The sequence below is a fragment of the Eleutherodactylus coqui genome, chromosome 6 (assembly GCF_035609145.1).
Source record: "Eleutherodactylus coqui strain aEleCoq1 chromosome 6, aEleCoq1.hap1, whole genome shotgun sequence".
Taxonomy (NCBI): domain Eukaryota; kingdom Metazoa; phylum Chordata; class Amphibia; order Anura; family Eleutherodactylidae; genus Eleutherodactylus; species Eleutherodactylus coqui.
In genome coordinates this window covers 31,643,232-31,715,320 of record NC_089842.1, presented here as the reverse complement: position 1 = coordinate 31,715,320, position 72,089 = coordinate 31,643,232, and the positions used below count along the sequence as shown (strand labels likewise).

Here is a 72,089-nt window from a genome sequence, read left to right as displayed (position 1 = left end):
GGCCCTCGCCTACACTCACGGTACACCAATGTTTCAGGAGTTTGCCTATACTCTTGCTACAGAAATGTTACAGGGGTCTGCCTATTCCTTTGCTACAGAAATGTTACTGGGGTCTGCCTATACTTCTGTTACAGAAATGTTACAGAGGTCTGCCTATACTTCTGCTACAGAAATGTTACAGGGGTCTGCCTATACTTTTACTACAGAAATGTTACTGGGGTCTGCTTTTACTTCTGCTACAGAAATGTCACAGGGGTCTGTCCAAATCTTTGCTACAAAAATGTTACTGGTGTCTGCCACTATGTCTACTACAGAAATGCTACTGGGGTCCGCCTCTACTTTTACTACAGAAATGTTACTGGGGTCTGCCTATACTTCTGCTACAGAAATGTTACAGGGGTCTGCCTAAACCTTAGCTACAGGAATGTTACTGGGGTCTGCCTATACTTCTGCTACAGGAATGTTACAGGGGTTTACCTATATTGTGGGTGTACAAAGACTTTCCATCGCGGTGTTTTACCTATCTGGCACAAATACACTGACTGACTTGGGTAGGGTGCAGAGTGCAGATGGCTTTTCCCTTGCGGTGTTGATTGAGGTATCCGACACCTACGCAGAATGAATAGTGTGTGGACACATGGATTTCTCCATTGCTATGTAACTCGCGACACCTTGGGTCACACAAGATGTTTGATGGGACCGAGCCTGACCCTGCGCCCGCTCACATACTTCCCACACAGGCTATAGCGGGTCCTGGTTTCTTGGCCTTATAATGCCACCTCCTTCTCCTACTTGGGGTCATGGGATCAGCACTGGGCAACATGTATTTTCTCTCGTGTTACCACAGTTATTCACGGCACTGGTTTGGGCCAAACAAAAGGAGTGTTACTACATTCATGAGACGTTCACAGCTGTACTAGCATCGGAGTCCGCTCTATGCCCACGATTGCTGAGGGTCTGTGCAGAGGTCGAGGTCCTGGGGGAAATGCAACTGTGCCAGGTTGGGCCTGTGGAACTTGTTCCTGGTTAATCCAGTCTTTGGAGCGGTGAAAGCAACTGTAACTGATTTAATGAGACCTTCACAGCTGTACTAGCATCGGAGTCCGCTTTATGCCCACGATTGCTGAGGGTGTGTGCAGAGGCTGAGGTCCTCAGCGGAGTGAAAGTCTGCCATGTTTGGGCACTGTAATTGCTTCATGTTTAATACTTTCCTTGGGTTCCTTTGGCTAGCTTATGCTGTAAATGCACAAAGACTTCCCATTGCGGTGTTTTACCTGTCTGACACTAATACACTGACTGACTAGGGCAGAAAAGTAGGCCGAGGCCCTTCGCAGGATGAAACTCTGCCATATTTGGGCACTCTGATTTCCTCATGTGTAATACCATGCTTGAGTTTCTTGGGCTCGCCTATGCTGTGAGTGCACAATGACTTCCCATTGCATTGCTTTACCTGTCTGGCACAAATACACTGACTGACTCAGGTAGAAATGTCCTTGGCGGGGTGAAACTCTGCCATGTTTGGGCGCTCTGATTTCTTCTTGTGTAATACCATCTTTGTGCACCGACAGCATAGGCAAGCCCAAGGAACTCAAAGACTTTCCATTGCGGTGCTGAGCTATCTAACACCTACACAGAATGAATTATGTGGGAACACATGGATTTTCCATTGCTATATAACTCGCGGCACCTTGGGTCACACAAGATGGAGGCTGGGACCGAGCCTGACCCTGGGCCCTCTCATGTGCTTCCCACACGGAGTATTGCTGCATTGTGGAGATGTGTAGAAGTGCTGGCACCTGAGTCCCCTTTATGCCCATGTATGCGGCTCCTGACAATTTTGCGACAGAGGTGGCACGGAATCGAATGATGATCGTATGTCAATTTATCATCAATTAACACGAGCATTGTGGGCTATCACCCCCACTTTCAAAGAGCGTCGCTGCCTGGCCCTGCCATCCCTCTGCAGTGTGTGCCTCCGGTTCCTCCTCATCTAGTATGCGCTTATAAATAGACATGAGGGTGGTGTGGCTATGAAGCGAGCGTGTGGCATGAGGGCAGCTCAATGCTGCACAGGGAAATTTTTGGGTGCGCTGTGGATGCAGGCTCGTGCGAGGGGGTTGGACAGCAATCCCAACATGTAACCCAGGAGAAGAGGCAGCGGTGTCACCCGCAGGCAGTGATTGTCCTTGGTTGCAGGTAGTGTGGTGTTTAGCTAAGGTGTGCCTTGCTAATGAGCGTTTGTCCGAAGTAAAAATTGTTAGGGGGGTGACGCCAGACTCTTGCCCCCATTGTGGCTTAATAGTGGGACCTGGGAGACTCAGATGCAGCCATGAATGCTGCCCCTGCCCTTCCCTATCTGTTTCTGTGGTGTTTCCATGACTTTCTGATGTTTTCTAGTGTCTGACAAGTCATCAGCTATGCGGAGCATCGGTCCCATACAAAAATGCTCGAGTCGCAGAAACAAGACGCAATTGGAATTTCGGGTTTTTTTTTGTTTCATTTTACTTCACTTTAAACTTTTAAGTGCATTATTTGGTACATTAAATAGTAACATTGAAAAACACAACCCATCCCACAAAAAAAAAGCCCTCATATAGCTACGTCGATGGATAAATAAAGGAGTTACGATTTTTTAATATGAAAAGAAAAGGCTTAGTCACTAAAGTGTAAAATAACTTGAAAATGAGACGTGCTGCTATTATTCAGTTGTACCGATGTAATCAGTATGTTTTCATTTTACAGAAACATATCAATTACTTTCATTTATGAAAATTTTTAAAAAAATGTATTGCACGGTGTAATTTGAGGCACAAACAGAGGGCAGCTTTAAAACAACTGAAAATGGATGATGTTATCAGTAAGCCAGCAAACAAGGAAGGAAATTTAGTTCTGTGGCCAACAACAATGTATGAAAGAGAAATGTTTTGACAGCCACGAGACAGTAACAAATATAAGCATCTAACGTTTAACTCTCTTCTCTCTTACAAGCAAGAATTTGTGGGAATAATTTTTAAAAAAGTATTGTGATTAATCAACATGAAGCTAACGGTCTTATCTTGAATTCCCCCACAGTACCAGTCATCAACGTGCTCCCAAAATACATAAAGACAGTGCCAATCCACCAGGACAGATCATTGTCTGGGATAAATGGCCTATGTGAACCTATTGGTAAATTGGTGGAGCATGTTCTTCATCCTCTATTTGGGACACTTTCCTCATACACTAAAGATACAACTGACTTTTTGAACAAATTGGAAGGCATACAGATTGAGCCGAGCATGATTCTAGTTGTATGTGATGTAGAATCTTTATATACTTCCATTTCTCATCAACATGGATTGGAAGCAGTAGAGTTTTTTTCTCTGGTGTTCAAACTGGAATAGAAAATTTGGCCACTTTATCCTGTCCTTGTTGGATTTTTTCCTGGGGTATAATTTCTTCTTTAAAGGTACAGCCTACAGCTCCAGGGTGCAGCGATGGGGAGACCTTGTGCATATTCCTATACAAATCTGTTCCTGGGACTATAGGAAAGACACATTTTTTGATAGATCCCTTCCCTTTTATTGACAGAATCCACCTGTGGACCTGCTATATCAATGCCATTTTTTTTTATATGGCAGGGTACCAAAGTAGAACTGGATTGGTTTATGATTACTTTGAATAACACATACAATATCAGGCTGACATATAAATATGGTCTGTCTGATGTTGACTTCTTAGATGTATCTGTTAGGTTTTTTATTGAGTCTGATATCTTTCAAAAGAATACTAAAGTCAACTCAGTTCTGCATGCTAACTCCTCGCATCCTGTACATTTAAATAAGAACATTCCTGTTGAGCAGTTTCTAAGATTAAAATGCATCTGTTCTAATGAGGATGTTTTTGAAAAAAGGAGCTTTAGAGCCGAGTTGGAGATTTAGAAATGGTGGATACAGGGATGGAACCATCACTAAAGGCTACAATAAGGCCCAATAAAAGAAATGCAGAGAATGGTTAATACAGATAAAGAAACAGAAAAGCATTAAAGAGGAGCAGGTGAGATATATCTCTCAGTTCAATTCTCAATGGAGGGACATGCAGGAGATACTGCAAAGGCATTGGAGTCTTCTTTTTGTACACCTAATCCTATCAAAGAATCTCTTTGAAGTAATTTCATCCATTTTAAATATTTGTAAAGAAGCAAAGTTTGAGAAGTGAGACGTGGAGGGAATTGGGTATGCGCAAGTAAAGGCAGGAAGTGGCAACTTGTAGCATACGGGGGTTCACCTTTTTGGATACCTCGAATGGTCCGAAAAATAGAGGAGCTAGTTTATAGGAGGCCATTTTTAACTTGATATGTTCTCCCTTAATTGCTGGAGTACTGTACGAACATGTCTGCGATGTGAGTGGATATCTAGCGAGAAGTTCAGAATATCATCAAGATGCATGACAACACACGCATAAAGGGAAGATCCAAATAGGTCATTCACAAATTCCTAAAAGACGACTAGAGCATTACTCCGACTGAAGGGAATTACTTAATACTCATAGTGCCCATCCAGAGTGTTAAAGGCAGTCTTCCACTTGTCCCCTTTGCAGATTAGTTTGTAAGCTCCTCATAGGTCAAGTTTAATGAAGATACATGCACCGCCCAAGCGGTCAAATAGTTCAGAAATTAAGGGTAACGAATAGAGATGAGCGAGTATACTCGCTAAAGGCAATTGCTCGAGCGAGCATTGCCCTTAGCAAGTACCTGCCCGCTCGGGACCAAAGATTCGGCTGCCGGCGGCGGGCGGGGAGCTGCGGGGGAGAGCGGGGAGGAACAGAGGGGAGATCGCTCTCTCCTCCCCCCACTCCCCCATGCTGACTGCCACAGCTCATTTGTCACCCGTGCCGGCAGCCGAACCTTTTCTCCCGAGCGGGGAGATGCTCGCTAAGGACAATTGCTCGATCAAGCATTGTCCTTAGTGAGTATACTCGCTCATCTCTAGTAACAAATATTTTTTTCTTAATTGTAATAGCGTCCAAGCCCTGATAGCCTATGCAGAGCCAGGATGACTAATCTTTCTTTTTAATGAAGAGGAATCCAGTCCTAGCAGGAGACGAAGATTTGTGAATGAATCGTCTGTCAAGATTATCTTTGATGCATTTTGCCATAGCTTGGGTCTCGAGGAGGTAAGGTACTTGGCAGCAGATCAACAGAATAGTCATAGGGATGATACGGTCGCAGATATTTAGCCTCCTCGTTGAAGAAATCATAAAAAACGTATTAGACTTCCGTCAGACCATGGGGATCCTGAGGCACCGGAAGGCATCAAACCAGCTGTATTAGAATCATGCACTTGGAATAACAGAATTTTCTCCAATGTAAAACCTCCCCAGACCTCTAATTCAAGGTGGGACTATATAGACAAAGCCAAGGTTGACTGAACAACAGGAAATTGGTGAACCTCGGAAGGATCAGTAAGGAAAGTTTCTCTGAGTGGAGAACGCCTATTTTCAGACCCAGTGGCTCTGTGACAAACTGAATGGTCTCAGAAAGGGTACTTCCATTCACAGTTGTCACCACAAAAGGTCTCAAATAGGAATTTGGTAGTGGCCTACCACAGCCTGATGCAAATAGTTTCCTGATGAACCACAATTTAGGAAAGCCAACACAGTGACCCTAGTACTGAAGATGGACAAAGTCACAAATGAATTCAATCTTGGAGAGGACTGATCTTCACCTAGGGTAGCCTTTCCTACTGACCCTAGGCTCGAATATTTCCCGGCTTAAGAGGACAGGTAGGGATGTAATATCCCATAGTACATACAGAGATTATTGGAATGTCTGAGCATGTGCTTCCTCTCTGTTAGCTTGAGGCTATTGACCTGCATGGCCTCTTGATCAGTAGCCAATGGGGTAATCGGAGAGGTACAAATCGGTGCCTGGAACTTGGGTGCCAGTCAAATAGATATCTTCTCCTGGGCCACCTCTTTGATCCTTTCCTGAAATTGAAGATCAATTCTTTTAGCCAAAGACATCAAGCTGTCCAGGGAAGATGGACTCTCACAACCCGCCAATTAATACTTAATGCGACTTGCCAGGCCCTCCCAAAATGCCACTACCAGGGCCGCATTGTTCTAGTTCAACTCTGAGGCCAGGGTTCAAAATCGATTGGCATATTGGCCCACAGTGAGACTGTCCTAATGTAGACACAGTAAGGAGGAGGCAGCCAGAGTTGTACGACAGGGCTTATCTAAAACCCTCCGGACGTTTCCACAAACATACCTAGGCTATTGACCACAGGATCGTCTCTCTCCCAGACAGGGTTTATCAAGGCCAGCACCTGTCCATAAAGGTAAGATATCATGCAAGCCACTTAGCACGGTCAGTAGGTAACAATTCCAGGGGTCCCCTGCAGGAGGGATTAGTAGGGTCCATGGCCTAAATGTACTGTCGCAGACAGCGAGCGTGGACCCACTGTGCCAACCAACCCATTTGGCTTTGGGCTAATCCTAATAACTAGAGATGAGCGGACATGTCCGTTACGGACACATCCGCACCCGGACACCGGCTTTGCCGAACACTGCAGTGTTCGCGCGTAAAGGTCCGGGTGCCGCCGGGGGGTGGGGAGATGCGCGGCGGCGCGGGCGGCAGTAGCGGGGAACAGGGGGGAGCCCTCTCTCTCTCCCTCTCCCCCCCACTCCCCGCCGCACCCCCCGCGCTGCCACGGCGGCCCCCGAACTTTTTTCGCCCGAACACTGAAGTGTTCGCAAAGTTCGGTGTTCGGGCGAAAAAGGGGCGGGGCCGAACGTGTTCGCTCATCTCTACTAATAACAGTACAGGTGACAAATAGGAGAAGTTCAAAAATATCCAATTACCTCATTTGAGCAGTTCATAGCCTTTAAAAATAAAAGAACTAAAAGTAGAAGGAAACCAATGTGGCTCAACAAGACTGCAAGACGGGCAGTAAGTGAAATAAAAAGCGTTTAAATTAAAACAAGATGGCAGTGAAGAAGCGCTAAAAACATGCAGGGAAAAAAAACAAAGTATGCAAGGAAAAGATCAAAACTGCCAAGGAGAAAGCAGAAAGACTGATCGCCAAAGACAGCAAAAATAACCCTAAACTATTTTTCAATTATATAAACAGTAAAAGGATTTGCACTGAAAGCACCGGCCATTTAACAAATAATGATGAGGGAAAGGCAAATCTATAAGATAGTTTCTTCTCAAGTGTATTCACAAGCGAAAAAGAAATGTCACACGAGATGCAAATGGATAAAATGAACGCCCACTAAATATCACCTGCCTATCGCAGGAAGAAGTAAAGAGCCAGCTAAAAAAGATTAAAAATCGACAAATCACCTGACCAAGGTGGAATACACCCAAGGGTTCTGAGGGAACTAAGTGACATGGTAGATAAACCGCAATTTCTTATATTTAGTGACTCTATTGAGACTGGGGTTGTGCCACTGGATTGGTGTATTGCCAATGTGGTTCCAATTTACAAAAAGGAGTCTAAAAGAGAGCCTATTAACTACATAAGCACGAAAAATCTGGTAACATGGGCTGTGTGACATATTTTCCTGCTTCATTTAACAATTAGTGCTCATACATCAGGATGAATGGAGAACATATTTCGATTGCTCAGAACCTTGTTCACCTCATCTCAACATCATATCCTGTTCCCTTAAAAACCAACATTCATTAAAATCACCTGATTTTTAACCTCTTACCATCGTATTTGTCCCATTCCCTTGCTAGTTCGTCTTACTGATTTTTTTTCCAAGTAAAAATTATATATTAATTATACCATACAAGTCATGCTAGTCACAATTTGCTGCAATATATGCCACTTTGAAATGTTCTTTTGGCCCACATTTTATTGGCGATTCAGTATGCCAAATGCTCTTCTTATCTATCCCTTCCGCTGATGTGCACTCCACAGACTCGACCTGCATATTAGTACTTTTCAGAGAATTTTATTTTATTGCTTCTTAAAACCATATTGGCTTGTAATTTTACTTACGTGTTTTTTTGTTATCTTTAACCCCTTAGTGACGAAGCCTGTTGGTGCCTTAGTGACGGAGCTAAATTTTGGAAATCTGACGTGTCGTTCAACATAGCATAACTCCGTAAAGGTTTTGCATATCCAAGTGATTCTGACATTCTTTTTTTGCCACGTATTGTACTTCATTTAGGTGGTAAAAATAGACCCATAGAATTTGTGTATATTTATTAAAAGTGCCAATATTGGAAAAATGTTGAAAAAATTGTCATTTTTTTCACATTTTCAACTGTAATATCTCAAATATGTGCAAACATACTGTACAAATTTTTGATAGTATATATATTTCCATCTGTTTACTTTATTCTGAATGCACGTTTGAAAAACTTGTGTTTTTTTAACCATTTAGATGACGTACAAATTTAACATTACTTTTCAGCATTTTGAGGAACACTTTGCTTTCTTACAGCAAGCCAAGTTTGCAAAGGCTCATTAGATACCCCCCCACCCCCCAAATGACCCCATTTTAAAAACTATACCCCTTAATGTATACCCCTGTTTTCCAGTGTTCAGAGACATACCCATTGTGGCCCTAATCTTTTGTCTGGATGCACAACGGGGCCCAAAATGAAAGGAGTAGTCAGTGGCTTTCAGAACAGAAATTTAGCATGAAGGTGATTTAGGCCCATTGCCCACTTGTAGAGCCCTTGAGCAGCCAAAACGACAGAGAACCCCAACAAATTATCCCATTTTGAAAACTAGATCCCTTAATGAATTCATCTAGGGGTGTACTGCATATTTTTACTCTACAATTTTTTTAATAAATCTAAGCAAGGCAGTTGTATTATATAACACACTGCTTTGTACTGCTATTAGCACAGCGTCCCGAGCGCCGTACTAACCGCGGTACAACACTCCCAATTTTTGATTGAGTTTACTCAAATCTGCGCTTGAACGCGATGTTTCTAACGCTGTGATTTTCGAGAGCCGTCTGTTCTATTTTTGCATTTTCATGGTTTTTAACACATCTCATCACCCATTACAATGGGGTGCATTAAAAAACGCTGTCAAACGCTGTAATCTGTGTTTGAAAACGCTGCTCGAAATTCTGGTAAAAAATGCCTTGATTTCAAGCTGCTTTTTCTGAACACGTGTGTGAGAGTTGTCTTAGGGGGGGTCATGGTTTCGTTGCACTTTAGAACCACAATAAAGAAAAACACATAAAAAACCTGCAGGCGGTATTTAAAGACCGCGTACGTTATTAAGAAGCTGCAGACACTATTAATAACTGCATGTGGTTCTGATGCGTTTTTTAATTGTGTGTAAAGTGTGCAAATAAATACAGTAAATCCAGGGGGTTGTATAACTTATACCAGCGATAGAGAGATAGACAGACAGATAGATAGGAGATAGACAGACAGATAGATAGGAGATAGACAGACAGATAGATAGGAGATAGACAGACAGACAGACAGATAGATATGATGTTAGACAGATAGATAGATATCTATCTCATATCTATCTATGTATCTATCTATCTATCTATCTATCTATCTCATATCTATATATTATCTATCTATCTATCTATCTATCTATCTGCTATCTATATACTATCTATTCATCTATATATCTGCTATCTATACACTATCTATCTGCTATCTATATACTATCTATCTGCTATCTATATACTATCTTTATCAATCTATCTCATATGAGATAGATAGAGGAATAGATAGTATATATATATAGCAGATAGATACAATAGATAGATAGATAGATAGATAGATAGATAGTATATAGATAGATAGATAGTATATAGATAGATGGATAGATAAAAAGTATATAGATAGCAGATAGATAGTATAGATATATATGAGATAGATAGATAGTATATAGATAGATATGAGATAGATAGCAGATAGATAGTATATAGATAGATATAGGATAGATAGTATATAGATAGATAGTAGATAGATAGATAGATAGATAGATAGATAGATAGATAGATAGATAGATAGATAGAGGGAGGGAGACTGATACACACAGACACACACACATATATACACTTACCCCAGGGCGCGGTCCACTTTTCCCCCCATGTGACAGCAGCAGGAGAGGCAAACTCAGAAGCTTCCCGTTCAGCAGGAAGCAGGGGGCAGCACATGATCACTGTGCCCTGCCATCACAAGTGACATTGACATTGTAATCACTTATAGCAATGTTACAATCACACATGGAAAGTTTCAGTAGATTCTAACAACTCCTTCTAGGTGCGTGATTTTTTTTACGAGTATTGTGGCAAGTGGGGGTTACTTGCCCGGCATCTCTCGCTTACTTTCCCCTCACAAGGGGTGGCAGCACCACAATGACGTCCGGAAACACCAGGTAAAGTCCAAGTGCTGTTTCTCCAGCGTTTATTTCACAGCAAATGTATTCAGCATGTAAATAAAGTCCAGCATATCATATACAATGTTGCACTGCTGTATGTCACAATGCACATGGCAACACATATCGCTACTTTCAGCTGACCTTCCAAAAAGCTGACTTCACCCCAATAGGTGAGGAAAAAGGGTCCGACTGCCCCCTTTCCGCTCCGGGCTTCCGGGTCCCTCACAGACCAGCACCAGGTCTATAGACCTCAGGGCCCCAATGGACCGAAGCTCCACAGGCTTCAAGGACACTGAGTTTTTGAGGGAGGGGAAATTTAACCTGTGTAGCCACACTCTAGCAGGTGCAGGTTAACTAAACTAAACTCAGAGGCCCCCTACAGGCCAGTCTTACTACTGCATTGTCACAGTATACATAGGCAGGTGTTGAAAAAATGCTGTCAAAAACATGTTTGTACATGTCGGGTACTGACAGCCGGAAGTGACGTCAGACGCCAGGAGCAGCGCGCCGAGACAGAGGCACGAGCGGGGGGCTGAAGGGGACATCGAAGCAGCGCAGCAGCGCAGGAGCCGGGGCAGTAAGGTGAGACCGGAGCGGAGCAGAGCAGTAGCCAAGAGGCCACCAGGAGTCCAGCGCCAGCAGCAGCGGAGTGGGCCAGGACGGAGCAGCAGAGCAGCTGAGACAGGAGGGCAGAATGAGCGGCTGCCGGGAGATCAGGTGACGTCACCAGGAGGAGTGGAGGAGCCGATAAGTATCTTCTGTGTGTGTTTGTGAGCTAAGTGTGTGTCTTCTGTGTATCTGGTGTGCCCTAGTTGTGTCTTCTGTGTGTGTGTGTGTCTGGGGGTCTAAGTGTTTGTGAGGGGGGGGGGGATTTTGACCGGTTGCGCATAAGTGTCAGCGGGTAAGCGGTTGCGCGAGAGCGGCAGCGTGTGAGTGGTTGAGCGGAGGCAGCAGCGTGTGAGCGGTTGCAGCAGCGTGTGAGCGGTTGCAGCAGCGTGTGAGCGGTTGCAGCAGCGGGTGAGCGGGTGAGTGTTTGCAGCAGCAGGTGAGCGGTTGCAGCAGCAGGTGAGCAGAGTGTGAACAAGTCTATCTTCACTACTTCCACAAGTAAATTGTAGATCCCCATTAGGATGAGCTCCATGTCTGGCAATGTCATCCAGTGTGCTACTTGTGCAATGTATGCGGTCCTTGATCAGCCGATCGAGGGTGCATACTGTTGCGTAAGATGCATGCACGTCGCACATTTAGAAGCCCAAATTCTGGATCTAAATGAGCAACTGGCAACACTGAGAGCCATTGACAACATGGAAAGGAGTTTGCTGCTCACTGAGCAGACACTCGCTGGGGTAGAGGTTGGGACGGATGGTGCTACGGAAGAGCAGGTGGAGCAGGCAGTCAGCTGGGTGACAGATAGAAGGAGGGGTAGAGGGAATAGATCCAGGGAGGCTGGTCCTGAACTGGCACAACCCAACATGTCTGCAACGTTGGCAGATGAGGGCGATGCCATTACGGAGCCAGCACGGCTGCAGCACGACACGCCCTCTGAACGCCAGGGGGATGACTGCTCCAGTGAGAAGGGGACGGGGAGTGTAGGGCAGGCTAGACAGGTCCTAGTGGTGGGGGACTCAATTATTAGGGGGACAGATAGGGGTATGTCTGTACGTCAAATCGAACTTGAAGCCGAGACTACGGGAGGATATAGGGGTAGGAGACGAATAGGTGGAACCTCTGTGGGTAGAAATACAGGGAGGAAAAAATAACAAAATCCTGATAGGGGTCTTCTATAGACCACCAAAAGCAACAGAGGAAACTGAAAACTTACTACTAAGGCAGATAGAAGAGGTGTCAAAGCGCAGCGAAGTAATTATCATGGGGGACTTTAATTATCCAGATATAACATGGGAGAATAAAACCTGCAAATCTCACAGGGGTGATAAGTTCTTGAGAGTAATTAAAGACAATTACCTGAACCAACTTGTGCAGGAACCAACAAGAGGGAGAGCCATTCTGGACCTAGTACTAACCAACAAACCAGAACGTAGAAAGGGGGTGCAGGTTGAGGGGCACTTGAAGAACAGTGACCACAATATAATCAATTTCCAGCTGTCAATCAATAGGAATCCTTATCAGGGAGCAACAAAGAAACTAAACTTTAGTAAAGCAAAATTTGATGAGCTTAGAACTACTATCGGTAACAATAATGGGGACAACATCCTCAAAAATATCAGTACGGAGGACAAATGGGAAAAGTTTAAAAGGATCCTAATCACCTCATGTGAGCAGTTCATTCCCTTTAAAAATAAAAGAAACTCAACTAAAAGGAAACCAATGTGGCTCGACAAGACGGTAAGAGGGGCAATAAACGGAAAAAAAGAAAGCGTTCAAACTACTAAAGCAACAAGGCAGCGAAGAAGCGCTAAAATCATACAGGGAAAAAAACAAAATATGCAAAGAAAAGATCAAAACTGCCAAGGAGGAAGCAGAAAGACTGATCGCCAAAGAGAGCAAAAATAACCCAAAGCTATTTTTCAACTATATTAACAGCAAAAGGATTTGCAGGGAGAGCACTGGCCCTTTAAAAAATAATGCAGGAGTAATCATTGATGATGACGAAGGGAAAGCTAATCTACCAAACAGTTTCTTCTCAAGTGTATTCACAAACGAAAAGGAAATGCCACACGAGATGCAGGAGGAGGTGCGGAAGCGACTAAAGAAGACTAAAATTGATAAATCGCCGGGCCCAGATGGATTACACCCAAGGATACTAAGGGAACTAAGTGACAGCTAGGCCGCTATATCTAATATTTCTAGACACTATCAAGACCGGTGTAGTACCATTGGATTGGCGTATTGCCAACATGTTTCCAATTTACAAAAAAGGGAGCAAAAGTGAGCCTGGTAACTACAGGCCAATAAGTCTCACTTCAGTAACGGGAAAAATCTTCGAGGGGATTCTGAGAGTGGCCATCGATGAGTACCTCAAGGAGAATAAGGGAATAACTCCTCACCAGCATGCATTCAAGATAAAAAGAAAAAAACTTTTGCTCTCCGTCAAACTATATCAATGTATTTGGGGATCTTACTTGTTAGGGGGTGCCTGGACTCCTGGCACCCCTTACATCCAAGGAAGCAGAAAATCCAATAGAAAAGACGTATTCCTGTAGATCAATTTATTGCATTTAAAACGAATTAATGGTGCTGCGACGCGTTTCGGCTTATACCAAGCCTTTTTCAAGCATAAGAGACATGTAGCAAGCTGCCTCTATTTATAGTAAGCATACAATTGAAAAAGGGGAGGGGAGGGGGGAGGGGAAGGAAACAGTCTGCTCTGTCACTCCCCTAAAATAGACGTGGTCATCCAATAGTTAATGCATTATAGTATATATGGTGTCTTATCCCGATAATAATGGCATCCTCTTGCTAATATTACATAATGCAACAATAAATACAGATTAGGCTGTATTGAACGGCGTCCGCGTGGTAACGCAGCACCGTTCAATGACGTCCATAGAGTCATATGGTAACCCAGGGTGAAAGAGGAGTGTCGTAGAGCCAGGGGGAAAGGGCATTCCATAAAGCGTAGGTATGGGCGCTTGGTAACCTTAGTTACAGATAGGGGGCGTGGTGATGTTACGTCACTAATAGGAGTTCACTTCCAGTGACGTGGATAGGGTCACATGATGCCGGATGGAGCGTAATAACGTCCAAACGTGAAGGCGTTATGTCACATGACTGCACAGTCAAGATCATTTAATTGAATGCCCCTGTTCCCTACGGTATATAGGGCGCACTTCAAACACACTACGTTGCAGGTTAAATCAACACCGTTATAACTTCAAAAGACAATATTTATTACATAGTGTTTCCAAACATTTTTCATTACATCATAATACAGATCCCTCAGGACTATCCATCACTCCTCTTGAACAAATTACGTCAGGCGAACATTCCAGATTAAAAAGAAAAGAGATGTTTTATATATATAAATTTAACACATTACATCCTATTGGTCTAAATGAAACTTTAGAGAAAGTTTATTGAGGATAACCTTTTACCTTGTTATTTTTATACTATAATAATAGGAAATTTTATGAGGGTATTTATTTATTTTTTATGTATTGTACTAGTAGACTTACCTAATAGGATTAGTTATTTTAATTAGTAATCAGATTTTAACTGTATAATGTATAGTATATAGTTTATGCAATATGGTTCTATCCTTAATAATTAGTGGCCATTGAATGTATTTTGATATACTCTATGTACACATGTATGTATATCTGTGGCATATCTGTTCACCCTCTATACCCATTGTGTAATTATAATACATAACATATCCTGTCACCCCATCCCCCTCCCCCCTTCGTGTGACCCGGATCGTGCGGTCATGTGATGTTAGTTTTTTTTCATTTGGACGTGGCTATACATTTGGGTGCCCTCCCCTGTGTATTTGACCCGACCGGGCTGCCATTGGGTAGGCACGTGACGCAGCGCCGACTCGTTCCGGTCAACATGTGTTCCCTTGTAGGTTTGACCCGATCGGGCTACCATTAGGTAGTCACATGATATATAGCCGATTTGTTTCAGTCAACACACGCCCTCCTCCCCGTTCTCTTACGTGATCTTGACTGTGTGGTCATGTGACATAACGCCTTCACGTTTGAACGTTATTACGCTCCATGTGGCACCATGTGACCTTATCCACGTCACTGGAAGTGAACTCCTATTAGTGACGTAACATCACCACGCCCCCTATCTGTAACTAAGGTTACCAAGCGCCCATATCTACGCTTTATGGAATGCCCTTTCCCCCTGGCTCTACGACACTCCTCTTTCACCCTGGGTTACCATATGACTCTATGGACGTCATTGAACGGTGCCGCGTTACCACGCGGACGCCGTTCAATACAGCCTAATCTCTATTTATTGTTGCATTATGTAATATTAGCAAGAGGATGCCATTATTATCGGGATAAGACACCATATATACTATAATGCATTAACTATTGGAAGACCACGTCTATTTTAGGAGAGTGACAGAGCAGACTGTTTCCTTCCCCTCCCCCCTCCCCTCCCATTTTTCAATTGTATGCTTACTATAAATAGAGGCAGCTTGCTACTTGTCTCTTATGCTTGAAAAAGGCTTGGTATAAGCCGAAACGCGTCGCAGCACCATTAATTCGTTTTAAATGCAATAAATTGATCTACAGGAATACGCCTTTTCTATTGGATTTTCTGCTTCCTTGGATGTAAGGGGTGCCAGGAGTCCAGGCACCCCCTAACAAGTAAGATCCCCACATACATTGATATAGTTTGACGGAGCACAAAAGTTTTTTTCTTTTTATCTTGATTGCATATCTTTTCCTCCTTAAACGCATCTGTTTGGAGTTGTCTTTTGCTGCTCTCCCCCTGGGATGTCCTAGGACTGTTAACCTCTATCTCATCAAATCTTGGCTTGAGAGGCTCACGTGGACCAACAAACTGACCGAGTCCTAAAACGTAGGACCGGTTCAGTTGCGGTGAGTCACCTTTTACACCAGTACGGTTTCTACTGTAATTCCACATACCATTGGAGCGCCGCTTCTGACCTATATTGTTCAATTTATCCTCACCAGCATGGATTCATGAAGGGTCGCTCATGTCAGACACATCTGATCAGTTTCTACGATGAAGTAAGCTCTAAGCTGGACCAGGGAGAATCTATAGATCTCGTATATCTGGACTTCTCTAAAGCCTTTGACACCGTGCCACATAATAGGCTAATATACAAAATGAGGCAGCTCGGACTGGGCGAAAACGTGTGTAAGTGGGTTAAAAAATTGGCTCAATGATAGAAAGCAGAGGGTGGTAATAAATGGTGCGTACTCTGATTGGACCATAGTCGCTAGCGGGGTGCCACAGGGTTCAGTATTAGGCCCCACTCTGTTCAACATATTTATCAATGACCTGATAGAGGGACTGCACAGCAAAATATCAATATTTGCAGATGACACAAAATTATACAATATAATTAATGCAACGGAGGACAATGTGCGGCTACAAACGGACCTAGATAAGCTGGGGGCTTGGGCAGGAAAATGGCAAATGAAGTTCAATGTTGAAAAATGTAAGACTATGCACATGGGCAGGAGAAACGGATGTCACCAATATACAGTAAATGGGGTACCACTAGGGAAAAGTGATTTGGAAAAGGATCTGGGGGTATTAGTGGATAGTAGACTAAACTGTAGTAACCAATGCCAGTCAGCTGCTGCAAAGGCAAATAAAGTCTTAGGGTGCATTAAAAGAGGTATAGGGGCGAAGGACGAGAACATTATCCTTCCATTATATAAGGCACTTGTCAGGCCTCACATGGAATACTGCGTACAGTTCTGGTCACCGGTGCTCAGGAAAGATGTTACAGTGCTTGAAGGGATTCAAAGAAGGGCAACTAAACTAATACATGGAATGACGGGACTGGAATACCCAGAGAGGCTATCCAAATTGGGATTATTAACTCTTGAAAAAAGACGGCTAAGAGGTGATCAAATAACTATGTATAAATACATGAGGGGACAATACAAGGATCTCTCCCAAGATCTGTTTACACCCAGGACCACGACGGTAACGAGAGGGCATCTGCTACGATTAGAGGAAAGTAGGTTTCATCACCAACATAGAAGGGGATTCTTTACTGTAAGAGCAGTTAGACTGTGTAACTCTCTGCTGGAGGAAGTGGTGATGGCAAAATCAATAAAGGAGTTTAAAAGGGGACTTGATGTCTTTCTGGAGAGGAAGGACATTATAGGATATAAATCTTAGGTTAATTGTCAATCCGGGTATACAGGCAGGTAGGAACTATTAGGGGTTGATCCAGGGAACAGTCTGATTGCCATTAGGGAGTCGGGAAGGAATTTTTTCCCCAAAAGGGCTAATTGGCTTCTGCCCTTGGGGTTTTTTGCCTTCCTCTGGATCAACACAGGAGGATAGACAGGCTGGACTAGATGGACATTGTCTTCATTCAGCCTTACATACTATGTTACTATGACTCAAAATGTTTTTCTGCAGGAGGTCAATGACACCAGACAGCCGATGTCATTAAGAACTATCATCAAAGTAAAAAAGAACAAGGAGTCCTGGAAGTGATGATTTGATCTCACCATCATCCAGTCTGTCTGGGATTACATGTAGAGATGAAAGGATCTAAGCGAGCCAACATCCACAGAAGATCTGTGCTTAGTTCGCCAGGGTGTTAAGAACAACCTCCCTGACGAGTTCCTTCCAAAACTGTGTGTAAGTGTACCTAGAAGAACTGATGTTGTTTTGAAGACAAATGGCGGTCACACCAAATATGGATTTGATTTATTTCTCCTTGTTCAGTCACTTGGCATTCTATTAATTGACAAAAAAACTATCAATACCTCAATTTTTAAAAGAATGTTTTGCTTTGCAGCATTTTTTCCACACCTGCCTAAAACTTTTGCACAGTATTGTATATTTATAATTTTCCTGATTATATGTGCTTTATATGTTTACCCACTTATTTCTATCTGTAATTTCTCTTCTTCCCTCTTCCATGGTGGCTCTTTGTTTTAACTCTGTATCCCATAACCCCTCTGCCTCTGCCTCTCCTCCAATACTTTATTTAATCTTTCTATCTGTGTTAAGGCTCATTTACATGCAAAGTCAATCTTTCAAATGATTGAAAGATTGACAGTTCTAGCAATCATTTTACATAAGGTGCTAATATACACTAATGTTTATTAGTGCTTTATCAGCTTAATTTGCATGTAAATGAGCCTCCAGGAACTGCTTTCAGAACACAAGCCGTGCAGTCAGCTCCTTTGTTCTTGCACAGGGCTTTCAGCTAAATAAAATATAATCACTTACAGCCCATGGACAATACTGAGTACTCAGCATGAGGTCTGTGCTATTTACTCTCTGTCTGAAAGATGGATTTTAAGCTCACCTAAAAATCATCGTTCAGCCGAAGAGTAAACGATGGTAGCATTTACACACAACGATTATCGCTTATATGCCATCGTTTGAAGGAATTTTCAGCGATAATTGTTGTGTGTAAATGGGGCTTTACAGCTTACTGTGAGTAAGGGCCAAATTTAGATCTGAAACGTGTAAACATTTGAGTGTTTTTATCCTGTTGCATCTATCATGGAATTTTAACAACTTATGAATAAAGCATAAAACTTTTATTAACCCCCTGAGTGACAAAGCCTGTATACACCTTAATGGCCAACTAATATTTCAGTGGTCTTTCACTCTCGCATTCCAGGAGCCATAACATTTTCATTTTTCAATTGATAAATCCATTGTTTTTTTTGTGGAACAAGTTAGATTTTTTAATTGGTATTATTTTTGGGAACATATCTATAACTTTTATTAACTTTTTTTTAGGGGGATTGGAAAAAAATAAATTCTGCCATTTGTTTTTTGGATTTCCTTTTACCACGTTTAGTGTGCAAAATAAGTAAGCTCCCCCACTAGGTGGTTTACTGTGGTGTGCTGCAACCTTTCTCTTTTAAATTAGAATTTGCAAAATAAGTAATGTGATAACTTTATTTTCTGCGTCAGCATAATTCTGCTGACACCAATTTTATACTATTTTTCTTATGTTGCTATTTTTGTACACAAAAAAGCATGGGTTTGTAATAAACAAGTCATGCCAGATGAATCTAATTTCCTTCTATGACAATATCACCGACTGGGTTGATCAGGGAAATGTGATGGATATAGTGTATCTTGACTTTAATAAAACATTCGACAAAGTATCTCATACCATACTTATTGAAAAAATGACCAAATATGGGATTGACAAGGCAACTGTAAGGTGGATTCACAACTGGCTGAGTGATCGTACTCAAAGAGTGGTCATAAAGGGCTGCACATCCAAGTGGAAGAATGCATTAAGTAGGGTACCACAAGGGCCAGTGTTGTTCAACATTTTTATAAATGATCTGGAGGACAGAATTGATGGGAAACTAATCAAATTTGCTAATGAGACAAAGCTAGGAGGGATGGCTAACCCTAGGGAAAAGAGAGTATTCAAAAAGATCTAGAAAAGCTTGAACAGTGGGCGGCGAATAACAGTATGGTATTAAACAAGAAGAAATGCAAAGACCTACAATCTGGGCAAGAAAAATGTAAAAACCAAACACGGAATAGGAGGAATTGGGCTAAGCAGCAGCACATGTGAAAAAAACTTGGGTATGCTAATAGATCATAGACTGAACATGAGTCAATAATGTGATGAAGCAGCCAAAAAGGCAAACACAATTCTGGGATCTATTAAGAGAAGCATATAGTCTAGATCACACGAGGTAATTATCCAACTCCACTCTTCCTTCCTTAGTCAGACCTCATGTGGAATACTGTGTCCAGTTCTGGACCCCCAATTTAAAAAATACACGAAAAACTGGAGCAAGGTCAGAGAAGTTAGCAAGATGTTGAGAGGTCTGCAAATCATGTCCTATAAGAAACGGTTATATGATCTGGGCATGTTTAGCTTTCAAAAAAGAAGGCTGAGAGGAGACTTAATAGCTGTCTACAAATATCTGAAGGGCTGTCACAGTGCAGAGGGATCAGCCCGATTCTCATCTGTACAAGGAAAGACTAGAAGCAATGGGATAAAACTGAAAGGGAGGAGACACAAATTAGATATTAGAAAAAACTTTCTGACAGTGAGGGTGATCAATGAGTGGAACAGGTTACCATGGGAGTTGGGGAGTTCTCCTTCAAAGGAAGTGTTCAAACAAAGGCTGGACAGACATTTGTCTGGGATGATTTAGTGAATCCTGCACTGAGCAGGGAGTTGAACCTGATGACCCTGGAGGTCCCTTCCAACTCTACCATTCAATGTTTCTATCACTATCATTTTCAAGACTAAATGAAGCCTGGTTGTTGCCTTTATTAACATATTTACATATGTATTTAATAGATTTTACAGAACTGCAATACTCTATGTAAATATGGGCAATAAATATATGTCAAAGAACAGGATTATAAGGCACCACCCAATGGTTGTCCAGGGTTATGCCATTGATTTCAACGGTGAAACCACCATCCTTCGGAATTTAATAACTGACGTACATAATGGCATCTTAAGTTTTTTCATGCTTATATTGAGGAGAACCAGTGACTTAGGATGGGAGCATCACCATTTGTCCAAGCTGAGCGGAATCAGTACGCTGCCTTCCTACAGCATCTTTAAGATGTATATAGCTGCCTGCTCTGAGTTGCGCTTGGTTGCTTTTAATATAATTTAATCACTCTGTCTCTATTTTGGGGGACATCTCAACTACAATATTGACTGAAAAGACATTGATAGTACAGCAAACAGTCAGTTTCTCTGTTTATGATATGGTAGGAATACAAATTTAATGCAGACACTATTTTTTTTAAGAAGCAACTTTGTTTTAGAGTCACACTGGGGAATACCAATAGAATAACCATCCTCACCATAACTGAATAGCAGTGGATACTGTAAGGCATCGTACGATTGGTGCAACTCACTGATACATTCCAACCTGCTATCATGGCTTTGTAGCACAATATCTCATTGTTCAAACTGCTGTCCAACTATGACCAGAGCCACTTCACTTGCTGTAGGTGCATCAAAACGTGCTCTATGAGCAATGGCTGGGTTTCTATCTACTTCAAACACTGCCCTAAATATTTGTCGTCTGCTACTAATTTGCACAAACCACCATAAGTGTGCGGTCGCGACATATCAGCAATATAGTCAGCATCGCTGTTAGAATTATTCCCATCACTATTATGAGAGAAAATGTTGAGATCATCCTAGTAATTCACCATTTGCTCCAATATCTCCTCACGCACATCTCTGGAAATGACCGGAGTATCTTACAGAGTAGAGATGAGCGAGCGTACTCACTAAGGCAAACTACTCGAGTGAGTAGTGCCTTATGCGAGTACCTGCCCGCTCGTCTCAAAAGATTCGGGTGCCGGCGGGGGAGAGCGGTGAGTTGCGGGAGTGAGCAGGGGTGAGCGGGGGGGGGGGGGGGGGGGGGGAGAGTGAGAGAGAGATTACCCCCCACCCCGCCACCCCCGTTCCTCCCCGCTCTCCCCCGCTGGCACCCAAATTTCGCTCGAGTAGTTTGCCTTAGTGAGTACGCTTGCTCATCTCTATTACAGAGTATAGGATATTGCTCTAAACAGGCAAGCACCATCACCAATAATAGGTACCACGGTATGAGGCACCATTGTGCTGTCTGTGGTTAAAACTTCAACAACCATTGTCAATGAAATATGTGAAAGCTGTCTAAAATAAAATCTGGCTTCGTTACCCATAGCAACCAATCACAGCACAGCTTTCATTTTAACTCAGCAGTATAAGAAATGAAAGCTGTGCTGTGATTGGTTGCTATGGGCAGCAAAGACAGATTTCATAAGAGTGTGGTGCCCATAGCAACCAATCACAGTGCAGTTTTTATTTCTTGTGCTGTTGAGGTAAAGTGAAAGCTGCATTGTGATTGGTTTCTATGGGCAACAAAGACAGATTTTATTTTAGACAGCTTTCAGAAGAGTGTAGTGCCGACCTACTCTTCTACAGCCCACCCTGTGTTATCAATCACACAGTCTAAAATGGCTGATAGCAGGCAGCAATAGATAACATTTAAGGAGTACCTCCTTGTAGTCTCTCCATCCACTTCTGTGCTGCACGGCTTTCGCTTTTTATATATAGATGTGATCTGACATGCATCAAGTCCATAGAGCAAAGGCACCAATTAGAATACTTACAAAATGGGTAAAATTAAATATCAGACCTACCATTATGTAAGTACAGAAGATTATCTTGTAACCGGGAATACTCCCAGATACGCCTACCTAATAAATAACCCGCAGCCTGCTGTATTCATGAATGCAACATGCAGCACGGATGGAGTAAATCAGCATGACTAGGAGCCAGAGCGTCCTTGTTATGGTGGTTCTGGATTGCTGCCATGCTGATAGTCTTTTTCACTGAGGCGGTATTTGTCTATATTTCAAACACTAAGCCCTTCACAGTTATAGACAACTTCAAGATTCAATCTTTATTAAACAAACGTTAAAATAGGGGCTAACATGGATAAACTCACATAAACTCATACATATGATCCTCAATAACTAAGAAGGCCCATCTAAGTCGAGTTATGAGGATTCCAAATGTATTTCAGCTCACCCTGTTGAAAAATTGATTCGAGAGCCCAAGTGGCATAGCAATGGACTTCCTCCGTCAGGACAATCAAATCAAAAAATTTTTTCAAAGTTTTGAGGGGAATGGAGGGAGACCTGAAGCAAATGATAAACAGGGGCCTAATTGACTTCTATTATAGCTATAAAACAATAGAGTCAATCTTTAATGACAGTGTGAGGGTATATGTATATATTGCCATATGTTTTTTTATGCTTTTATACCTGTATGCAAGTTCTATTCAATTCTAAAATGAGAAAAACTTAATACGTTGCCTTACATCAGATATTCCAAAGGCCTTGCAGGGTGAAGACAAAATGTATCTTGAACACCGCAAGGAAGAACCGGATACGAAGGCCGCGTGCTTGGCTGTTTTCCCAGAAGCCCCGTATCTAGATAACGATTGTTCAACTACGTATATGATTATCACTGTCTCAGGCAGAAATGCGGACTTTACATATATGGTTATGAGGTGAATTTGAGCCAATGAGACCATTACCTATTCCTAGTGATGTGACCAAAGGGTATAAGACCCCATGTAATCTGTAATAAAGCGCGCAGTCATGTCCCCGTGTGAGGAAGTATACCAGATCTCCGTGTGTGGTGTTTCTTCTTTACCGCCGGCAGTGGGGCATTGGGGTGGGCCTGATTGGTGCTGTACACAGAATTTCCCTGACAACAGTGCATGCAATGGCAACAACCATCCAACCAGGGTGGGCATAAAAGTGAAAAGCTATTTGCAAGGTTCAAGGTTAACGAAGCAATAACACAATTTTTTGGTTCAAGACCAACAGCAGGACAGGTTGGACACATTTCTCTGTTGATAGTAATAGTTCATCAGGAACCTTTCTAGCTATGTTTCTCCAAAGGAAAAATTTTTGAACCTTCTCCCCCTATGAAACTGAAATACAGAGCCTCTTATTCAACATAACAGTTGCCGGGTATACAATCTCCCTAGGTTCAGTTGAACATTCTGGGCTATGGGCTAAACACCAGTTGGGAGCATATTAAATGTGGTTCACTAGTGTTCCTACATGTCTAGGCAGCAGCAGCCTACTTTCAGTGCACCAGTATCGCAGCAGTTCGATATATTGATAGCTCAGGGTGTGCAACCCCACAGGTATTTTTATAAGTATCCCATGCTACAGAATATAAAAGAGTGCTGCCTCACAGCTCCCATGAGAGCAAGGGGTTAATAGGCAATGTCTGCTAGATAGTAGCCCTGAACCCAGCCCCCAGCTGTCTGTCCAGTTTCAGGGAGAGAGAGAAAACAAAAAACAGGTTGAGCCTCAGGCCTTGATGGTAGGCTAAAGGTGACATATTCAATGGCCCATACTTTCTCGGTGGGATCTGTGTTTACATCGGAGATGGATCCCATCTTGGATTTGTCAGGTCAGCTAAACGCGCTGACAATCAAGGTTGCTGAGCGTAAACAGTGGCATCTGACTTTGCGGCTCCAGGCAAGGAGATTAAGATTGAGCTACCTGACAGATTCTCTGGAAACAGGCAGGAATTAGTTTCCTTTAGAGAATCTTGCAGGCTTTTTTTAAGGTTACGTCCTGTTTCCACGGGTGAACAGTCATAGAGGGTGGGCATCATCGTTTCCAGGCTGCAGGGGGCTCCTCAGGCATGGGCTTTTTCCTTGCTTCCCTCCTCTCAGGTCTTATCCTCTGTAAATAGTTTTTTCTGTGCCCTAAATTTATCTATGATGATCCCGATAGGGTGTCCGTGGCAGAAGGAAAGATCAGAGGTTTGCATCAGGGAGACTCTCCTGTTGAGGATTTCTGTGCCAAATTCCGCTGTTGAGAGACAGATACTCAGCGGAATGACCCTGCATTGTGAAGCCGGTTTTTACTGTGGTCTGGCTAACAATATTAAAGACCTATTGGTTGCCTATCTGATGCCTCGCAGCCTTGATGAAGCCATGTTCTTGGTCATCAAAGCTGGCTGTCGGATTAGAGAAAGGCAAAGCATTAGTTGGCAACATCAGGAGGGGGCAGAAGTTGCAGTCTAAGTGGGCTTTTGAGGAAGGGCGGCACCTCTTAAAAGGGGCTTGGCCTAAGGTGACAGTTTATATGGACCACAAGATCCTGATCTATTTAAGAGTCAGCCAAAAGATTTAACTCACGACAGGCATGGTGGTCACTTTAGTATGGTTACATATTGTCCTGGCATTAAAAGTGTTAAGGCCGATGTGCTTTCCAAGAGCTTTGTCCCGGTGGTTTCAGATGTCCCCCTGTGTCCATTCTTTCTGAGGGGGTTGTAGTGTCAGCAGTTTCACCAGATTTGGAGGAACAGGTTCGTAAGGCACAGGATTTAGCCCTAGCAAGCCTTTTGCTGGGAAAGTGTTTTGTCACTGTTCATTTGAGGCTGCAGGTGCTGTCTGAAGTATATAGTTTCAAGTTGGCTGGTAACCCGAAAATTACTAACAAGAACTTTTTGGTGGCCGTCATTATGATGAGATGTTTTCAGTTTTGTCTCTTCTTGTGAGGTTTGTGCCAGAACAAAATTGCCTCGAGCTGCCCCTGCTGAGAGTTTGATGTCTTTGCCGATACCAGTGAGACCTTGCACTCATTTTTCAATGGTCTTTATTACAGATTTGCTGCTTTCTGAAGGTAATACTGTCATCTGGGTTGTGGTAGATCGTTTTAGCAAGATGTGTCATTTTGTGGCTCTTCCCAGTCTTACCAATGCTAAAACCTTGTCCAGATTGTGCATTACTCATATTGTGAGATTGCACGGCCTACCAGCAAATATTGTCTCCGATTATGAGGTCCAGTTTGTTTCCAGGTTCTGGTGTTTTGTTTGCTCTCAGTTGGGAATTCAGCTCTTTTTTTCCTCGGCATATCACCCAGAGACTAATGGACAAACTAAGAGATGTAACCAGAGTCTGGAACAATATTTGCTCTGTTATGTTTCAGAGAAGCAGGACGAATGGTCAGGTATTTGCCTTTGGCTGAACTTGCACTTAACAATAGATTGTTTGAATCTATAAGGGTATCGCCTTTCGTTTGTAGTTATGGCTTTCATCCATGTTTTGGTCCCTTTTCCAAGAGGGTGTCAGATGTGCCATAGGAAAAAGCGTTTTCCTCTAATATTGAGGCACTGTGGGAGGTTATTCAGAAGAACCTTCAGAGGACGGTTCAAAATTTCAAGCTGGTAGTGGATAATAGCCGTTCTAAGGGGACTAATTTCTTGGTGGGAGACTTGGTGTGCTTATCAACTAAGAACATAAAACTCAAACAACAGTCCTTCAAGTTAGACCTACGATTTATCGGCTCTTTCATAATCATTTAAAAAACTTTTATCCTGTATTGTTTCGTTTGAAGATTCCTAGTTCTATGAAAATATCTAATGTGTTTCACAAATATCTCTTAAAGAAGTTTGTTGATTCAGGAAATGCTTCATCTCCATCAGCCCCAGTTTTGGTGGATTATTCAATTTGAGATAAGTCGCATAGTGGACTCTCATCAAGTTAGGAGATTCTTACAGTATTTAGTACATTGGTGTGGTTATGCACTTGAGTAGAGGACATGGGTTCCAGCTGCTGATGTCCATGTGGAAAGGATTATGAAAAACTTTCTCAGACTAAATCCAAATCAACCTCTCCATCTCTTTCGATGCCACTTCTCTCCCCCCTCTCCCTCTCTCTCCATGCCATTTCTCTCCCCCTCTATCCCTTCATCTCTTTCCATGCTGTTTCTCTCTCTCTTTCTCTCTCTCCCCTTCTCTATTTCTCCCTCGCTCTCTATTCTGCTTCTCTCTCTCTTTCCTCTCCTCTCTTTCTCCTTTTTCCCTGCTTTTTCTCTCTCCCACTTACCCTCTCCATGCTGCTTCTCTCTCCCTCTTGCCCTCTCCATGCCGCTTCTCTCTCCCTCTTGCCCTCTCCATGCCGCTTCTCTCTCCCACTCCTCCCTCTCACAGTCTCTCTCTCTGAACCTCTGCTTCAACTGTTTTTTCTCCTTCAGCACTGACCCTTCATTTCAACTGTTCCTCTCCTTCAATGCTGACTCTCCACTTCAACTGTTCCTTATCTGTAGCTTCTTCCTCACTTAGCCCCTCCCCATGCAACTTTTCTCCCTCTCCCCCCCCCCCGCTCAATGCTGCTTCTCTCTCCCTTCCCTCCTCTCCATGCAGCTTCTCTCTCTCCATGTATTTTCTCTCTCCCTCTCCCCCTCTCTCCATGTCTTTACCCCTTCATCTCTCTCTTTCTCCATGCTGCTTCTCTCTCCCAATGTCTTTCTCTGCCCCCCTCTCCCTCTTTCTCCATGCCACTTCTCTCTCTCTTCTCCCTCTCCCACCTCTCTCCCTCTTCTCTTTCTCCTTCTCTCAACCTCTCACCCTCTCCATGCTTCTTTTCTCTCCCTTTTCCCCCCTCTCCCCTGCTCACCCTCTCTCTCTCCATGCTACTTCTCTCTCTTTTTTTTTCTCTCCATGCCGCTTCTCTCCATGATACTTCTCTCTCCCTCTCCCCCCTCCATCTCTCTCTATGCTGCTTCTCTATCACTCTCCACTCCTCTCTTACTCCCTCTTTCCATGCCACTTCTCTTTCCCACTCCCCTCTCTCAATACCACTTTCACAAATTATTGAATTATCAGTGGAAGGCCTTTTAGAAGAAATAATAAAATTAAAGAATAAAAAAACAATAAATACAGCAAAAGCGTTTATTTATGTATTAAAGATATTTGTCAGCCAAGGGTTATTAGAAACAAAAACCTGACAACATAAAGGAACCCTATAAAATATTCCATCCTGTAAACTTCTCTTCTTTCAGGATACTTTACAACTGTTAGAGAAACAATTTCAGCACTAGAAGACACACAATGGCTGGAGTCAGGACGACTTTATGGGCACTTATTGCACTACTAGTGCAGGTATATGTAGTTTTGATTGTTGATCCTCCAGCAGTATAGGACTGGCTACCAAGATCACAGTAGGACTTTGTTCCGCATCCTCGCATGGCTCCTGAGGCTGATCCTGCAAAGATACACAAATATTTCATATACCACAATATGAGGCCTCATAAATGAAGATGGTCAAACAAACACTGTCCTTAAAGACCATAACAACCGAGCAAAATACAACTTTTTCATAAATGATCCTGGAAATAAAAGCTTTGCTGCAATTGAACAGATTTTTTTCAGATTTATGTCTTCCAAAAATGAGGTTTATTTAGTATGTTTTCTACTCCACTTAAAAAACCCAATAAGCTTTAAGATGTTTGCATGTGAAAATGGAAAACTTTTTTCTTCAGTTGGCCATACTAGGAACAGCAAATGCTTTTACTGGCCCCTAAATGGGCAGTCGAGGACTATTTAGTTCACTAGTTTAGTGTTGGTATGAAATCTTATGTAGAGATCAATCATAGTCCAAGGTTCTCAATAAAGTGAAGTACAAAAATTAGTTATTGAAACCTTTTATTTCTATTGCCTCGAGAAGACACATATTCTCATCCGCTGTACATTGGATAGTATCTGAGGTGTAACACGAGGTAGATTTGGCAGAAGCGCAAGATGGGCAGATTACTCCATTGGGGTTATGGCCTTTTGTTGGAACTAGAAGAACAGGAGAAAGAAATAAAAAGATGACTTGCATTCATAGCACAAAAACCATAATGTATGAATCTATGAAGAAGCTTCATCATCCACCCTTCTAAGTGGTGAAGCGGTTGTCCGTCTGTTAGAGCCTTTAAAATATTATCCTCTATACAGTAGATAGAAGACAGTGATCTCTTATGCAATACACAGACACCAGTGGTTCTCTATAGCGAGATCAACTCAATACAAGCGGTCTCTGACCTACCAACAGAGAGATGTTTTACTAGATGAACCACCAGTGTTACCTATACATTCCCACTGGGCAATGATGGAAAGATGTTCTCCAGGGCAGAAGTCCCATTTAAATCAATCATTCACATCAATAATATACACTGAATGTCCCCTTTATTAGAGACTAGAGATGAGCCAGCACACTCGATAGGGCGAGTAGTGCCTTATTCAAGTACCTGCCCGCTCGTCTCTAAAGATTCGGCTGCCGGCGCGGGTGAGAGGTGAGTTGCGGCGGGGGGGGGGGGAGAGGGAGATTTCCCCTCCGTTCCTCCCCACCGCTCCCCGCCCCCTGGATCAGGCAGGTACTCGAATAAGGCACTACTCGCTTGAGTAGTTTGCCTTATCGAGTATGCTCGCTCATCTCTCTTAGAGACCCATCTAGTAATGCTTTGGACCTTCTTTGACCTTCTAAACCACAGAAATTTCTTACGATGTATATTCCACATGGCACCTAAATCATTCTACAGGAATATTGGCCAATGCAGACAGAAAGCTTCTTGGAGCTGTCACAAATTAGATAGAGGTACTGATGGGCTCTGAATAGCTGACAGGAAAGGTTCATCGATCCATGCTGTTTGCAGAAAATTCTGACCTCTCAGCATGGTGCAACAGAAATCTGGATTCATTTGACCAAATGATGTTTTTCCACTGCTCAGTGATACAATTTTCTACTCATATATGCCCTGGAGACTCACTTTTCTGTTTCTCTTAGACGGAATGGTACTGGAACTGCTCATCTGCTGTCATAATATATTTATGCTAAGGAACAGTGAGTTGCACATTTGTACAAGTTCGTTGGAGCACCAGTATTGTTTTTGGCTGCTCTTGACTATGCTGCACCTGTTCATTAGGATGATTCATGACATCCTCTTCTGGCCCATTTTAGCAATGAGTTGTTTTTGTTCACAGGAAGTATTTACCCAATCTCTTCATTCTCGGTATACTCAGCAACTGTGTTATACAAAAAAAAACACAAGGTTGGCAGTGAAATACTGTCACCTTGTGCTCCTAGGACCTATAGTTTTGTGGCTTTCCAGGAATACACTGCCACAGGTGTGGGATAATTGTGTTGGCTGGGTATAGATTTCTCCAGCAAGCCAATCACCACCGCACATAAATACCTGCCACTCGGGTAGAGGTTGCTGGTTTCCTCATTTTCCTCCCAGTACCCTTGTGCTTGTATTTATGCATGTTTGTCTGTAGGTGTGAATGTTCTGTGTGTCTGAGCAGGTAGCCAGACTTGAAGTGAACAGTCCTGTTCAGTGTGAATTGGTGTGAACAAAATGTGGTCTAAACAGTCCTGTTCTGTGTGGTGTGTATTCATTTGCATGTTGGTGTGAATGGTGTCCTGTGCTGCTTGGATCGTTTACCATCTAAAGCGAGCCAGGTCCTTAGGTTCCAGCATAGGGCCAATCTCTATTAGGACAATCACTCCGCTTGCATGCAAGACTCATGGGTAAGTTGTTTCGTGAGAGTAGGGACCCGCTAGACAATGAGGACCCTTGTCATGGGCTAGTGGACTTAAGTATATTGGCCAAAATATGAATACCTCATACCATAGCATTTCCATGTGCTTATGCGTGCAGGTATATCTGGTAAGTGTTTGGGGTGTTTGTCAGTCATTGTGCCATGTCTGCTAGCGAGTCCAGTTTGTGGTTCACTAGTTCACGTATGAAGGAGATGTGACCCTCGACTAGTCTAGCACCAATGACCAGGCCTTTTTAGAAGTCGCCTATGTCCCATTTGCACGGGACGACGCTTGTTTAAATGAGCGCACAAGTGACATCACCGCTAGTTGTTTGCGCTCATGCAGAATGTTTAGACAGGTAGATCATGGCTGAAAATTGCTACCTTCGTGCGCACTTTTCGTTAAGCGCTTCAGATTCCATGCAGTGATTTTTATGCAGGCGGAAACTGAGTGACAACAACTAAAAACAAACAGAGGATTCTGATATTGAGATAATTTGTCACTTGATTTTTTGCTGCACTCTGGGGTCCCATGTCTAATATCCATACAAGGACGCTCCAGTCGTGAGAGGGCTGAGGACTCTAATAAAGGAGCCATTCTGTGTGCATTAAATGTGATCCCAAAGCACAGGTGGTCCCAAGTAAAGGGATAAAGTTTATGGGGTCACTGTTTATTACAGGAAAGTAATTTTACTTATGATGTTACTTATGATATTATGATTTTCACATATTTTTAATTAGTCTGTCATTGTTTATATGTGCTGATAATAAAATTTGGTACTAATTTTGGTATTTTTCTTTCATATAGTTTAATTGTGCCTGCTTGTACATTTTTTTTAGCTAATAACCAGATTATGCTAATAACAGATTGACATGTCACCATTGTGGCCAGTGATTGGCTGCGGTGGTGACATGTCAAAATGAAGCTTGACTTCTGGAGTGGAGTAAACAGATGGGTGGGGAATGAACAAACCATTGGCATGGGAGCCGTGAGGGATACTGAAAGAAGAGTACAAAATTTTGGTCTATTGTAACTAACCGAATACTGTGCAGACCAGAGAGAAAGTGTGCCACATTACCGATGGCATCCGTAATTATACAGAATGGAAATTAAGCTCTGTTATTAAACTAGGAGCAGTAAAGTCTATGAAGAATCAACCAAATCTCATTTGTATGTAGAACAAGCAGAAATGGATGACTTACCAGTTGGAAGAGTAGGAGTACAGTTGTCAGTGCTGCAGCATGAAATGCCAAGCGCAAATCGTTCTTCTGTCATGGTCATGGAGCCACTGAAGTTGCATTCAGATGAAGGTGTGCATTTCCTGATCAGATGTTTAGCCCTCAATCCCTCTACAAATAGAAAGATCAAACATGTTTTTTTATTTTTAAAATACCACCCTTCTTTTGCCGGAGGCATCTGTGCATTTTGCACCTCCAGTATTCAGGACAACTTTCAGATTTTTGACATGTACAGCTAAAACCTAGATTTTTAAATAAAAAAATCATACCGACCCCCTGTACCTATATATATTCTGAGAGTAAACACCTGGTGCATTATCAAAATGCCACTCTTGTATATAGTACACAGGTGCCTTCATGCAATTTTGTGTCAAATTGTAATTTGTCATAAAAGATGCATTAACCCCTTCCAGCTCCAGGGCGTAAGTTTACGTCCTGACTGCCGGGTACTTCCCGCAACAGGGCATAAACTTACGTCCTGGGGATAGCGCGAGATCTAATTCCCTGTTAGATTACAGGACATAAGATGTAAGTAACCAGATGAGGAGGATAAATATGAAGATTCAAGACTTCTGCAGAGCAGCGCCAGTCCTCTAGAATGCACTACCTCAAACTATCCGGGCAATCCCCCGCACAAACTCTTCAGGCATGCTCTAAAAACACACCTATTCAGGAAGGCATAACATATCTCCTAAACCAACCGTGGTTTTGTTTCTGTTCCCCCTGTCTTGTAAGCACTGTGAAATATGTTGGCGCTATATGAATAAAGATTATTATTATGATTAAATTGAAACTGACAAAGGAGACTGAGACAGATAGTATTGAATAGAAATAACCAGAGAAGTTTGTTTCCTAATGGTATCTCTCCTCATATCTTCCCTAATCTTTTCCTGATACTGTCCCTAAGACCAGACACCCCTGTCCCTAGGTAGCCCTCAGCTATGCCTATCTGAAATGCTGTTCATGAAAGCAAGAGGGCACTAGGAACCAGGTAAGAAACCAAACAAGCAAGAAAAATATTAAACCAAGGGGAGACAGAATCAAACAGGGAATGAACAGACAAAAGGCCAAAAAACTAGGAACAAGATGGGTCTAGACAACCATAGGAACAAATCAACTGACTAGAACAAACCAGACTAAAACAAGGCACTAGAACTAAGCAAAGAATACTGAAAATAAATGCACTTTGTTACTGTGCAAAATTACATAGAATGCACTGTACTCATCGCAACTGTGACACGGCTCCTCAGCCATCCCATAGAAACCATTCAGAGAGTGCAGGCTTCTTCCCATTTGTCGTATGTTGCAGAGTTCGATACTTCTGTGACCTTGTCCGTTCTCTCGCCACCGGTCCTGTCACACAGGCTGCTGCCATGCGGGCAGGGGAGCCTCAGTCCTTGTCATCTCCCCTGGCCGCCTGGCTCCTCCAGGTTGTCTTGTTAATCTGGTTACCCCGGAGGTAAGATTTACGTTGGGAGCCCTACATATTGAGTCCTGCACATTTCTTGTGATGAGAGACTGGTCTGTGGACGTCATCTTAGGTCTACCCTGGCTACAGGAGCACAATCCTGTAGTTAATTGGGACACATTGGAACTGGTAGAGTGGGGGTCCCGCTGTGACAATCACCTGCGTCCGGTGGAGGTGAATATCTCCACCTGCGAGGCGATTGCCCTACCAGATTACCTCTCCGAGCTTTTGGACGTCTTCTCTAAGCACTTGTCTGAAGCCTTGCCCCTTATATGGAATGGGATTATAAAATTGATTTGGTTCTTGGGGCCAAACTCCCTAAAGGCCGCCTCTATAATGTTACCATTACAGACAGAGAGTCCATGAAAAACTATATCCAGGAAAGCTTGGCCAAGAGGCACATCTGTCCCTTAGAATCCCCAGTGGGTGGCGGGTTGTCCTTTGTCGAGGAAAAGGTTGGGGGTCTCCGGCCCTGTATTGTCTATAGAGATCTATAGATCTAAATAAGATCACGGTCAGAAACCAGTACGCTCTTCCACTCATACCCGACCTTTTCAACCAGGTTGCCGATGCCCAGTGGTTTTCTAAGCTTGACCTCAGGGATGCTTACAATCTCATTTGCATTCGGGAAGGGGATGAGTGGAAGACAGCTTTTAATATGCCTCCCTTTGGGTTATGTAACGCTCCAGCCATTTTTCAGGGGTACATGAATTCCGTGTTTCAGGATATCTTAGGGATGTTTGTCGTTGTATATCTAGATGACATTCTATATCATCACCCCGAGTGATATCCAGATAAATCCTGGGAAGGTGAAAGCCATCACAGCGTGGACCCGGCCAGGTACCTTGAAAGCTCTTCAACGCTTCCTCGGCTTTGCTAATTATTATCATAATTTCATTAAAAACGTCTCCGTGGTTGCTAAACCTTTAACGGATCTCACCAGAAAGGGAGCAGATGTGAGTACCTGGTCTTCTGACGCCCTTACTGCCTTTGATACCCTAAAGGTGGCTTTCTCTTCAGCGCCTGTCCTTGTGCAACCGGACCTTTCCTGCTCATTTGTGCTGGAGGTAGATGCCTCGGAGTTTGCTGTGGGAGCGGTACTGTCTCAAGGTCCCTCCACACTCGCGAACCTTAGACCATGTGCCTATTTTTCTAGAAAGTTCTCATCTACTGAACAGAACTACGATATAGGCAACCAGGAATTATTGGCTATTAAGTGGGCTTTTGAGGAGTGGAGGCATTTTTTGGAAGAAGCTCACCATCACATCACGGTGCTTACTGACCATAAGAATCTCATTTACTTAGACTCTGCAAAGAGGTTGAATTCCCGGCAGGCCCGCTTGTTCATTTCCCGTCTTAATTTCCTAGTTACTTACCGACCCGGCTCAAAAAACACTAAGCTGACGCTTTATCTAGGTGTTTTGGTATCCCAGAATTTACTGAGTCGGAGCCTGAAACCATCCTTCCCCCTGGGGTGGTCCTCGCTGCCATCTCCTCTGACCTCTCACCTCAGATTCCCGCTGCTCAGCAGTCTGCCCCTGAAAACCTTCCGGAAGGCAAACTATTTATTCCGTTACCGTTGAGGTTAAAAGTGTTGGAGGAGACGCATGCCTAGGTCCTTGCTGGTCACCTCGGTATCCGGGGTACTCTGGAACTACTTTCCAGAATGTATTGGTGGCCTCATATGGCTAGGGATGTGCAGGCATTTGTTACTTCTTGTCCGGTTTGCGCCAGGGGGAAGAGTGTCAGGACACGTCCTGAGGGGCCTCTTCTATCCTTGCCCATCCCATCCAGGCCTTGGTCACATCTGTCCATGGACTTGGACATTTGAAATTGAAGTTCCCGTCCCTGAAGCTGACTCCCTGATTTATTGGGCTATTTACCCTGCTCAGGTCATTAACCTGTGGCGTACAAATTGTAACAACCCGAATCTTGGAAAATTCATGATGTTTTTCATAAGAGTTTGTTAAAGAGATACGTGACCCCAGTTCTGCCTGCCCGGAACCCACCCTCTCCTACACTAGTACAGGGGGAACTGGAATACGAGTTAGAGAGATTGGTGGATTCCCGGCGAGTGAGGCGTGCTTTGCAATATTTGGTGCATTGGAGGGGTTTTGGCCCAGAGGACCGAACGTGGATTTCCGATAGGGATGTTCATGCACCACGTTTCCACAGGGCTTTTCCCCTCAAGCCCGCTCCGGGCTGTGGGGGTCTGGTGTCCCCCCGTAAAAGACAGGTACTTTCAGGACCGGCGGCTCGTGGGTCCATTCCACTGCCGCTGGTCCTGTCACACAGGCAGCTGCTGTGCGGTGCAGGGGACCCCCAGTCCTTGTCATCTCCCCTGGCCGCCGGGGTTGCTAGGGACGCATCGGGGGGCGCCCTGCGTCGCGTCCTCAGCTCCATGGCAACTCGACACTCAATTTCTTCTCCACCTCCAGCGGGGCTGGGGTCCCCAGCAGGGCTAGGTGTGCCCGGTGGCTGTCAGACTCCCCGCCCCAATCAGCTGCTGGGGCGGGAGCTCTGACAGGATTTAAACCTGTCTGTGTGTGCAAATGGTTGCCAGTGTTAGTTTGATCTTCCAGCTGCACTCGTGTATTGTTTGACTCCCTGTTGCGACCACAGCTTTCTGATTTTCTGCTTTCTGGACTTGACTTTGTGTTGCCTGACCCCTTTGTACCGCATACCCTCCTATTGCCGACCCAGATAGTCTGACCATTCTACTGTTTGTTTGTCTCCAGTGACTGTTTGTCATTCCCATGTCCCACTTCCCTAGTTAAGTATAGGGACTGTCGCCCAGTTGTTGCCCTGGGGTTTAGCCCAGGGGGGCAGGTAGGCAGGGACAGGGGTTGTGGATTTCTCAAGGACTCCCAGTATCCTGGACCCTGTCCTGACACAAGGTGTACTGGTGATTGATGTGGCAGAGAGAAATACCCCATCCATGATCCTGAGGATGAACATGCTCAGAAATTGTTTTGGAAAAATGCTGGAAGCTCTCCAGAGTCAAGTCTCCTCTGCTTCAAAAGCCCAACAGAAAGTGCTGAGGAAGACCATTAAGATTCTTCCCGCCCAACAGAAATTCGCAAACTCCAGGGAAAGAGTTGGAAGAGCAAGGATCAAAGATGTTAGACCCTTCATCATACCTCCTGGCACAGAGATGATTTTGTAGTCCCAGACCAGACCCAGTCTGCAAGGGGAAGACTACCAGGCTCTTATTGAATTCATATAAACTGAAGAGTACCCATTTTTTAGAGCGACCACAAGTTTGGCAACTGTCTCCATGGGTCAAGTGCCTGTTTAGAGTCCTCAACACAGGTGACACTGCCATCACTCTAAAGAAATATTGCAGTGTAGCTCAAGTGTCCTTGCTCCAGCCAGAGTATGTCCTAGACTCTGACACTTCTACAATCATCCCAGCAGGTGAAAAAGGCATCTTCTTCCACTGAAGCACCCTGGTGGTCTAACCTTCGTGTGGGCACTCCTAACCCCCCCCCCCCAAGAAACAACAAGGAGTACAGGATGTAGCTTGCTAAAACCACACAGCCTTCAGCAAGCATGTCACTGACTTCAGTCAAGTGAAGCCCATCTCTCATACTATCTCCACGAATTGCCATCCTCCCATCAAAGACATATATCAACCCCTGACCCCTTCTTCGTACCACACAGTGAAATGGATGATTCAAGACATGAAAGATACTAATGTGATCAGGGATAACTAAAGTCCATGGGTGGCTTCCTTAGTGTTATTTAAGAAAAATGAGACTTATAGAATGATGTTTGGACCATAAGAATTTTGAAACCTCTCTACTGTACTTAGATGATGTCATCATCTTCTCCAAAACTTACAATGAACATCTGAAATATTTGGAGGAGGTGTTCAAGATCCTGTTCAAGCACGGGTTGAAAGACAGGCAAGTTACCTGCAGCTCTAGCCCTGGGAATACAACTCACAGATGAAGTTAACTCTTTCCCAACCACTGATTTCCATCAACTGAAACTTCAAGAATCCCAGAAAATTGTTAATACCTGCATGAAGGAAGTTCCTCGGAAGCAGCAAAGTGACTTTGACAAAAAATGCTAAAGCTATCCCGTTAAACGTTAATGATCAAGTCTGGCTAAAGAAACATCCACCGCCTGGAAAATTAGACTCTATATGGGAGCTACTGCATTACACCATTCTGTCCAAACCCTCTGCTGATAAAGAAGTATATTATATTGGGCATAAGAATCGGCAGCCGAATCTCATCAATCGGGATAGACTTAAACTTTGTTCTTTGCAACCCCCACCTCCAAAAGACTTTGACAGTGAACCCGATGTGGCCAATCCACAACTTGACCTTACTTTGGATACAGACAATCCAGTCCCTTCAGTGACGTGTCTTAAAAACGCACCTCTTTAAAGAAGCATATTAAATCTCCTGAACAAATCATCAACCTCACTAACTACTATTAATTCCTACATGTAGTTGTTGTATTGTCTGTGCTCCCCTCTGCCTCAAAAGCACTGCGGAATAAGTTGGCGCTCTACAAATAAAGATGATTTTTATTGTTATTATTCAGTCTTTGACTCTGATGATCCAATGACCTGGTATCTAATACCCAGCTTTATTGTACCACTTCACCAGTCTGTCCCATTTGCTTCAAGCATGCCACAGCCCATCCACAGAGTTCCAGAAAATCGTCCAAACTTCAGCAATTCCGAAGAAAAATTCAGCCTCAGACAAATACCTGTCTGCTACAGAGACTAAAGGTCACACTACCATGTTTAAATTATTGTGAATACCCATTCCAGTTTAGGTAACGTTCCTAAGCTTTACACCCCAAGAGACTACTTGACGATAACATTTCTAAAATTTGTACCACAAGAGACTGCTTGGAGAAGTTTTTCAGTTTAATTGTTGATTATCCTTTTTGCTTGCTCGTTGTCTTAACTAATTATCTCTTTCTGGATGCTTCATCAGCAGCATTCATGGACACAGTCATTTCAGTTGTGATTCATAACTTGACTCATTTTCACTCCTTTCCAGTTTGTACAGCAGACAGTTTGTTTATTATGTTTATTGTTTTTTATCCGGAAAATGTAATTGTGTAACTTAGCTTTTGGGGAGAAGTAACATGTATAGACCCCATATCAATTTGAGGTCTAAGGTTCCACCTTAGCTTAACCCTTTCCAATCCACTGTCTGACCTCTGAAGACATTATGAATTAAGGCTGTACAGCTCTGATGTTGGAAGACGTTCATCAGGGCTCTCTTACTGTATTTTGCCAGCTGCTCTGCTGTCGGAGCCTATCCAATGTGTCACCTCATGCAGTACTGGCTTTAGCCAGCATATAGCGTCGTTGTATAATGACAGAAAAAGAGTAAGGCCCCTTGGAAAACCAGGATAGAAATTGGATTGGAAAGGGTAATCTATTGTCTTGGGAAAAATGAGAAAATAAAAAATGTATCCAGTATAGCGCTTCACGGGATGAAGGATGAGTAGAATATATCTTTCTACACCATAAGATGAAGCTTTATTGCAACGCGTTTCAACCCTATAAATAGTCTTTTTCAAGCATACAAAAGTACAATATACAGCCGTTTATATAATAAAAAGAAATAACTTACTATTAGCAGTCATTGCTGTTCTTGTGGACGCCACCATGTTGTGGGCGGGGTCTTAGCGTCAGCGTGATGACGTCAGCATGTGTTAATCGTTCAGTAAAACTGAAGTTAAAAACATATGTATATGTGACATCATCACGCTGACACTAAGACCCCGCCCACAACATGGCGGCGTCCAGGAGAACAGCAATGACTGCTAATTGTAAGTTATTTCTTTTTATTATATAAACGGCTGTATATTGTACTTTTGTATGCTTGAAAAAGACCCTTTATAGGGTTGAAACGCGTTGCAATAAAGCTTCATCTTATGGTGTAGAAAGATATATTCTACTCATCCTTCATCCCGTGAAGCGCTATACTGGATACATTTTTTATTTTCTCAATTTTATTTACTGGGCTCCCTAGTCTTAGGGACCCCAGATATCCAAGCAGCTCTCCGGACAGGATAAGGGAAGGAGGACCGTCCAATCGTTTTATCTACACGCTATCCCGGATTTGGAGGTACTAGTGAGTTTACCCATCCCAGGGTTACTCACTCAGTACCGGGTAAGTCATTTTTTCCGCATTTATTGACCACATTCTCATTTAACACTAGAGGAGCGCTACTTCTGATCCCGACATTATTTTCATTTTCTTGGGAAAAATGAATTAATTCATTCTTTAATATCAAGCTGCCTGATTAAACTGTCAACCTGAACCGACCGTCAGACTCGTAGAGGAAACATCAAGGACAGCTACTATTTTAGTAAGGGAGAATCTGTAGTGAACTGCAGTGTGACACAACAGTAAAAATACATAATTGCAACTCAAGAGCAACTGTTCTAACTACAGCCCATTTAGTAAAGGGTAGTGATGCTGGATTTTGCTTATTAAGAAGATGAGGTCAGATTTGGGAACCAAATAGTTAATTTAACTTGATCATTTCACTGTAAAACAATGGCTGAAGGACCTGGGGAAAACACTCTGTATGTAGCAGACAGGACTGTCAGATGATCTGACCCAGCAGAAGAAAGAAGCTCCCTGATTGGGGGGGGGGGGGGGAGAGCTAATCGCAGCCAAGCTCAAACAAGTTAACTGAGTGGAGTTGGCTGGAAATTTCCTGTTCCCTGATCTGTGGCACAGTAGATAATAATAAAAGTGTTGAGAGGGGGAAACAAGAGGGTCAATGTGGAGAGAGAGTGAAACAGAGAGGCAGAAGGAGGGGTGAGGAGAATGTCAGCAGCCAGGTGAAGCCGTCTCATTGGCTTTTCCCCTGTCCTGTAACTAGAAAAGCTTACTTACAACTTTAAGAAACCACTTGCACAGCTAATCACCCACTCTGCTGAGAGAAGCTCCGCTTGTCTTCAATACCTGAAATCCTTCCAAGCTGTGGCTTCCATCCCTGCTTCCACCAAACAGTCAATACAGACACAAAATTGCAAGCTGCAGAGATCAGACATCTTCCAGACTGTCCTACTGAGTTAGTACTGGAAAATTATAGCTCGTGTTTCAGGATGGCAACTGCTGGTAGTCGGGTTGATAGGGGTTTTGCTTTCCGTCCTAGTCAGTTTCTCTATAGCTTTCCCTTACTTCGGGTGCTGCCTCCCTTTGGGCTTGTTTATCATTGTATGAAGGTTTAAACTGTGTACATGCAAGTTCTACTGTTTATTATTCTTGCAGACTGCCATGTTTAACATTAACTGGTGTGCCTTCAGTTTACTCACATGTGTATGTTAGTCTTATTCTCTACCAAGATCTTTTAATTGAGGCAATTGCGCCTAATTCTATTGGTTGTCTTTATCCTGTGGTCTACCTTCAAAATTACATAGAGCGCGCTGCACTCATCACCACCATGACTCGACTCCTAAGCCACCCCTTAGAAACCACTCAGAGATTGCAGACTTCCTCCTTCTTGTCGCACATTGCATATTGACAAGGTTCTCCAGCCTTTAGTGAGTTTAGGTCACTTAGGAACAGTCTGGGGAGTGGTTAGCCAGGTTTAGCAAGAGAAGATAGCCTGGAATTGGTAGAATAGGCCCTTATACAAGTTGAGTTAGAGTGACAGTATAAATAGGAGGAGTGCGCTGAGCGACAGTCAGTCTAGGGCTGATTCTGGTCTATGGCAGAGTCGAGAAGAGTCAAGAGACAACATCTAGGATCAGCCAGTGTGGAGGGAAGGAGAAAATAGCTAAAGTGTGAGTACTCATTAACAAGAATTGTTAGTAAAGTCAGAAGAGGAGTGAGAGAGGAGAGAAAAAGGAATTCCAAGCCAAGGATGGAGGAGTCAGCCAGTCATAGGCACAGCCAGGGAGAAAAGGTGAAAGAAAAAACAAAGTCTATAGATGATGTTTATTTGTACCAATCTCCGGAAAAACATTCATAATTAATCAATGTCTGCAATTGTAACTGTTGATTCTAAAATCATATTATGCAAAGTGTTTGAAGCACGTCAATCTGCAATCCAATCTCTTCTCACTGAAAATAAATTTGGTTATGGTTTATGTTACAACCTGAATACTGGAGTCCCTTCCCACCAACATAAGATCTGCACTGAAGTACCACACCACATGCTCCCATGGTAAAGAGTTTCTACCCTTATTTTTGTTCAGTTGTCCACTTTTTGTAACTTATTTTTCACCACTGTACCCTGTCTGACTCCGCAGGTAGCACCAAATAAGAGCTGCTAAATTTACCATTGTGCAACGCACGAGCCAGGCAACATTCTTCCATAGGAGAGGAGCAGCCATGCCACTGTGACTAACATCAGCGTGATCTGTAGTTTGCATTGGTATCAATTTAGAGTACATAGGATTTTTTAATAACTTTTAATTATATTTTTTTCTTGGAGACAAAGTGACAAAAAAGGCACAATTTTTGATGGCGTTAACCATGTAGTATATGATATTTTAATTACTTACTGGAAGAAGGATTTTCTAACTTCATATTTTTTATTTTTTCCTGCTCTTGTTACTGATCAAGCCAGATATCCAGTCTTGTCCAAAACGAGAAACAGGAAGTGCAATAGAAGCATGGTGCTCCCATTGATTTCAGTGGGAGTGAAGCCAGCGCCCCCACGTCCCCCCCCCCCCCCATTTGCTACTGACAACGTCTGGCCTATCCAGAAGATGGATTCAACTAAAGAAGCTCTTTCACTGTTGGGTGTTCGCTATATAATTGTAACCATTATCATTTCCTTCTGCGTGTTTGTAATTATGTCACTTTCAATCAGTCTGTCAGGCACTGCAATTGTTCAATTGTTTTTGTCTTCAGATCAGTATCTTAACCTATGTGCCAATGATGGACATCATTTTCGGCTATATGGTGCGCTGAGCTCCCGTCCCCTTTCCACCCCTCATCACTATTTGCAATAGGAGGGGGGAGGAGCAAAGTCTGGGACTTAGCTCCGCCCTGTCCCGCCCCCTCCCATTGCAAATAGTGGCAGGGTGTGGGAGCTCAGAGCACTGCTCCCGGCTCTTCCAGCCTCCTCCCCCTGCACAGAGGGACACTGTATATTGGATGGGCGTGAAAACCCAGCTGATATACGTTTGTCTGAAGCTGCCCTTATGATGTATATATTCTAACTCTTCTTTTTTTTCAGTATTTTTAGCGTGACTATCCTGTCATATCTATTGCTAACGGCATGCTTCATTTTTATTTTCATGTTTCTGCTGTCTTCTCTTTTATTGTTTATTTACGTTTCATTCCTTGCTTCACTAGATTGTAGTTTAGTACTTGACAAAGGAGCATACGGGCTCGAAACGCGTTGCACTCTGTCTTGTATACGTTTAATAAACTATTATTTATTTCATCTATAAGTTTCCAATTTTGTCCTCAAGTTCTGGTACCTCTCATAGCAAGCCGGTCTACACTTTACCTTGCCTTGGGGCTGTAATATAGTTTGGGACACTCTGGGCGCAGCGGTTTTCTCCTCTACTTTCAGATAAATAAATAAGAGTTATGAAGGGGCTAGGAAAAAACGAAAATGGTAAAAAAAAAAAAGGCTGAGTTCTTAAGGGGTTAATTCCAGCGATAAAAAGATATATATTTTAAGTGGGAAAAAGTGAAAGAAAAGCTATATCAATTTGGTAATGGCATAATTGTAGTGACCCACAGAAGTATTATTTATACTCCATGATCAATGCCGTTAAAAATAAAAAGTATGTCGAAATTGCAGATTTTGTTATCATATTCTCTAGCAAAAATGGAATAAACAGCAAATACAATGTTATATGTTCCCAAAAATTGGATAAATAAAGACTAGAGTTCATCCAGCAAAAGGCAAGCCCTCATAGAGTTCTGTCAACGAAAAAATAAAAATGCTATGGCTCTTGGAATGCGGCGACAGAAAGGCAAAAAATGTTTTCTTTTTCTATATAAAAATAGCAAATCATAAAAAAAACCTGTATAAACTTGTTTTTGCCGAAATCGTGCCGACCAGAGAATAATGCTATATCTTTATGTATTTTGCACACTGAAGGCCTTAAAAATGAAATTTCATTTTTTCCCCAATTCCCCCTAAACATGGAATAAAGGTTATACAATACATTAAATACAACTTGTGGCTATATCAGAGGAGAATTTAAAAAGTTCTGGCTCTAGGAATCCAACGATGAAAAGAATTGAAAAATTAGCTGGTCATTAAGGGGCAAACAGGCTTCATCACTAAGGGGTTAAGTGCTTTTAATTGATGTGTTGGCACAATAAAGTATTTTCTCTATAATTTGTATTTTCTGTTTATAATTACGGATAACCTACAGAATAACAAGATAACTACTCCAGTTTTGAAAAACTAGAAAGTACTTAGTGTCCATATATGTATATAGTGAGAGATTTGTAGACTAAGAAGCTCTATTAAAAGTTCTATATAAAATTCGTCATTCCAGTGTGTGAAATTTTACTCTGGTCACCAAGACCCAAAATAGCCCTGGTCATGAAAGCGTTAGTCATATAACTCACCGCCAAGATCTGTATATTCAGACCCACACATAAATCCATCCGGACAAGTTATGCTGCTGCCTGAGCATGTCATGGATGTAGATGCACACTTCGTACACGAGATAGCAGAACCTAGAGAGATGTCACACAGCACACAGTCAGCACATTAATCACTTATTACACTCTTGTTTTCTGCTGCAAAGTAACTGAGATCAGCGGCATCGGAGACAGAAGTCTAAAAGCTCATTTCCCAGTAGGAACAGGAGGAGAGGTAACATCTGTCACACAGACTTATACTGCTATAGTGGAAGTATTCATATGTCTTATTACCGCCACAATTCCTGCTATTTATTATTTTCTATCATTATTAATGGCACATGCACACGGATATTTCTGGAAGATTTTCAGATCCAAAAATCAGTCCGAAAATGGGACAGGAACAGCGTCCATTCATTTGAATGTGTATATGCAGCATGTCCTAATATTGTCTGATTTTCAGATGAGAATATTATTGTCCCAGACATCAGACAGCACAAGGACGGGATGTCTGATCAGAGTTGTGCTAGAGAATCTTAGCCACAACTTTTTAATGCCCGTGTGCGTGTACCCTAAGGGTGTAGTTACACTTCCATTTATCAGTTGTAATTCCATCTTTGTTTCATTTTTTGGAGCAGAGATACAGAATAAAAATGGGAATAAACATTTGTTTTTTCTCCATTGTTTTCAAGGGGTTTTCAAAAAATACGTAAGGCTTTCAGTTTTCTTCCTTTCTATTAGTTCATATTGTGCCATTTGTTCCATTGAAACACGGAAACCTAATAGAGTAGAAGCGGACTAAAAACTTTCAGTTTTCTTTCTGCTTTTTTTCTTTAAATGCATTGAAAACACTGAGGAAAAACAAACATGCTTGTTTCAAATTTAATTACATTACTCCAAAAAAGGAACAGAGGTGGAATTATGACCCGCAGCACTAATGGGAGTGTGATTGAGAAATCCACAGAAATAGAGCAAATACAAAGGCAAATAATTCAACCTACTTGTTGCTGTAAGAGCCGAGAAGAGGCTCAGAAATCCAATCAGAGAAATCATCGTTCAGCATAGATTTTCTCGAGAAATGAAAACCTTGGGTGAACCTCCTGATTTATCTGTTTTTTTTCGGGGTGGGACACAGGAAGAGCTTAGTAGTTTCAAAGAAATGAAAACTTGCCCACTGGTATAGGAAAGTTACAAGTTATCTCCCATCATGCCGTTATCTTGATAATAAAGAATGTATCTCCAGTAAATCTTATACTGGTTCTCTATTATACAAATAAAAACTAAGAGACATCTAAAAACCCCTTTACACAGAACGACCTGTCTGGCGTAGATGCCCAACAGGTTGTCGCAGCCATAATTGTTCCTGGGCTATTACATAGTAACGATCATCACCCAGTGAATAGAAGCAGAGCTGGCTGGGGGTGGCTCTGGCCAGCCAGAAGGAATGACTGCCTTTTTATACAGGCCAATCCGTCATTCAGTTTTCTGCATGCATAAACAATGAACAAGAAGCGAACAAATTTTCATTCAGTCGGGGCATGCATTTATACTGAATGATCATCATTAAAATTCCTACTGGATGTGGGAATCTGAACGATTTATCAGCCCTTATAAAAGGGATCTTCACCTGGAGCAGGACACAGGAGTCCAGAGGAAAACTCAGCAGTCAGGAGGGGACAGAATCAAGTAATGCTGTGTAAGTACTATGCACAGAATGACTGACATCTTACCAGCACTGGATAGAAGCCCCAGATCAGTAGTCAGGATAGCCAGGAATTGTTATCGGGAAGGAAATGAGGTGCATAATGCAGTCAAATGGAAAGCCAGAGGTCAGCAATGGGAGGCCTCGGTTTGCAGTACAGAGGCATCAGGCGGGTAACGTGGTCAGAGAGGAAGCCAGAAGTCAGTATCAGGAGGTATTGCAGAAATAGTGGAGAAGCTGGTAACATGGAGCTGGATTAAACTGTGCTGTCAAGAATATTAATCATGTGCTGATACAGAGGCAGGGCCAGGCTTTTATAGGATGTCTAATCAAGAACTCAATGGAGCTAGGACATGGGCTGGGTTAACAGAATCTGGGAAGAAGGCAACAGGTATGCAGGGGAACTATCCAAAGAGCTGATGGCTCAATAAGAAGGGCTACTGTTCAAGATGTCCCAGCGGCTGGCATTCCCTGGTACCTTCAGTGGAAATCCACTGTGAGCCAAGGTGCAAGTATGTTTTCTTCTGGCTCCCACGAGTTTTCCTCTGGCCCATATTTCTTCCACTGCACAACGTACTGCAGTTTTCCGTGGTATGTTCAGGAGTCCAAAATCCTTTCAATAACGTAGTCATGCCCTTGGACCTTCACAGGAGTGGGAGGCAGTTGCTGTCTGCTGGAAAGGCCTCAGTAGGGACACATAGAAAACTGGGTGGATTTTCAGGCTACCCGGGAACTTCAAGTAGAAAGCCATCTGGTCGACCCTCTCTGTAATTGGAAAAGGTCCAATAAACCTTTGCCCAAATTTGGTGGAAGGTAAGTGGGTTTTCAGATTTCAGTTGGATAACCATACCTTCTCTCCAACCCAGAAAAGGGGAGCCGCTTGACGATGTCAGTCTGCCACTTCTTTGTGGCCTCCTGAGCTTCCCAGAAGGCCTCCTTTAATTACTTATAAGTATCTGCCAATGCTGCCAATTTGTGGTTGACCATCGGGATAGGAGTGTTGGCAGGAAGGCTAGGGATGAAAACGGGATGCCTTCTGTAGTTGCATAGAATGAGCTATGGGTGGTAGAACTATGTTAGGCATTGTTATACATGAACTCCGCTGTTGGTAGATAATCCACCCAGTCATTCTGAAGATGGGAGGTGAAGCAGCGGAGATACTGCTCCAGGGTCTGGTTAGTTCTCTCGGCCTGGCAGTTGGACTAAGTATGAAAGGATAGATTCACAGGGCCATGCAAAAGTGTTTCCAGAACTTCGAGAAAACTGAATTCCTCTGTCCGAGATGATATCATCAAGAATTCCATGTAGTCAAAAAACTTCCCGGGTCATCAACTGTGTGCTTGGCAGTAGGAATCTTATTTATGGGGATGAAGTGAGCCATCTGTCATTCCACAACAACCAAGATGGTAGTCATTCCTTTCTAGGGGGGGCAGGTCAACTATAAAGTATATCAATATAGATCCCTATGGCATGGATGGAAAACCCAGAGGTCGAGCTTGTGTTGTCTTGTTCTGAGCACATACCTCACAAGAGGTTACATATCTCTTCAAATTCTTCCAGCAGTGAGGCCACCAGAAGGAACAAAGCAGGAGTTTCAAATTCCTTGTGACCTCAATGTGACTGGTCAGCTTGAAAATGTGGACCAGTTTGAGGACTTAAGAGTCGACCAGCCTTGGGATCATAAAGTTGGTGTTCTTGCCTCCAAAGTCCACTGTTGAAAGAGAGTTTCACGTTTATAGAAGAATGACTTAGAAAAGGCCAGAGGCTCCTCGTTCCCAACATCATAGTTTTTATCCTTGGGTGATAAGATGTTGGATAGAAATGCACAAGCATGCAGTTGCATCTTATCTCTGATTCATTGTAATAGGATAGCTCCCACAGCGGAGGCGGAAGCATCCACCTCCACGAAATAAGGCAATTGTGGTCTTGGGTGGATCAGTACCAGTGCTGTAGTAAACAGAGTCTTAAGTTACTACAAAGAATTTTGTGCCTCCGGGGATCAGAAAAACATGTGCTTTCTTTGTTAGGAAGGTGATGGGAAAGATGACTTTTGAGAAGTCCTTGATAAATCTTTTGTAGATAGGCTACTGCTTGGAGTACAGGAGGTTTACGGTTCGAGTCCTGACAATGGTACTGTGTGACAGCTGAGTCCTGAGAGATGAAGAAAGAAGATGGTTACTGCCAGCTGGGTGAAGGGCTGGTGATAGAGCATAGTGCAGGGCAATACATTTCTTATGCCTCCCAACACAGCAGGACAGCTCTAAAATCCCCATACTGTTCTGTGGATTTCAAGATGGTTGGAAGGCATGGCTTTACTCAAATTATGCCACGAGGTTTTCTGCTATGACAAATGCATGCTCTTAATTGTCCCTCAATGAGTATTACGTTGCTATATGGATCTGATTTACCTCTTGTCATTGATATATCTAACCACTCTATGTACAAGATGTATATATTATGTGTGATACACAGTATATGTGTGTATTTGTTTTGTTTTTTGAACAATAATTTTTTATTAGGAGATTTTTAAGAGATACAAGGCAAAATGTATGCAGTGACATACAAGTTAATAATCTCAGTTTCATGACTTAAATGGTTAAAATTAGAGATGAGCGAGCATACTCGTCTGAGCTTGATGCTCGTTCGAGTATTAGGGTGTTCGAGATGCTCGTTACTCGAGAGGAGCACCACGCAGTACTCGAGTCAATTCCATTTCCTTCCCTGCATGTTTAGAGCCATTTTCTGGCCCATAGACATGCAGGGAAGGCATTACCACTTCCTCCTGTGACGTTCCAGCCCTATCCCACCCCCCTGCAGTGAGTGGCTGGTGAGATCAAGTGACAGCCGAGTACTTAAAGCGGTCCCGCCCGCGGCTCGCCTCAGACACAGGCTGGCAGAGATTAGGGAAGGTGCTGTTGCTCATTCAGGAATAGTGTTAGCGTCTTCAAGAACCCCAACGATCCTTCTTAGGGCCACATCTGACCATGTGCATTACTGTTGTGGCTGGCTGGGACCAGTAGTGCACAATTTTATTTTTTTTTCATCTCCAGCTGTGCAGGCCATTTCAGCTATAGCATTCTCAGTCTGCAGTCTATTATACAAAGTATAGGGAAAGTGCTGCTGCTGACATAGGGAAAGTGTTAGCAGAGGTCCTGTCTTCAAGAACCCCAACGGTCCTTCTTAAGGCTACATCTGACCGTGTGCATTTTACTTGGGGCCTGCTGGGAGTAGTAGTACTAGTAGTGCTTCCATTTTTGTATAACGCAGCTAGGCCTGTTTGCAGCCATTCAGTAATAGTTTTTTCTGGCTGCATTGCCGTACTATACCGCTCTCATTGTGAAATTGCACTCTAATTATTCTTAGCCTGCTGCGAACTACCTCATTTATACCGTTCTCTGTCCGCAGTGAATTAGACGCAGACTGCTGGGGCAACAGCCACTTCTAAAGGGAATGTTATATACACTATACAGTCTGTATCCTTTGTGTAAAAACCCCAAAGCTCCTTCTTAGGGCTACATCTGACCGTGTGCACTTTACTTGGGGCCTGGTGGGAGTAGTAGTACTAGTAGTGCTTCGATTTTTGTGTAACGCAGCTAGGCCTGTTTGCAGTCTTTCAGGAACACTTTTTTTCTGGCTGCAGTGCCGTACAATACCGCTCTCATTGTAAAAGTACACTCCAATTATTCCTAGCCTGCTGCGAACTACCTCATTTATACCGTTCTCTGTTTGCAGTGAATTAGACGCAGTGTTTGGGGCAACAGACACTTCTATAGGGAAAGTTATATAAGCTATACAGTCCGTATCCTCTGTGCAAAAACCCCAAAGCCCCTTCTTAGGGTTACATCTGACCGTGTGCACTTTACTTGGGGTCTGGTGGGAGTAGTAGTAGTGCTTCCATTTTTTTATAACACAGCTAGGCCTGTTTGCAGCCTTTCAGTAATACTTTTATACTATTCTTTGTCTGAAGTGAATTAGACTCAGACTGTTGGGGCACAGCCACTTCTATAGGGAAAGAAATATACACTATACAGTCCGTATCCTCCATGCAAAAACCCCAAAGCTCCTTCTTTTGAGGGTATGGGCACTGGCCGAGTTACTGGTCAAGGTGAATCACAGCCGGCTGCTGCAGGATTAGGAGAGAGGCAAGTTTCTTGGGTCCTCAGCTTCATATCACAATTTATGGGTCCACGTCGTTGACCTTTATTACAAACAGAGCAGTGTGAGCAGCTCCTTTCATGGATGGCAGAAAATGCATCCAGCAATGTATCGACCACCCAGTCTTCTACGCAGTCCACTACACCCGGCTTAGGGACTGAAACTCTGAATCCTCTGGCTGCTGCTCCTCCTTCCTCCCAGCCTCCACACTCCATGAAAATGACATATTCTGAGCAGGCAGACTCCCAGGAACTATTCTCGGGTCCCTGCCATGAGTGGGAAAAACTGGTTCCTCTCTCACCTGAGGAGTTTGTCGTGACCGATGCCCAACCTTTGGAAAGTTCCCAGAGTCCGGGTGATGAGGAGGAGCGCACAGAGGATTCGGAGGAAGAGCAGGTCGACGACGATGAGGTGACTGACCCCACCTGGTTTGCAAAGCCTACTGGGGACAGGGCTTCAGAGGGGGAGGCAAATGCAGCAGCAGTACACGTTGGAAGAGGCAGTGGAGTGGCCAGGGGTAGAGGTAGGGCCAGAGCGAAGAATCCCCCAACTGTTTCCCAAAGCACCCCCTCGCGGCAAGCCTCCATGCAGTTGCAGTTGGAACAGGAGACAGGGGATGAGAGTATGTCGCTTAATAGCCAGACCACCCTCATGTCTATATCTCAGCGCGTTTTGGAGGAGGAGGAAGCGGAGGAGCAGAAGGAGGAGGGGGAAGAGACAGCTGGGCACACTGCAGAGGGTACCCATGCTGCTTGCCTCTCATCTGTTCAGCGTGTATGGGCTGTGGAAGAGGGGGAGGAGAAGGAGGATCCTGAAAGTCATCTTCCTAGTGTGGACAGCCATGTCTTGCATACTGGTACCCTGGCACACATGGCTGACTTCATGTTAGGCTGCCTTTCTTGTGACCCTCGCGTTAGACGCATTCTGGCCACTACGGATTTCTGGGTGTACATCCTTCTCGACCCACTGTATAAGGAGAAGCTTTCCACTCTCATTCCCGAAGAGGAAAGGGGTACAAGAGTGATGCAATACCACAGGGCCCTGGTGGAAAAAGTGATGCTAAGCTTCCCATCTGACAGCGCTAGTGGCGGAAGGAGTTCTGAGGGCCAGGTAGCAGGGGAGGTGCAGAGATTAGGCAGCATGTTCAGTGCAGGCAGGGGAACACTCTCCAAGGCCTTTGCCAGCTTTATGGCTCCCCAGCAAGACTGTGTCACCACTCCCAAGTCAAGGCTGAGTCGGACGGAGCACTGTAAAAAGATGGTGAGGGAGTATGTAGCCAATCGTACCACTGTACTCTGTAACGCCTCTGCTCCATACAACTATTGGGTGTCAAAGCTACACAAGTGGCACGAAATCGCGCTGTACGCCCTGGAGGTGCTTGCTTGCCCTGCCGTTAGCGTCTTGTCGGAAAGGGTGTTTAGTGCAGCTGGGGGAATCATAACGGATAAGCGTTCCCACCTGTCAACTGCCAGTGCCGACATGCTTACACTCATAAAAGATGAACAAAGCCTGGATCTCCCCAGACTTCTCTTCTCCACCGGCGGAGAGCACCGGAACCTAAAGATTCTTTTTGCTGCAACCGCAGGAAAAAGCATTATCTATCACCGTAAAAAAAGGGGGAATTAGCTTTGTCAATCTCTCTCTGATATTAGTCCCCCTCCTCCTACTCCTCCTCCTGAAACATCATGTCATCACACTGAACTGCCAATTTTTCTGCGGCCCAAAAGGCTCTGCTTACAATTTTTTAACAATTTTTCAGTTTCAAAAGTATTGATACTTTAACATAAACCAATTTTTTCCACAGGGCTGACTCCAGGCTCTGTTACAAATTAAGCAACAGCGAGCTGTATCTTTAAAAAATATTTATGGGTTTCACCTGCCCTCTCGGTTGAGCAATTTTTTGGGGGTATACTTATACTCTTGGTACACTAATTTTTCCGGCCTTCGCCTACACTCACGGTACACCAATGTTTCAGGAGTTCGCCTATACTCTTGCTACAGAAATGTTACTGGGGTCTACCTATACTTCTGCTACAGAAATGTTACAGAGGTCTGCCTATTCCTTTGCTACAGAAATGTTACTAGGGTCTGCCTATAGTTCTGCTACAGAAATGTTACAGAGGTCTGCCTATACTTCTGCTACAGAAATGTTACGGGGTTCTGCCTATACTTGTACTACAGAAATGTTACTGGGGTCTGCCTTTACTTCTGCTACAGAAATGTCACAGGGGTCTGTCCAAATCTTTGCTACAGAAATGTTACTGGTGTCTGCCTATATGTCTACTACAGAAATGCTACTTGGGTCCGCCTCTACTTTTACTACAGAAATGTTACTCGGGTCTGCCTATACTTCTGCTACAGGAATGTTACAGGGGTTTACCTATACTGTGGGTGCACAAAGACTTCCCATTGCGGTGTTTTACCTATCTGGCACAAATACACTGACTGACTTGGGTAGGGTGCAGAGTGCAGATGGCTTTACCCTTGCGGTGTTGATTGAGGTATCCGACACAGAATGAATAGTGTGTGGACACATGGATTTCGCCATTGCTATGTAACTCGCGGCACCTTGGGTCACACAAGATGTTTGATGGGACCGAGCCTGACCCTGGGCCCGCTCACATACTTCCCACACAGGCTATAGCGGGTCCTGGTCCTGGTTTCTTGGCCTTATAATGCCACCTCCTCCTCCTACTTGGGGTCATGGGATCAGCACTGGGCAACATGTATTTTCTCTCGTGTTACCACAGTTATTCGCGGCACTGGTTTGGGCCAAACAAAAGGAGCGTTATTGCCTTCATGAGACGTTCACAGCTGTACTAGCATCGGAGTCCGCTCTATGCCCACGATTGCTGAGGGTCTGTGCTGAGGTCGCGGTCCTGGGGGAAATGCAATTGTGCCAGGTTGGGCCTGTGGAACTTGTTCCTGGTTAATCCAGTCTTTGGAGCGGTTAAAGCAACCGTAACTGATTTAATGAGACCTTCACAGCTGTACTAGCATCGGAGTCTGCTTTATGCCCACAATTGCTGAGGGTGTGTGCAGAGGCCGAGGTCCTCAGCGGAGGGAAAGTCTGCCATGTTTGGGCACTGTAATTGCTTCATGTTTAATACTTTCCTTGGATTCCTTTGGCTAGCTTATGCTGTAAATGCACAAAGACTTCGCATTGTGGTGTTTTACCTGTCTGACACTAATACACTGACTGACTAGGACAGAAAAGTAGGCCGATGCCCTTCGCAGGGTGAAACTCCGCCATATTTGGGCACTCTGATTTCCTCATGTGTAATACCATGCTTGAGTTTCTTGGGCTCGCCTATGCTGTGAGTGCACAATGACTTCCCATTGCATTGCTTTACCTGTCTGGCACAAATACACTGACTGACTCGGGTAGAAATGTCCTTGGCGGGGTGAAACTCTGCCATGTTTGGGCGCTCTGATTTCTTCTTGTGTAATACCATCTTTGTGTACCGACAGCATAGGCAAGCCCAAGGAACTCAAAAACTTTCCATTGTGGTGTTGAGCTATCTAACACCTACACAGAATGAATTATGTGGGAACACATGGATTTTCCACTACTATATAACTCACGGCACCTTGGGTCACACAAGATGGTGGCTGGGACCGAGCCTGACCCGGGGCCCTCTCATGTGCTTCCCACACTGAGTATTGCTGCATTGTGGAGATGTGTAGAAGTGCTGGCACCTGAGTCCCCTTTATGCCCATGTTTGCGGCTCCTGACAATTTTGCGACAGAGGTGGCACGGAATCAAATGATCATCGTATGTCAATTTATCATCAATTAACACCAGCATTGTGGGATATCGCCCCCAGTTTCAAAGAGCGTCGCTGCCTGGCCCTGCCACCCCTCTGCAGTGTGTGCCTCCGGTTCCTCCTCATCTAGTATGCGCTTATAAATAGACATGAGGGTGGTGTGGCTATGAAGCGAGCGTGTGGCATGAGGGGAGCTCAATGCTGCACAGGGAAATTTTTGGGTGCGCTGTGGATGCAAGATCATGCGAGGGGGTTGGACAGCAATCCCAACATGTAACCTAGGAGAAGAGGCAGCGGTGTCACCCGCAGGCAGTGATTGTCCTTGGTTGCAGGTAGTGTGGTGTTTAGCTAAGGTGTGCCTTGCTAATCAGCGCTTGTCCGAAGTAAAAATTGTTAGGGGGGTGACACCAGACTCTTGCCCCCATTGTGGCTTAATAGTGGGACCTAGGAGATTCAGATGCAGCCATGAATGCTGCCTCTGCCCTTCCCTATCCGTTTCTGTGGTGTTGCCATGACTTTTTGATGTTTTCTAGTGTTTGACAATTCATCAGCTATGCGGAGCATCGGTCCCATACAAAAATGCTCGAGTCGCAGAAACAAGACGCAATTGGAATTTTGGGGTTTTTTTGTTTCATTTTACTTCACTTTAAACTTTTAAGTGCATTATTTGGTACATTAAATAGTAACATTGTAAAATACAACCCATCCCACAAAAAGCAAGCCCTCATACAGCTACGTCGATGGATAAATAAAGGAGTTACGATTTTTTAATACGAAAAGAAAAAGCTTAGTCACTAAAGTGTAAAATAACTTGAAAATGAGACGTGCTGCTATTATTCAGTTGTACCGATGTAATCAGTATGTTTTCATTTTACAGAAACATATCAATTACTTTAATTTATGAAAATTTTTAAAAAATGTATTGCACAGTGTAATTTGAGGCACAAACAGAGGGCAGCTTTAAAACAACTGAAAATGGATGATGTTATCAGTAAGCCAGCAGACAAGGAAGGAAATTTAGTTCTGTGGCCAACAACAATGTATGAAAGAGAAATGTTTAGACAGCCACGAGACAGTAACAAATATAAGCATCCAACGTTTAACTCTTTTCTCTCTTACAAGCAAGAATTTGTGGGAATAATTTTAAAAAAGTATTGTGATTAATCAACATGAAGCTAACGGTCTTATCTTGAATTCCCCCACAGTACCAGTCATCAACGTGCTCCCAAAAATACATAAAGACAGTGCCAATCCACCAGGACAGATCATTGTCTGGGATAAATGGCCTATGTGAACCTATTGGTAAATTGGTGGAGCATGTTCTTCATCCTCTATTTGAGACACTTCCCTCATACACTAAAGATCCAACTGACTTTTTGAACAAATTGGAAGGCATACAGATTGAGCCGAGCATGATTCTAGTTGTATGTGATGTAGAATCTTTATATACTTCCATTTCTCATCAACATGGATTGGAAGCTGTAGAGTTTTTTTCTCTTGTGTTCAAACTTGAATAGAAAATTTGGCCACTTTATCCTGTCCTTGTTGGATTTTTTCCTGGGGTATAATTTATTCTTTAAGGGTACAGCCTACAGCTCCAGGGTGCAGCAATGGGGAGACCTTGTGCATATTCCTATACAAATCTGTTCCTGGGACTATAGGAAAGACACATTTTTTGATAGATCCCTTCCCTTTTATTGACAGAATCCACTTGTGGACCCGCTATATCAATGCCATTTTTTTATATGGCAGGGTACCAAAGTAGAACTGGATTGGTTTATGATTACTTTGAATAACACATACAAGATCAGGCTGACATATAAATATGGTCTGTCTGATGTTCACTTCTTAGATGTATCTGTTAGGACCAATAATGAAGGTTTTTTATTGAGTCTGATATCTTTCGAAAGAATACTAAAGTCAACTCAGTTCTGCACGCTATTTCCTCGCATCCTGTACATTTAAATAAGAACATTCCTGTTGAGCAGTTTCTAAGATTAAAATGCATCTGTTCTAATGAGGATGTTTTTGAAAAAAGGAGCTTTAGAGCCGAGTTGGAGATTTAGAAATGGTGGATACAGGGATGGAACCATCACTAAAGGCTACAATAGGGCCCAATAAAAGAAATGCAGAGAATGGTTAATACAGATAAAGAAACAGAAAAGCATTAAAGAGGAGCAGGTGAGATATATCTCTCAGTTCAATTCTCAATGGAGGGACATGAAGGAGATACTGCAAAGGCAATGGAGTCTTATTTTTGTACACCCAATCATATCAAAGAATCTCTTTGAAGTAAGGTCATCCATTTTAAATATTTGTAAAGAAGCAGAGGTTTGAGAAGTGAGACGTGGAGGGAATTGGGTATGCACAAGGAGGCAGGAAGTGGCAACTTGTAGCATACGGGAGTTCACCTTTTAGGATACCTCGAATGGTCCGAAAAATAGAGGAGCTAGTTTATAGGAGGCCATTTTTAACTTGATATGTTCTCCCTTAATTGCTGGAGTACTGTACGAACGTGTCTGCGATGTGAGTGGATATCTAGTGAGAAGTTCAGAATATCATCAAGATGCATGACAACACACGCATAAAGGGAAGATCCAAATAGGTCATTCACAAATTCCTAAAAGACGACTAGAGCATTACCCAGACTGAAAGGAATTACTTAATACTCATAGTGCCCATCCAGAATGTTAAAGGCAGTCTTCCACTTGTCCCCTTTGCAGATTAGTTTGTAAGCTCCTCATAGGTCAAGTTTAGTGAAGATACATGCACCGCCCAAGCGGTCAAATAGTTCAGAAATTAAGGGTAACGAATAGAGATGAGCGAGTATACTCGCTAAAGGCAATTGCTCGAGCGAGCATTGCCCTTAGCAAGTACCTGCCCGCTCGGGACCAAAGATTCGGCTGCTGGCGGCGGGCGGGGACCTGCGGGGGAGAGCGGGGAGGAACAGAGGGGAGATCGCTCTCCCCCCCCCACTCCCCCCCGCTGAATGCCACAACTCACCTGTCACCCGTGCCGACAGCCGAACCTTTTTTCGCGACCGGGGAGATACTCGCTGAGGACAATGCTCGATCGAGCAATTGTCCTTAGCGAGTATACTCGCTCATCTCTAGTAACAAATATTTTTTTCTTAATTGTAATAGCGTCCAAGCCCTGATAGCCTATGCAGAGCCAGGATGACTAATCTTTCTTTTTAATGAAGAGGAATCCAGTCCCAGCAGGAGACGAAGATTTGTGAATGAATCATCTGTCAAGATTATCTTTGATGCATTTTGCCATAGCTTGGGTCTCGAGGAGGTAAGGTACTTGGCAGCAGATCAACAGAATAGTCATAGGGATGATACGGTCGCAGATATTTAGCCTCCTCATTGAAGAAATCATAAAAAACGTAGTAGACTTCCGTCACACCATGGGGATCCTGAGGCACCGGAAGGCATCAAACCAGCTGTATTAGAATCATGCACTTGGAATAACAGAATTTTCCCCAATGTAAAATCTCCCCAGACCTCCAATTCAAGGTGGGACTATATAGACAAAGCCAAGGTAGACTGAACAACAGGAAATTGGGGAACCTTGGAAGGATCAGTAAGGAAAGCTTCTCTGAGTGGAGAACGCCTATTTTCAGACCCAGCGGCTCTGTGACAAACTGAATGGTCTCAGAAAGGGTACTTCCATTCACAGTTGTCACCACAAAAGGTCTCAAATAGGAATTTGGTAGTGCCCTACCACAGCCTGATGCAAATAGTTTCCTGATGAACCACAATTTAGGAAAGCCAACACAGTGACCCTAGTACCGAAGATGGACAAAGTCACAAATAAATTCAATCTTGGAGAGGACTGATCTTCACCTAGGGTAGCCTTTCCTACTGACCCTAGGCTTGAATATTTCTTAAGAGGACAGGTACGGATGTAATATCCCATAGTACATACAGAGATTATTGGAATGTCTGAGCATGTGCTTCCTCTCTGTTAGCTTAAGGCTATTGACCTGCATGGCCTCTGGATCAGTAGCCAAGGGGGTAATCGGAGAGGTACAAATTGGTGCCTGGAACTTGGGTGCCAGTCAAATAGATATCTTCTCCTGGGCCACCTCTTTGATCCTTTCCTGAAATTGAAGATCAATTCTTTTAGCCAAAGACATCAAGCTGTCCAGGGAAGACGGACTCTCACAACCCGCCAATTCATCCTTAATGCGACTTGCCAGGCCCTCCCAAAATGCCACTACCAGGGCCTCATTGTTCTAGTTCAACTCTGAGGCCAGGGTTCGAAATCGATTGGCATATTGGCCCACAGTGAGACTGTCCTGATGTAGACACAGTAGGGAGGAGGCAGCCAGAGTTGTACGACAGGGCTTATCTAAAACCCTCCGGAACGTTTCCACAAACATACCTAGGCTATTGACCACAGGATCGTTTCTCTCCCAGACAGGGTTTATCAAGGCCAGCACCTGTCCATAAAGGTGAGGAATCATGCAAGCCACTTAGCACGGTCAGTAGGTAACAATTCCAGGGGTCCCCTGCAGGAGAGATTAGTAGGGTCCATGGCCTAAATGTACTGTCACAGACAGTGAGCGTGGACCCACTGTGCCAACCAACCCATTTGGCTTTGGGCTAATCCTAATAACAGCACAGGTGACAAATAGGAGAAGTTTAAAAATATCCCAATTACCTCATTTGGCCAGTTCATAGCATTTAAAAATAAAAGAACTAAAAGTAGAAGGAAACCAATGTGGCTCGACAAGACTGCAAGGCGGGCAGTAAGTGGAAAAAAAAAGCATTTAAATTAAAACAAGATGGCAGTGAAGAAGCGCTAAAAACACACAGGGAAAAGAAACAAAGTATGCAAGGAAAAGATCAAAACTGCCAAGAAGAAAGCAGAAAGACTGATTGCCAAAGACAGCAAAAATAACCCTAAACTATTTTTCAATTATATAAACAGTAAAAGGATTTGCACTGAAAGCACCGGCCATTTAACAAATGATGAGGGAAAGGCAAATCTATGAAATAGTTTCTTCTCAAGTGTATTCACAAACGAAAAAGAAATGTCACACGAGATACAAATGGATAAAACGAACCCCCACTAAATATCACCTGCCTATCGCAGGAAGAAGTAAAGAGCCAGCTAAAAAAGATTAAAAATCGACAAATCACCTGACCAAGGTGGAATACACCCAAGGGTTCTGAGGGAACTAAGTGACATGGTAGATAAACCGCAATTTCTTATATTTAGTGACTCTATTGAGACTGGGGTTGTGCCACTGGATTGGTGTATTGCCAATGTGGTTCCAATATACAAAAAGGAGTCTAAAAGAAAGCCTATTAACTACATAAGCACGAAAAATCTGGTAACATGGGCTGTGTGACATATTTTCCTGCTTCATTTAACAATTAGTGCTCATACATCAGGATGAATGGAGAACATATTTCGATTGCTCAGAACCTTGTTCACCTCATCTCAACATCATATCCTGTTCCCTTAAAAACCAACATTCATTAAAATCACCTGATTTTTAACCTCTTACCATCGTATTTGTCCCATTCCCTTGCTAGTTCGTCTTACTGATTTTTTTTCCAAGTAAAAATTATATATTAATTATACCATACAAGTCATGCTAGTCACAATTTGGTGCAATATATGCCACTTTGAAATGTTCTTTTGGCCCACATTTTATTGGCGATTCAGTATGCCAAATGCTCTTCTTATCTATCCCTTCCGCTGATGTGCACTCCACAGACCCGACCTGTATATTAGTACTTTTCAGAGAATTATTTTATTTTATTGCTTCTTAAAACCATATTGGCTTGTAATTTTAGTTATGTGTTTTTTGTTATCTTTAATCCCTTAGTGACGAAGCCTGTTTGTGCCTTAGTGACGGAGCCAAATTTTGGAAATCTAACATGTGTCGTTCAACATAGCATAACTCCGTAAAGGTTTTGCATATCCAAGTGATTCTGACATTCTTTTTTTGCCACATATTGTACTTCATTTAAATGGTAAAAATATTTTTTCACTGAAGCAGGAGAATCTACTAGATTGGTACCTACCATAAGGGCTGGTGCTGCTACTCTTTTTGTTATTTTCTGCTCTAACCTTGGGGCCGGGATGGGGTGTGAATGCTATGCTAGAATAGCTGCAGCTAGATAGGATCGGCTATTACTCACCCAGCTATAGTTATATGAGGATCAGAAATCTTAGTTCCTTTTTGCAGCAGCTTACTGATGTGGCTGCTGGCAGTTTCTTTTTGGTTCCTGATGAAACCAGGCTTACTGGTGGAAACGTGTCGAACCGTTTTATGGAACCGGGTCGTGATAACGATCTCCTTTAGATTTGCTGGTTGTGATAATGATCGCCTCTTTGATTGGCATATATTACTGGTTTATCCAGTCTTGTGACAGAAAATTGAATATTTTTCAGGATTTAAAGTCACAGGGACATTTAATTGTCCCACAGGACCCTTTTATATTGATGTGAGCCAAGCGCTTTTTGGTCTGGCTTTCTTGATTGATACCTGTCCTGGTATAGAGGGCTTTTTGCATAGAGGCATTGTTTTTGGCCTCTCCCTCTTGCCCTCTTTCTTCCTTTCCCTCCTGCCCTCATATAATAGGGCTATGAGGAATTTTTTGTAATTTTTTTTAAATGTTTGTGTGTCCTATCTCTAGACTTTCTTAAGTCTATTTTAAGTTTTGAGTGGATATATATTAAAAGTTACATTTTAAGCTGCATAGAATCCTAAACCGTGAAAATTCTAGGTGGTAAAAATAGACCCATGGAATTTGTGTATATTTATTAAAAGTGCCAATATTGTCATTTTTTCACATTTTCAACTGTAATATCTCAAATATGTGCAAACATACTGTACACTTTTGATAGTATATATATTTCCATCTGTTTACTTTATTCTGAATGCACGTTTGAAAAACTTGTGTTTTTTTTAACCATTTAGATGACGTACAAATTTAACATTACTTTTCAGCATTTTGAGGAACACCTTGTTTTCTTACAGCAAGCCAAGTTTGCAAAGGCTCATAGGTGTCAGAATAATAGATACTCCCCCCAAATGACCCCATTATAAAAACTACACCCCTTAATGTATTCACTGAGGGGGGTTATGAGTATTTTCACCACACAGTTTTTTTTTTCAGGAATTAATTCAATTTAGAGGAGAAAAAATAAAATTTCATATTTTTGCAAATACGTCATTTTAAAGACATATTTTTTCCTATAGTGCACATGAAAATGAGGATTGACATCCCAAAATGGATCCCCCTGTTTGTCCTGTGTTAGAAATATACCCATTGTGGCCCTAATCTTATGTGTGGATGCACAACGGGGCCCAAAACAAAAGGAGTAGTCAGTGTCTTTCAGAACATTAATTTTGCTTGAAGGCGTTTTAGGCCCCATAGCACATTTGTAGAGCTCTTGAGTGGCCAAAATCATAGATAACACCCACAAATGAACCCATTTTGAAAACTAGACCGCTTACCGAATTTACCTAGGGGTGTACTACCCATTTTGACGCCACGGTTTTTGAATGAATTCAAGCAAAGCAAAAGGAAAAAATTGTGGTTTTCGTTTTTTTTTTGGCAATTCTGTCATTTTAAAAACAGCTTTTTTTGTACAGCACACACATGAATGAAGACTTGCACCCCAAAATGGATACCCCTGTTTCTTCCTTGTTCAGAGACCCATTGTGGCCCTAATCTTATGTCTGGATGCACAACGGGGCCCAAAATGAAAGGAGTAGTCGGTGGCTTTCAGAACAGAAATTTAGCATGAAGGTGATTTAGGCCCCATTGCCCACTTGTAGAGCCCTTGAGCAGCCAAAACGACAGAGAACCCCCACAAATGATCCCATTTTGAAAACTAGACCCCTTAACGAACTCATCTAGGGGTGTACTTAGTATTTTTACTCTACAATTTTTGAATAAATCTAAGCAAAGCAGTAGGAAAAATTGCAATTTTCATTTTTTTTTGTCAGTTGTGTCAAATTAAAAACTGCTTTTTTTTGTACAGCACACAAATGAATAAAGACATTCACCCCAAAATGGATACCCCTGTTTGTCCGGTGTTTAGAAACATACCCATTTTGGCCCTAATCTACTTAAAGGACACATGGCTATGCCTATAATCAGGGTGCAAAAGTTCAGCTTGGGCCCCCCCTTGGCCTCCACCCCACACTCCCCCATACCCATACCTAGATCGTGCTGCATACATGATCAAGCACCTTGGCGTAATCTTTCCAAACATGACGCATTTCCTGAACCTGAAAATTTGTTTGTAGCTCCGCAGGCCACTCTCACACACACTGCTTTGTACTGCTATTAGCGCGGTGCCCCGAGCGCCGTACTAACCGCGGTATAACACTCCCATTGATTTTAATGAGTTTACTCAAATCTGCGCTTGAACACGATGTTTCTAACGCTGTGATTTTCGAGAGCTGTCTGTTCTATTTTTGCATTTTCATGGTTTTTAACACATCTCATCACCCATTACAATGGGGTGCATTAAAAAACGCTGTCAAACGCTGTAATCTGTGTTCAAAAACGCTGCTCGAAATTCCGGCAAAAATGCCACAATTTCAAGCTGCTTTTTCTGAACACGTGTGTGAGAGTGGTCTTAGGGGGGGTCATGGTTTCGTTGCACTTTAGAACCACAATAAAGAAAAACACATAAAAAACCTGCATGCGGTATTTAAAGACCGCGTACGTTATTAAGAAGCTGCAGACACTATTAATAACTGCATGTGGTTCTGATGCGTTTTTTAATTGTGTGTAAAGTGGGCAAATAAATACAGTAAATTCAGGGAGATGTATAACTTATACCAGAGAGAGCTAGAGAGATAGACAGACAGACAGACAGACAGACAGGCAGACAGGCAGGCAGACAGACAGGCAGACAGATAGATAGATAGATAGATAGATAGATAGATAGATAGATAGATAGATAGATAGATAGATAGATAGATAGATAGATAGATAGATAGATAGATAGATAGATAGATAGATAGATAGATGTGAGATAGATAGATATGGGATAGATAGATAGATGTGAGATAGATAGATAGATAGATAGATAGATAGATAGATAGATAGATAGATAGATAGATAGATAGATGTGAGATAGATAGATATTAGATAGATAGATATATATATCTCATATCTATCTATCTATCTATCTTATATCTATCTATCTATCTATCTATCTATCTATCTATCTATATCTACTATCTATCTCATATCTATCTATATATTATCTATCTATCCCATATCTATCTATATACTATCTATCTATCTATACACTATCTATCTATTCATCTATCTATCTGCTATCTATATACTATCTATCTGCTATGTATATACTATCTATCTATCTGATATCTATATACTATCTATCTATCTGCTATCTATATATTTTCTATCTATCCATCCATCTATCTATATACTATCTATCTATATACTATCTATCTACTATCTATCTATTCATCCATCTATCTATATACTATCTTTATCTAGCTATCCATCTATCTATCTCATATGAGATAGATAGATGAATAGATAGTATATAGATAGCAGATAGATAGATAGATAGATAGATAGATAGATACATAGTATGTAGATAGATGAATAGATAGATGGATGGATAGATAGAAAGTATATAGATACCAGATAGATAGATAGATAGATAGATAGATAGATAGATAGATAGATATGGGATAGATAGATATGAGATAGATAGATATGAGATAGATAGATATGAGATAGATAGATAGCAGATAGATAGCAGATAGATAGCAGATAGATAGATATACGATAGATAGTATATAGATATATATACGATAGATAGTATATAGATAGATATACGATAGATAGTATATAGATAGATAGTATATAGATAGCAGATAGATAGATAGAGGGAGACAGATACACACACACAGACACACATATATACACTTACCCCAGGGCCCGGTCCACTTCTCCCCCATGTGACAGCAGCAGGAGAGGCAAACTCAGAAGCTTCCCGTTCAGCAGGAAGCAGCACATGATCACATGATCACTGTGCCCTGCCATCCCATGTGACATTGACATTGTAATTACTTATAGCAATGTTACAATCACACATAGAAAGCTTTAGTAGATTCTAACAACTCCTTCTAGGTGCGTGATTTTTTTTACGAGTATTGTGGCAAGTGGGGGATACTTGCCCGGCATCTCTCGCTTACTTTCCCCTCACCAGGGGTGGCAGCACCACAGGAACGTCCAGACACACCAGGTAAAGTCCAAGTGCTCGTTTCCCTAGCGTTTATTTCACAGCAAATGTATTCAGCATGTAAATAAAGTCCAGCATATCATATGCAATGTTGCACTGCTGTATGTCACAATGCACACGACAACATATATCGCTACTTTCATCTGACCTTCCAAGAAGCTGACTTCACCCCAATAGGCGAGGAAAAAGGGTCCGACTGTCCCCTTTCCGCTCCGGGCCCCAATGGACCGAAGCTCCACAGGCTTCAAGGACACTAAATTTGTGAGGGAGGGGAATTTTAACCTGTGCAGCCACACCCCTGCAGGTGCAGGTTAACTAAACTAAACTCAGAGGCCCCCTACAGGCCAGTCTTACTACTGCGTTGTAACAGTATACATACATTATTGTGCAAAAGCTTTAGGCAGGTGTGGAAAAAATGCTGCCAAAAACATGTTTGATTCAAAAATCTTTTCTGCAGGAGGTCAATGATGCCAGACAGCCAATGTCATTAAGAACTATCATCAGAGTAAAAAAGAACAAGGAGTCCTGGAAGTGATGATTTGATCTCACCATCATCCAGTCTGTCTGGGATTACATGAAGAGATGGAACGATCTAAGCGAGCCAACATCCACAGAAGATCTGTGCTTAGTTCGCCAGGGTGTTAGGAACAACCTCCCTGCTGAGTTCCTTCCAAAACTGTGTGTAAGTGTACCTAGAAGAACTGATGTTGTTTTGAAGACAAATGGCAGTCACACCAAATATGGATTTGATTTATTTCTCCTTGTTCAGTCACTTGGCATTCTATTAATTGACACAAATAAACTATCAATACCTCAATTTTTAAAAGAATGTTTTGCTTTGCAGCATTTTTTCCACACCTGCCTAAAACTTTTGCACAGTATTGTATATTTATTATTTTCCTGATTATATGTGCTTTATATGTTTACCCACTTATTTCTATCTGTAATTTCTCTTCTTCCCTCTTCCATGGTGGCTCTTTGTTTTAACTATGTATCCCATAACCACTCTGCCACTGGCTCTCCTCCAATACTTTATTTAATCTTTCTATCTGTGTTAAGGCTCAGTTACATGCAAAGTCAATCTTTCAAATGATTGAAAGATTGACAGTTCTTGCAATCATATTACCTAAGGTGCTAATATTCACTAATGTTTATTAGCGCTTTATCAGCTTAATTTGCATGTAAATGAGCCTCCAGGAACTGCTTGCAGAACACAAGCTATGCAGTCAGCTCTTTTGTTCTTGCACAGGGCTGCCAGCTAAATAAAATATAATCACTTACAGCCCATGAACAACACTGAGTACTCAGCATGAGGTCTGTGTTATTTACTCTCTGTCTGAAAGATGGATTTTAAGCTCACGTTAAAATCATTGTTCAGCCGAAGAGTAAACGATGGTAGCATTTACACACAATGATTATCGCTTATATGCCATCGTTTGAAGGAATTTTTAGCGATAATTGTTGTGTGTAAATGGGGCTTTACAGTTTGCTATGAGTAAGGACCAAATTTAGATCTGAAACGTGTAAACATTTGAGTGTTTTTATCCTGTTGCATCTGTCATGGAATTTTAACAACTTATGAATAAAGCATAAAACTTTTATTAACCCCCTGAGTGACAAAGCCCGTTTACACCTTAATGACCAACTAATATTTCAGTGGTCTTTCACTCTCGCATTCCAGGAGCCATAGCATTTTCATTTTTCCATTGATAAAGCAATTTTTTTTTTGTGGAACAAGTTAGATTTTTTTAAAGGTATTATTTTTGGGAACATATCTATAACTTTTATTAACTTTTTTAGGGGGATTGGGAAAAAAATAAATTCTGCCATTTGTTTTTTGGATTACCTTTTTCCACGTTTAGTGTGCAAAATAAGTAATGTGATAATTCTGCTGACACCAATTTTATACTATTTTTCTTATGTTGCTATTTTTGTACACAAAAAAGCATGGGTTTGTAATAAACAAGTCATGCCAGATGAATCTAATGTCCTTCTATGATAGTATCACCGACTGGGTTGATCAGGGAAATGTGGTGGATATAGTGTATCTTGACTTTAATAAAACATTCAACAAAGTATCTCATACCATACTTATTAAAAAAATGACCAAATATGGGATTGACAAGCCAACTGTAAGGTGGATTCACAACTGGCTGAGTGATCGTACTCAAAGAGTGGCCATAAATGGCTGCACATCCAAGTGGAAGAATACATTAAGTAGGGTACCACAAGGCCCAGTGTTGTTCAACATTTTTATAAATGATCTGGAGGACAGAATTGATGGGAAACTAATCAAATTTGCTGATGAGACAAAGCTAGGAGGGATGGCTAACCCTAGGGAAAAGAGAGTATTCAAAAAGTTCTAGAAAAGCTTGAACAGTGGGCGGCCAATAACAGTATGGCATTAAACAAGAAGAAATGCAAAGTCCTACATCTGGGCAAGAAAAATGTAAAAACCAAACACGGAATAGGAGGAATTGGGCTAAGCAGCAGCACATGTGAAAAAAACTTGGGTATGCTAATAGATCATAGACTGAACATGAGTTGATAATGTGATGCAGCAGCCAAAAAGGCAAACACAATTCTGGGATCTATTAAGAGAAGCATAGAGTCTAGATCACATGAGGTAATTATCCCACTCCACTCTTCCTTAGTCAGACCTCATGTGGAATACTGTGTCCAGTTCTGGGCCCCCAATTTAAAAAATACACGAAAAACTGGAGCAAGGTCAGAGAAGTTACCAAGATGTTGAGAGGTCTGCAAATCATGTCCTATGACAAACAGTTATATGATCTGGGCATGTTTAGCTTTCAAAAAAGAAGGCTGAAAGGATACTTAATAGCTGTCTACAAATATCTGAAGGGCTGTCACAGTGCAGAGGGATCAGCCCGATTCTCATCTGTACAAGGAAAGACTAGAAGCAATGGGATAAAACGGAAAGGGAGGAGACACAAATTAGATATTAGAAAAAACTTTCTGACAGTGAGGGTGATCAATGAGTGGAACAGGTTGCCACCGGAGGTGTTGAGCTCTCCTTATATGGAAGTGTTCAAACAAAGGCTGGACAGACACATGTCTGGGATGATTTAGTGAATCCTACATTGAGCAGGGGGTTTGACCAGATGACCCTGGAGGTCTCTTCCAACTCTACCATTCAATGATTCTATCACTATTATTTTCAAGACTAAATGAAGCTTGGTCGTTGCCTTTATTAACATATTTACATATGTATTTAATAGATTTTACAGAACTGCAATACTCTATGTAAATATGGGCAATAAATATATGTCAAAGAACAGGATTATAAGGCACCACCCAATGGTTGTCCAGGGTTGTGCCATTGATTTCAACGGTGAAACCACCATCCTTCGGAATTTAATAACTGACATACATCATGGCATCTTAAGTTTTTTCATGCTTATATTGAGGAGAACCAGTGACTGAGGATGGGAGCATCACCATTTGTCCAAGCTGAGCGGAATCAGTATGCTGCCTTCCTACAGCATCTTTAAGATGTATATAGCTGCCTGTTCTGAGTTGCGCTCGGTTGCTTTTAATATAATTTAATCACTCTGTCTCTATTTTGGGGGACATCTCAACTACAATATTGACTGAAAAGACATTGATAGTACAGCAAACAGTCAGTTTCTCTGCTTATGAGATGGTAGGAATACAAATTTAATGCAGACACTATTTTTTTAGGAAGCGACTCTGTTTTAGGTTCACAATGGGGAATACCAATAGAATAACCATCCTCACCATAACTGAATAGCAGTGGATACTGTAAGGCATCGTACGATTGGTGCAACTCACTGACGCATTGCAACCCGTTAGCATGGCTTTGTAACACAATATCTCGTTGTTCGAACTGCTGTCCAACTTTGATCAGAGCCACTTCACTTGCTGTAGGTGCATCAAAACGTGCTCTATGAGCAATGGCTGGGTTTCTATCTACTTCAAACACTGCCCTAAATATTTGTCGTCTGCTACTAATTTGCACAAACCACCATAAGTGTGCGGTCGCGACATCTCAGCAATATAGTCAGCATCGCTGTTAGAATTATTCCCATCACTATTATGAGAGAAAATGTTGAGATCATCTTAGTAATTCACCATTTGCTCCAATATCTCCTCACGCACATCTCTGGAAATGACCTGAGTATCTTACAGAGTAGAGATAAGCGAGTGTACTCACTAAGGCAAACTACTTGAGCGAGTAGTGCCTTATGCGAGTACCTGCCCTCTCGTCTCAAAAGATTCGGGTGCCTGCGAGGGAGAGCAGTGAGTTGCGAGAGTGAGCAAGGGTGAGCGGGGGTGGGGGGGGGGGGGGAGAGAGTGAGAGAGAGATCCCCCCCCCCCCCCCCCGTTCCTCCCCGCTCTCCTCCGCTGGCACCCGAATCTTTAGAGATGAGCGGACAGGTACTCGAATAAGGCACTACTCGCTCGAGTAGTTTGCCTTAGTGAGTACACTTGCTCATCTCTATTAGGGCTTAGTCAGACGGGCGTTTTTAGCCGCGATTTGCGCATGCGTCCGGCGATTTTTTAAAACCAATGCTTTGCAATGGTATCGGACACATGAGTGCTTTTTATGCGCTCGTCCGATAAATTATAGAACAAAAAATCGCAGATCGCACCTATCTGCGATTCCTGTTCTCTTCTGTATATGCGCTCAATGGGGCCGGCGGCAGCAGCGCCGACCCATTGAGAACATATAGAAGACAAATCATTCTTCTCTGCCACAGCTGTAACAGCTGTGGCAGAGAAGAACGATGTTTGCCCATTGAATTCAATGGAACGGCAATACAGCCGCTCCATTAAAAGCAATGGGCTGCCGGCGTGCGCGGGGTGAATTGTCGGGAAGGGGTTAAATATATAAGACCTTCCCTGCAATTCATCCTAAAATGTGTTAAAATAAAAAAAAATTGTATACTCACCTTTCCGCTGCAGCCGGAGTCCAGCCGCGGCCGCTGTCAGTTCTCCTGAACTGCTTCTCGGCACTATTCAGCCGGCGGGGCTTTAAAATCCCCGCCTGCTGAATGATCTGCCTCTGATTGGTCACAGCCCTGACCAATCAGAGGCTGAAAACACTCACACACCCATTCATGAATGGGTGAGTGACTGCTGCCTTAGGGGCAGGTCTGACTCACATCCATTCATGAATTCATGAATGGGTGTGAGTGAGGCATGCCTCTGATTGGCTCAGCGCTGAGCCAATCAGGGGGAAGGTCTGACTCACATCCCCTTCACACCCACTGCAGGACGGCCGCGCGGAGCTTCGGCTGCCGGGAGAAGGTGAGTATACAATTGTTTTTTTATTTTAACACATTTTAGGATGAATTGCAGGTAAGGGCTTATATATTTAAGCCCTTACCGACAATTCATCCCGGGCTCGCCCGCAGCGCATTGCTTTCAATGGAGACGGCTGTATTGCCGTCTCCATTGAATGCACTGCGCTGGACAGCTCCGGCCCGTTTCTAATGAAACGCGGCTAGGAGCAGATTTTCGGGCGATTTGCAGGTGACTTGCGCGCACCGGTCACGCGATTTGCGGATGCGCATCCGTCATGCGATCCGCAAATCGCGCGAAAAAACGCCCGTCTGACTGAGCCCTTACAGAGTATAGGATATCGCTCTAAACAGGCAAGCACCATCATCAATAACAGGTACCACAGTATGAGGCACCATTGTGCTGTTTATGGTTAAAACTTCAACAACCATTGTCAATGAAATATATGAAAGCTGTCTAAAATAAAATCTGGCTTCGTTACCCATAGCAACCAATCACAGCACAGCTTTCATTTTAGCTCAGCAGTATAAGAAATGAAAGCTGCATTGTGATTGGTTTCTATGGGCAACAAAGACAGATTTTATTTTAGACAGCTTTCAGAAGAGTGTAGTGCCGGCCTACTCTTCTACAGCCCACCCTGTGTTATCAATCACACAGTTTAAAATGGCTGATAGCAGGCAGCAATAGATAACAGTCTCTCCATCCACTTCTGTGCTGCACGGCTTTCGCTTTTTATATATAGATGTGATCTGACATGCATCAAGTCCATAGAGCAAAGGCACCAATTAGAATACTTACAAAATGGGTAAAATTAAATATAAGACCTACCATTATGTAAGTACAGAAGATTATCTTGTAACCGGGAATACTCCCAGATACGCCTACCTAATAAATAACCCGCAGCCTGCTGTATTCATGAATGCAACATGCAGCACGGATGGAGTAAATCAGCATGACTAGGAGCCAGAGCGTCCTTGTTGTGGTGGTTCGGGATTGCTGCCATGCTGATAGTCTTTTTCACTGAGGCGGTATTTGTCTATATTTCATACACTAAGCCCTTCACAGTTATAGACAACTTCAAGATTCAATCTTTATTAAACAAACGCTAAAATAGGGGCTAACATGGACAAACTCACATAAACTCATACATATGATCCTCAATAACTAAGAAGGCCCATCTAAGTCGACTTATGAGGATTCCAAATGTATTTCAGCTCACCCTGTTGAAAAATTGATTCGAGAGCCCAAGTGGCATAGCAATGGACTTCCTCCGTCAGGACAATCAAATCAAAATTTTTTTTCAAAGTTTTGAGGGGAATGGAGACCTGAAGCAAATGATAAACAGGGGTCTAATTGACTTCTATTATAGCTATGAAACAATAGAGTCAATCTCTAATGACAGTGTGAGGGTATATGTATATATTGCCATATGTTTTTTATGCTTTTATACCTGTATGCAAGTTCTATTCAATTCTAAAATGAGAAAAACTTAATACGTCGCCTTACATCAGATATTCCAAAGGCCTTGCAAGGCGAAGACAAAATGTATCTTGAACACCGCAAGGAAGAACCGGATACGAAGGCCGCGTCCTTGGCTGTTTTCCCAGAAGCCCCGTATCTAGATAACGACTGTTCAACTACGTATATGATTATCACTGTCTCAGGCGGAAATGCGGACTTTACATATATGGTTATGCGGTGAATTTGAGCCAATGAGACCATTACCTATTCCTAGGGATGTGACCAAAGGGTATAAGACCCCATTTAATCTGTAATAAAGCGCGCAGTCATGTCCCCGTGTGAGGAACTGTACCAGACCTCCGTGTGTGGTGTCTCTTCTTTACCGCCGGCAGCGGGGCATTGGGGGTGGGCCTGATTGGTGCTGTACGCAGAATTTCCCTGACAATGGGCGCCCAACATTGTGGGGCGGTAAAACCGGAGCCATGCAGCCCTGTCCACCCGGATCCACGCCACGGGGAAGCCGTCCTGCTGCGCTCACAGAACTCCAGGTAAGACCGGCATATATTTATGTTGTGTTTTACGCTGAGAGTCTTGCAGCAGGAGGGACTATCTGTGTTTTGTGACCGGAAGGGGTTAGGTTAAGAGTTCTCTTAACTCGTGGGCTTCGGGTTTGCCGTCACGGACCACTGACCGTGATAAGCGCACCAATCACTCACCCAGAAACTAGTCTGTAGTCTATTTGTACTCTGAAGTCCGTAGCGTTTTAGCAATAGTGAAGGTTGTTTGTTGTATCTGCAGAATTTTTTTTCTCTTTCTCTTTTCATTTGGTCTCACAGACGAAGGAACCCTCAGTTGTTTTAGTTGTTGATGGTTTAGCTGAGAGGGATGCACTCTGTGAGATAGGTCCCATAGACGAAGGAACCCTCCGTTTTAGTTTAGTTAGTTGTTGATGGTTTAGCTGAGAGGGATGCACTCTATGGGACTGGTTCCATAGAAGAAGAGACCTTCGGTTGTTTTGCCGTATATAAGGGGCTGACAATTTGGTTTCAGAAGGATACATTCTATGGAGCGTGTTATTATTATTGTTGTTCTAATATGCGTAAGACCTTATTAAAGAAGACGGAGCCCCTCAAGGGCTGTCGTCGAGAGGATGAATTGGTGGAGGAGAGACAAGGGTCCCAATTTGTAAAATGTAAGAAAGCTCTTATGAAAATGTGTGACATGGACCCGCATGGTAGATTACAGTATGGTGACTGGGAGGAGGTCTTTAGGACCAAGAAGGGTGCCTTGAAAGACCAAGGGCTGCTAGAAAGTGCTGAAGTGAGCTGGAGAGAGACAGTCAGAGAACGTTAAGTATGTGCACATTATTTGTTTAAGAAAGTATCTGTAAGTGAAATGTTGGAAAGTACAGTAAGTGATCAAGAGGGTGCCGGGAGAGTGTCTACTGAAGGTTACATTGGCAGTTAGGTAGGGAGAGAAGTATGGGGAACAAGCAAAGTCGAGAGGAAAGTTACAAAGCATGTGATTTGTTGGCAGAGAGAGAGAGGAAAAGGTGTATAATACTAGGTGGATAGATATAGATGTATGTGTGTGTGTATATATGTACAAATGGTAAACTGAGCTTGCTTTTAGTGGGAGAAGGATTGTTTACTTGAAGCTGCAGAGCCTGTGTATAGCTTCCAAGGCCAAGCGATAACAGAGCGAGAAAGAATGCGATACCAACCTGAAAAGTATCTTTGCTTGCTTAACCCCTTCCTGCCCCAGGACGTACCGTTACGCCCTGGGAGCCTGGTACTTCCCGCAACAGGACGTAATGGTACGTCCTGGGGATAGCACGAGATCACATATGATCCCGTGCTATCCCGCAGCGGGAGCCGGCTGTCAGTCACAGCTGGCGTCCCGCTGCAACGGTGGGGGGGGGGCATCAGAGATGTGCCCCCCGCTGTTAACCCCTTTCCTGCCGGTCTAAGTAGATCGCGGCAGGGAAAGAGTTCACAGAGGGACCGCGCTACCTCTGTGTCTCCGGCCGGCTCTCGCGATGTCATCGCGAGAGCCCGGCCTGTCACCATGGCAACAGGACGCCAGACACTGGCATCCTGTATTGCCTATGATCGCTGTATAAGCGATAAGGCATGGCAGAGCAGTAGCTCTGCCGTGCCTTATGACAGCGATCATAGGCACAGTGCTGCAAGTCCCTCAGAGGGACTCAAATAGTCTAAAAAAAAGAAAAGAAAAATGTAAAAAAAAAAAAGAAAAATCCCTTTTTTATGCTTTTTCTAATATTAGCATAAAAAAAGGTAAAAAAAAAATAAAACCCCACATATTGGGTATTGACGCGTCCGTAATGACGT

At 42.9% G+C, this 72,089-nt stretch overlaps 1 protein-coding gene across 1 annotated transcript; it reads right to left on the bottom strand.

Moving 5' to 3' along the window:
- Positions 1–27,254: 27,254 nt before the first annotated feature.
- Positions 27,255–44,157, bottom strand: LOC136572033 (phospholipase A2 inhibitor and Ly6/PLAUR domain-containing protein-like). The gene is made up of 5 exons (XM_066572652.1): positions 44,103–44,157; positions 43,087–43,197; positions 31,045–31,191; positions 27,961–28,101; positions 27,255–27,523 (listed from the first exon to the last, which is right to left on the bottom strand). Exons 1-5 carry the CDS (start codon positions 44,152–44,154, stop codon positions 27,336–27,338), a joined length of 639 nt encoding a protein of 212 aa, XP_066428749.1. The 5' UTR covers positions 44,155–44,157; the 3' UTR covers positions 27,255–27,335.
- Positions 44,158–72,089: the final 27,932 nt, after the last annotated feature.

Bases quoted from the DNA above. Each gene is read 5' to 3' on its own strand.
- LOC136572033 (XM_066572652.1), bottom strand. From the start codon at position 44,154: ATGATTTCTCTGATTGGATTTCTGAGCCTCTTCTCGGCTCTTACAGCA. The intron at 31,192-43,086 runs GTGAGTTATATG...TTCTATTTGTAG, and splicing joins TGAATATACAGATCTTGGCG to AGGGATTGAGGGCTAAACAT. The intron at 27,524-27,960 runs GTTTCAATAACT...GTATCTTTGCAG, and splicing joins CGAGGCAATAGAAATAAAAG to GATCAGCCTCAGGAGCCATG.